This window comes from Zea mays, chromosome 4 (genome assembly GCF_902167145.1).
Source record: "Zea mays cultivar B73 chromosome 4, Zm-B73-REFERENCE-NAM-5.0, whole genome shotgun sequence".
Taxonomy (NCBI): domain Eukaryota; kingdom Viridiplantae; phylum Streptophyta; class Magnoliopsida; order Poales; family Poaceae; genus Zea; species Zea mays.
In genome coordinates, this window is record NC_050099.1 from 104,485,426 (window position 1) to 104,557,514 (window position 72,089).

Consider the following 72,089-nt stretch of genomic DNA (forward strand, 5'->3'; position numbering starts at 1 on the left):
CCTGTCCGAAAGACGAATTCCCATTGCCAAGGATAGACTCCTTAGTTGATGCAGCAGCTTCGTCAGAGCTTATGAGCCTTCTAGATTGTTATTCAGGCTATCATCAAATTTGGATGAAGAAGGAGGATGAGCCGAGGACCAGTTTCATAACCCCCAGCGGAACATATTGTTACCTTCGGATGCCCGAGGGGCTCAAGAACGCTGGAGGAAGTTTCAGCCGAATGACTGCGAAGGTTCTTCAGTCTCAGATAGGCAGAAATGTGCTAACTTATGTTGATGATATCATTGTAAAAAGCACGAAACAGGAAAATCACATTGCTGATTTGCAGGAGACCTTCGCCAGTTTTAGACAAGCTGGTCTAAAGTTGAATCCAGAAAAATGTGTCTTTGGAGTAAAGAAGGGGAAATTTCTTGGATGCTTGGTTTCAACAAAGGGAATTGAAGCTAATCCAAGTAAAATTGAAGCTATACTTCGAATGGAGCCACCAACTACAAAAAAGGGGGCCCAAAGATTGACAGGGAGGCTGGCATCTCTCAATAGATTCATATCCAGATCAACAGAGAGAAATTTACCATTCTTCGAAGTGCTGAAATCAGCCGAAGTCTTTCAATGGGGACCAAGCCAACAAAAAGCCTTCGAGGAACTGAAGCAATATTTGATAGATTTAACAACATTAACTCCACCAACGCCAGGGGCTCCTTTGTTATTATATGTGGCAGCTTCGTATTCAGCGGTAAGTGCAGCACTTGTCCAGGAGAAGCTTGATGGCCAAGACAAGAAGCAGGTCCCAGTGTATTTTGTATCTGAAGTTCTTAGTATATCAAAGAAAAACTATACAGAATTGGAGAAGGTGTTATATGCTGTTTTGATGGCATCCAGGAAGCTTCGGCATTACTTTCAAGCATACAATATTGTTGTTCCTTCTTCACAACCGTTGAAGGATATTATGAGAAATAGAGAAGCTACTGGACGGATTGGAAAATGGGCTGCAGAGCTCAATGAATTCTGCATTGATTATGTGCATAGATCTTCGATCCAGTCTCAAGCGTTGGCAGATTTCATTGCTGACTGGACGCCAGGGGCTCAGGATGAAGAAACAAATAAAGATGCCGAAGTATGGACAGTGTTTTGCGATGGGTCTTGGGGAACCTTCGGAGCAGGAGCAGCCGCTGTGTTGGTCTCACCATCCAAAGTTAAAACTTGTTATGCAGCAAGACTCGATTTTAGTTGTACTAACAATATTACTGAGTACGAAGCCCTGCTTTTGGGCCTTCGAAAGTTAAAAGCAATGGGAATCAGAAGGGCCATTCTTAAAACTGATTCCCAGGTTGTTTCGGGTCATATCGACAAGAGTTGTAAGGCTAAAGATCCGAAGCTTGAAAAATATTTAGACACGGTCCGAAGGATTGAAGCTTCCTTCGAAGGATTTTCTGTCAAAAATATCCCTCGAGGACAAAATGAGCATGCTGATTTGCTAGCTAAGTCAGCAACACAGGGGCTGCCTTTACCTTCGGATGTGTTCTTCGAGACAATAAAAGCATCTTCAGTGGAACTTCTTGAAAGAGCAGTCCTCAATATATCTCCTGTTTATAGTGAAGACTGGAGAACTGAGATTATCTCTTACCTTCAGGGTAATTTCCTTTCAGATGACGAAACTTACAACAGGAGGATAGAGGCAAGAGCTCGTCCATATGTCATGATAGAAGGAGAGTTGTACAAGCATGGAGTTTGTGCTCCATTACTCAAGTGTTTATCTAGAGCCGAAGGCATATAATTGATGAAAGAAATACATGCAGGCCTGTGTGGATCTCACATTGGATCTAGGTCGTTACTTGGAAAAGTTTTCCGTCAAGGGTTTTATTGGCCGAAGGCAGCTTCGGATGCAGCGGAATTAGTTCAAAGGTGCGAAGGTTGTCAGAAATGTGCAAGAGATCAAAAATAACCTTCGTCTCTAACTCAGCTGATACAACATATCTGGCCATTGCAAAGGTGGGGCCTTGACTTGTTAGGTCCGTTACCACCGGCCCAAGGAAACTTAAGATATGTTGTAGTGGCTGTGGAATATTTTTCTAAATGGATTGAGGCAAAGCCTTTAGCCACAATAACTTCGGCCACCATTCAAAAGTTTTTCTGGCAGAACATTGTTTGTCGTTTCGGAGTACCAAAGGCCATCACTGTAGATAATGGAACACAGTTCGACTCCGAAGCTTTCAGAGAATTCTGTGATCAAATTGGCACGAAGATCCATTTTGCATCAGTCAGGCATCCGGAGTCAAATGGACTCGTTGAAAGAGCCAATGGCATCATAATGACAGGAATAATGAAGTTAATCTTCAATCAGCCCAGGGGAAAGTGGCAAGATCAATTAATCAAAGTGGTATGGAGCCACAACACAACAATATCAAGGTCAACAGGCTTTACTCCATTCAAATTATTGTTTGGTGACGAGGCAATAACTCCGGAGGAAGCTAAAACTGGATCAATAAGAGTAGTAGCTTCGGCAGAATCAGATTCTGAAGCTGATCATTCTGTGGAAAAAGATGCTATAGAAGGGATCAGGCTTCAAGCTGTGGAGAACATCAATAAATATCAAGCCGAAACAATCAAATGTCGTGATAGAAAGGTTCGGCTAAAGAATATTGAGCCAGGACATTTGGTGCTTCGGAGAGTGGCTAACCCAGATACAGTGGGCAAGTTGCAGTTGAAATGGGAGGGACCTTTTTTGGTAGCATCTTCGTCAAGACCCGGTTCATACAGATTGAAGGATATGGACGGCAACGACATTCCTAGATCTTGGAATGCGGATGAGCTTCGGCGATATTATGTATAACTTGATGTAATTTTTTATATTTTTTTTTCTTTCATGGCACCGTTTTCCTTTCTGAAGGGGGAGAAAGGTTTTTAATGGGGCCATCACATGTAATTTCCTTTTTTAGCTCTATAAGAGCAAAATCCCACAAAGATGTAAATGTAAAAACTGAGAACGCACCATCGAGTGCCGAAAAGAAACAGGGAAGAAGCTCCAAAGTCGTTCCTAAGGGAATGCAGAGCTTACAGCGAAAAATAAACGCTGATTCCGTCGAAAGTAAAAGGCGAAGAAGCTCCAAAGTTGTTCCTAAGGGAATGCAAAGCTTAGAGCGAAAAGTCAACGCTGATTCCGCTGAAGTAAAAGGCGAAGAAGCTCCTAAGGGAGGCTTACAGCGAAAAGTCAGCGCTGATATGTGATTGTTTCTAAAGAAATAACGGTTGTGATTATGGCTTCGGATATGTGTTTGGACATTCATTTGCACATCACATTACATCATAACATTTGCATTCATAAACATTCATCCAGGCATATGTAGGATAACCATCATCATAGCATAAGTGGTTGCTTCGGCAAAAAGGAAAAAAACTGTCTTTTGTACTTCTTCGTGTACGAAAAGAAGAGCTTCGGAAAAAAGGAAAAGTTGTTTTTTTATGCTTCGCTGTGTACGAAAAGAAGGGAAGGTGTTTTTCGCCTTCGACTCAAAAAGATAATTTCGTCCACATCAAAGCGTCGCTCATACATTAATGGAAGGGTAAGAGCATATTACAAGGTATGAACAAAATTCATTAAGAATAGTTTAGTCATATTTACAAAAGTTATTTCAAAAGTTTCTTGAGTTTGTCTACAGTCTACTCCTACTGATCTTCATGAGGCCTCGGCTTCGGCGTCATACTATTTAAGCATCGGTCTCGGCTTCGTCATCCTACATGAATTAAGTTGTTGTGGGTCAAAACCAAGCTTGAAGGAAAAGGTAAGCACAAGGTATGATTTCTTACTGGTTCAAGATGACTCCGAGCTTCGTCTCCAGCCTTTTCTCGCCCGCCTTTTGTCCATATCATCTTTACAAATCTATTAGAAATGCTTCGGGCGAGGTCAGGAATATCATCTAAAATCGATGGTGATAGAGTGAAATTAGGCCTATTAACAATTTTTCCATGGTCGCAGCCAGCTTTCAGAAAAGCTGCAGCAGTGCCCCGAGAAGCTACCCAGGCACAGAAGTCACCGTGCCCGGCTATAACTTCGTCAAGTTCATCAATTTCACCCTCAATATGTTCGAAGGTCTTTGGTAAATCTTCAGTTGACGGGGTGAACTTCTCACTGCTAGCCCCGACTGAGTGGAAGATTTTTCTCAGTTGTCGAATACATCTATTACTAAACTCCAAGCATTTGTCTTGAAGGCTTGCCAGTAATTTTTTCAAATCTGAATTTTGTTGGGCTTCGGCTTCAAGTTTCGCATTAAGTTCTTGCTTTTCTTGTTCAAACTGTTCAGATTGGCAGAGAAGCTTCGTATTCAATTCTGCTATTTTAGCTTCGGCTTCTGCCAATAAGCCTTCAGCTACCTGAAGCTCGAAGTTTTTCTTTTCAATAGTAGCTGATTGCTCTTTTAATTTGCTCTCTAAATTTTCAATTATAACTTCGTGTTTTTTGTCTTCTAGATCTTGCTGCATTTTCAAAGCCTTGCTCAACAGCATACTCTGCACGTAAACAACCTTCGTTAGACATGTCTTCATTATTAAAAACAATAAAAGTCAAAGGAAAAGTAGTTCACCTTGAAATTGGAATAAAATAAACTACCAACGATATGTTGTCGTCGGTAGCGGCTAATGTCCATTTCCAGCTTCGGAAAACCGATACTCTTTGATAGAGTACCGATAACCTTAGCTCCAGTTTGATCCCGGATATAGTCTAATTTTTCATCGTCAATACCCCCGAAGAGGAGTGCTCCTGGTTTATATCCGCAAGATTTGGCATATTCTTTAAGCTCTTCTATTTCGGTTTTTGACAATTCTTGTCCAACTAAATTTTGAAACATGAAGGCTTCGTCCTCCGAAGCTTCGTCAGCAATTTCCTTTTCTTTCTCAGACACTGCGGCCATGGCCTCTTCGGCGGCAGTAGTGGCTTCTTCTGTGGCCATGTTTAGCAGCATTTTGTCGATGTGTTCGATTGTGCTTGCCAAATTCAAATCTTCAGTTGAGGCAGCTTCGGTAGCCGCAACCTCCGAAGGTGTGACTTCAATATTTGTTATTTCCTCAGCCGCTGGTATCTTCTGAGCTGAAGCTCTCGGTGGTGTCTTGTCAATGACTTCTGTTACTGTGATGATTCTTTGTCTCTTTGTTTTAGTTGTTTTCTTCGTTTTTTCGGGCTCCTTTTCCTTCTGAAAAAACTTTGTCAGTTGAGGCCCCAATGGACTTAGCTTCGCAGGCAGGGATTCAGTCATTACCTTCAAAATCTCTTCCACGTCAGTGGCAGAGCGTGATGCGGGAGTCTCCTCTTCGTCGGATACTTTCTGCTTTGGAGATGATAGTTTCCTCTTCTTCGGAATATTCTTCTTTTTTGGTGGTTCTTTCTCATCTTCATTTAAAGCTTCGGCTACCCTTTTCCTTTTCCGGCCTTCGACACCTTTATTCAGATTTTCGTAGTCAGGGTATTCGAAACCCAGGGCGTCCAGCACTCGATTCAGTCTTCGCTTCGGACGGGTACCAAAGGCCGCAGTCATCAACTCATCCTCCTTTTTGGAGTAATTACCGAGTATTTCATTGCACATTATTTCAATTGTGTCCAGCCACTCTTGGCAAGGTGTTTTAAAATATTTCTTAAACTTGTAATAGTAAGGTAACCGCACAAGTTCCCCTTCTTTCTTCTCCCCCTCTAGCTTCGGCATTTCCCATTCTTTTAAGGTAGGAAAAACCCTGAAAGCCAAAAACTCTTGAACCAGGTCTCTTGTGCTGATATGCTCTGAAATAATTTTAAACTCAGCCAATGCTTTTTGGGTTGGACCTTCTGGTGTCATGTTGCAATGAGGTCGGGTTTCTCCGAAGATTAATTCAAGCGGACTCTGCACAAGCTTCTCCTTGTCGTCATCAACCTTGACGTAGAACCATTCCGATTTCCAGCCTGCCGGCCACTTGCTTCGATAGCTGATGACAGGAAACTTTGTGGTTTTTCGATAGGCAAAATTATAGCAACCAAAGTTATCATGCAATCCATCTTTTCTAGCCTTCGTCTGATAATGCAGCTCATGAACTCGGCAAAAACTGTCGGCGAACGGCTCCACCGCCTGGCTTCGGAGGGCCCAGATATAGACGCTAAGCCTAACAATAGCGTTAGGAGTCAGCTGATGAAAGTAGATCCCAAATCTCTTCAATACATCTGCAATAATCCCATGCAGGGGGAATCTCAACCCAGCCTTTAGAAAGCTCTTGAAAATGACTATTTCGTCCTTCTCTGGCTTCGGAGTAGTTTCTTCCCCCCCGAAGCGTAGTAGCTTCTTCTGACTTTCACTGAAATAACCAGACTTTACCATCTTGGAGAGATCAGCCTTCGAAACAGTCGACTTTCCGAAGTCCAAGTGGCTGGGCTTACTTGGCATGGCAATACGATAATCATCTTCGGAATCAGTTTCCTCAATGTTTCCTTCTTCCGCTTCGGTAGTCGCCTGTTCTGTCTCAGCAGTGGGGATTTCTTCTGGGGTTACCAGTCCGGATCGTTGCATCACTTCGGAGATGGGAACAGTCTCCGATCCTTCATCTTCGCCTCCCTCACGCTCAACCCTAGCGGTAGAACGCACTCTGGCCATTTAACTCTGAATTTTTTGGGAATTAAATACTATTTCTTCCGAAGCTTTTTCTTCTGACGAAGTAGGCTTCAAACTGGAGCTTCGTCTGATTCTGAGAGTCAAGCTTCGGCTATGGTTAAAAATTTTGGCAGCAAAACAGTGCAAATAGCAATGAATGTTGTGGTAACTTCACACCTACCCGTCTGTTTATATAGTGATGCAGGAAAGAAGATGAATCGCCAGGATTTTTACACCAGGCGAACAGCTGGCACCCACTGAACGCTGGGCCACAGAACCCGAGAAGGTGAATCGCCAAGACACGTGTAACTGCTGCATGGCGGGGCCACCTCGCGCTCGGATTATTTTAATCGTTTCTCGGCAACGAGCTCAGGGAAGGTGTTTTTTGGACCTTCGGCTTCCCGAAGCCTGAGATACTTTTTTCACGGATCAAGCTCGTTACGAAAAACGATCTAGCACCGCGAAGGGGCTACTGTTGGGACCATGCTTCGTCGCCGAAGGTCCTGCAGGAAGAAACAGCTTCGGCTGAAGCTATTTGTACGTGATGCCGAAGGATGCAGTTCATAAAGCTTCGGAAATGCAAACCGACTTAAAGATAGAATGACCCTTTAGCCCATAAGAGTTTGAGTCATTGTTGTAAACTTTTATGAGGGGTGTGATTGTAATTCCTCACAGGCTGGATCCCGTGCCTATAAATAGTGAACAGTATTCCTTTACTGTTCACGGACTCCGGTATTTTTTGCAATCGCATCATTCGGAAACCAATCTTTGCCAAGGCAGAGGTATAACTGTATTCAATGATTAAATATACCGAGTAAATATAATATAGTTCGTTTATAATTCATTTACCGTTGATACTCTATATTTTATGCTATCTTATACAATCTATTAAAATTCAATTACGAAGACTTAACCTTCGTAATCATATTGTCATCAACCTTCGTCCAAGGTCCATTAATCCCCAAGGGAATAATGCTTCGTCGGACGAAGGACATTAACATTTAATATTTTATGTTGCCTTGTTCTTAATTCATAGCATTTGAGAACAAGTCCCCAACAACATCCTAGGCGGTTCGGATAGAAAACCGCCTGGGATGTCCCAGGCTATTCGGACCGCCTGTGATGTATTAGTATCACAAGCGGTCCGAAATACAAACCGCTTGTGGTGCTCGATTTGTTTCACAAACGGTCCGTAATGAAAAAACCGCATGTGATGCACTATTCGTATCACAAGCGGTTCTCAATTAGAACCAATTGTGATTTGATTACCATATTAATATTTTAATTTTTAACAAAAAATTCAAATACAATTTAAATGAATTTTAATAGCACACATAGATAACTAGAGAGATTTTAAATTAATTTGCAACCACAATGCATAGTCGATCATACATGCTAACAAATACAATTTGATTCATACAATTTTTCATGGACTACCATTTTTCCGCATGTATGGCTTTAAGTTCTTATCAATTTTCTTTTCCACACGCTTGATTCTCTCTGGACCGTTAAAGACGAACATCTCTTCATACTTATTGTATTCCTCATCTCCGTCTCCCACATTCTCAACTCCAACAATTTTTTGCTTTCCAGAAATAACTACATGCATCTTCTCATCTGCTGGATCGAGTACATAGAACACTTGTGCAACACATTCGGCGAGAACCCACGGGTCATCTTTATATCCTACTTTCTTTAAGTCTACCAGTGTGAGTCCGTAGTTATCCACTATCACCCCCACGGGATGTTGTACCCATTGGCACTTAAATAAGGGTATTTTCATGCTTGGGCCATAATCAAGTTCCCATATTTCCTCTATGAATCCAAAATATGTGGTCTTCTGTCCCTGTAGGTCAAAAGCATCGATACGAACACCGCTATTTTGTGCAACACTTTTCATGTCTTTTGATTTAGTGTAGAATGTGTAGCCATTGATGTCATATGCTTGCCATGATGTCACAAAACATGATGGCCCAGAAGCCAAATTCTTCATTGTTTTCTCTTCCAAAGAGTCTCCGAAAGGGATGTTTTTGTCCATTAACCATTCACTGAAACGATGTTTGTGCTCCCTCATGATCCAGTCCTCTGTGCGGTTCTGATTTTCTTTACGAAGCTGATCCAGGTGTTCCTCTATGTAAGGCTCTGCTATCGCAAGATGTTGTAGTACACTACTATGAGCACAATGTACTAGCTTGTAATCATCAACGCGAAAAGTTTTCCTGCCCATTCTCCCTCTCCCACATAGTTTACCCTCATGTTTAGGTATAAGCACACCTATCATTGTTCCGTCTCTGATGTAATCTATACAACTCTCAATCACTTCTTCTGTAGTGTATCCCTCCATGATTGAACCCTCTGGGTGAGCGCGATTTCGCACATAACCTTTTAATACTCCCAGGTATCGCTCCAACTGATACATATGATGTAAATATAGTGGCCCTAATATTTTTATCTGATCCATGAGATGTATGATTAGGTGTACTTGCATATCAAAAAATGATGGAGGAAAACACATTTCAAGCTTGCACATAGTCTCGATGATGTATGCCTTCAGATAGTCCAAGTATTCTAAAGCTATTACTTTTTGTGACACCGCATTGAAAAAGTAACACAAACGTGTGATGACAACTTTGACATGCTCTGTTTTGAGGGCTCTTACCGCAATTGGGAGGAACACCATCATCATCATATGGCAGTCATGAGAGTTGTAGCCAAATAGAGACAAGTCCTTCATCCTGACTAGTTTGCTGATATTAGATGAGAAACCTTTGGGCACTTTGACCCCACGCAAACATTTGCAAATTTTTGTTCTCTCCTCAACTGACAAGTTGTAGCTAGCTGGGGGGAGGTAAAGCTTCCCTTTGCCACTATCCACTGGATGAAGTTCCGATCTGATTTGAAGATCTACTAGGTCATTGCGTGATTAAGTCCGTCCTTTGTCTTACTCGGCATGCCCAACAAGGTTCCAATGATGCTATCAAAAACATTCTTTGTTACATGCATCAAATTAATGTTGTGGCAAATTTCCATATCCTTCCAGTATGGGAGGTACTTGAAAAAAATTGATTGCTTCTTGAAAGTTGTGTAAGTTGAAGGGTCAGTTCTCTTTCTCTTTTCTCTTTTGTTTTTTCCCTTTCCGAATACAACATGAATGTTCTTTACAATTTCAAAAACAAGTTTCCCACTATAAGGCTTTGGTGCACGTTCACTTTCTAGTTCATTGTTAAATTCCTCTTTCATCTTTCGGTACTTATGTTGCTTCATCAAGAACCATCTATGTCCCATGAACACCAACTTCTTGGATGATTTAAGGTACAAGGTAGCAGTTCCATCGATGCACACTACACAACCATTCTTTCCTTTAGTCTTTTGCCCTGATAGTATGGCGCCACCGGGAGAATCATGGATGGTAACAAATATAATTGCTCTTAAGTTGAAATACTCATGGCAATACTTATCCCATATTCGAACTCCTTCATTCAAGAGCTTTGTCATATCTTCCATAAGAGGTTCTAGGAACACATCAATATCAACACCAGCTGATTTCGGACCTTGAATAAGAATAGTCAACATAATGTACTTTCTTTTGTGACACAGCCATGACGGAAGGTTGTACATCGTTAAAGTCACGGGCCAGGTGCTATGTACACTTCTTTTTTCACTAAATGGATTCATTCCGTCTGTACCCAAAGCAAATCTTACATTTCTGGTTTCTTTGGAAAACTCAGGATACATAAGATCGAAAATTTTCCATTGTGATGCATCAGCAGGGTGTCGAATCTGTTTGTTATTCTGCTTGCGATTTTCAGCATGTCAATGCATAAGCTCAGCCTCCCTAGGATTTGAGAACAAACGTTTCAAGCGATCAATTACTGGAAGATACCACATCACCAAAGCTGGGATCTTTGACTTCTTTTTCCCATCCATGTCATCAAAAGTGTCATTGTCACTTTCAGGTCCAATAGTGGATTTCTTGTTTTTATTTTTCTTCGGGAATTTTTTTACACAGTCTTGATTGTAGCTCTTCTTGTATCAACTGGCATTACAAACTGGGCATCTTGCTGTGTTCTCAAAATGGTTCGGACATGCATGAATTTTTTGCACACCCATAGCTATGGGAGATATAAGCTTCTTCGCTTTATAAGTGCTTGTTGGTAGTTTGTTGGGTTTTGGTAGTAATTGGGACAAAAAATTCAAAAGATCTGTGAAGCTAGTATCAGACCATCCGACGCTAGCCTTCAACTTAAGAAGTTCTATAACTGTACGCAGTGTAGTAAACTCTTTGTCACAACCCTTTGATTCATCATATAAATGTTCTTTTGAGGCACTTTCCAGTCCCTCCATTTTAGATAGCCCTTTCTGCGATCCCATAGAACTCAACATTTCTGGTTCTATATGGCGCAACATCTCTTCGCAATCAAATTCTTCAAAATCTTGATTGGCATCCACATAATCCACTTTACCATCAACTTTATCTAAAATTCCGACAACTCTCTCGTCATTACCAGGCACTTCACACGGATCCAACTCACCATGTTCTGACCATATCATGTAATTGTTTTTAAACCCTCTTTTTAGCAGATGTGATTGGATTACTCATGTATCTCTCCAAGCTATCTTATTATCACAATCGATGCACGGAAATAATATCTCCTTACTCTTTCGCAAATTCACGTGCTTGTTGGCCGCTTCAATAAAGCTTCTCAAATTTCGAATGTACGATGGATGTGGTCTTGGCACATTGTACATCCAACCTCGGTGCAGCCCACCTAAGAGAAAGAGAAGAGCATAGATGAAGCCGGGGCGGCTTTAAATTTTGTGACCACACATCCGGACAGAGTACACCGGCTCACCATCGTCTGGCCCCTTAACAAGCTCGCAGACGTCCCTAGCCCGAAGGTCGTTTGCTGCCACCAAATGTTTCCAGCCCTCGGTGAAGCCCACAAATAACGGTCTGTCGTGGTAAACGACAGGCCATAATCTCTTCTTGGGGTCCTTCAGCATTATAACATCACAGTCATGCCTTCTCTGTCTAACTGCATTGGAAAGCGACTTGGATAGGTCCTGGGGTGACAGTGATCAGAAACACCTTTTTGTTTGGGGAGGAAAAGAGGGACACGGAGGCGGGCCTTGAGGCGCCGCCATCGCCTTCACCGCCACCGGCAGATGGGGAGGCCGCCGCCGGTGGCGGCCGGGTATAGCTAGGGTTTGGGCTCGATTTTTTTGAATCTCCTTTTATCCAAGTTCCCTTATTGATGGAACCAGTATATCAGACTAACAGTATATCCTCGGTCGACCCCCTTATTGATGGAACCAGCTGTGCACTAGGTACCTACTAGGATGGATGTGTTCTGCACCGGTGCATCTAACAGAGTTGATGAAGACGCGGCCAAACTTGAATGACAGACAACGAGCAGCTCCGGTGAAGGGAGCGGGGAGGATAGTTCTAGTGACGACAATCCTTTTCCTCCTATACCTCCAAGGAAGAAAAAAACATCAGATGAGCTTGATGCCAACTATATTCCCAACGATGAAGAGGTAAATAGAAATATGACGACTATATTCTAAAATAATGTTCATATATGAAAGGGCATTAATTATTTCAATATATAGATTTCAAATGAAGAGAAGAAAGAGGATGCATGTTCTACACGAAACACGGAGGATGCTCCGATGTCTAAATCATCCGTTTCACATAAGCAGAAACGAGGGCGACGAGGTCCCAATCAGATGAAAGAAGGCGCAGTTATGTACGTAACAAAACTCAGTGCAGAGGGGTTTCCTGAAGAACCACTTGATGTGGTTACAAATTTTCGAAATTCCTACGGGTCTACTGTTAGAGATATAGTGCCAATCACACTTCAGAAATGGAAGGATTTAGATGAAGACACCCGCAATAAGCTATGGGCTAAGTTGTCTGAGTCATTCAAGGTCCCAAAAGGCACAGAGGATGCAGTAAGGAAGTTGGTGCTCTCTGCTATGGCCAAGATGTTTCGTGGGTGGAAGACTGAGATGAATAGGGATTTTGTTAAGAAGAATAAGGTTCCTCTGTCCAAGAAAATGGGGAAAATCACTCAAGCTCAGTGGGAGGAATTTGTTCGTCAGAAGACCGAACTGAATGCCAAAGAACTGGGTGAAACTAATTCTCAGAGAGCGAAGATGAACAAGCACCCCCATTGCCTAGGGTCAACCGGATATCACCATAAAGTTGTGCAGTGGAACAGGATAATCGAGGAAGCTATAGCTAACGGCACTTTGGACCCAATATTAAAAGATATCGATGAGCGAGCTATTCGTTGGATCTTAGGTCGGGCAGGTTTGACTGAGGACGGCAAACTTTTGCATCCAGAATTGGTAGGCAAAGTTTCGACAAAAATTCAAGAATATGCAGAAAAGAGAAAGAAGGGCGAATTTAAGCCTCGGAGGGAGAATGACATACTAACTGCAGCGCTAGGCAATCCTGAACACACTGGACGGGCTCGGGGAATCTCTTCTAAGATTTCCTGGAGAGAGGCGTTTCCAGAGTATGCGGCGTCATATAGGAAACACGAGAAGTCGAAAAGGACCCTTGAAGAGACTATTGATGAAAGGGTACAAAAGGTTATTAATGACGTGATGAAGAAAATGAAGAAAACAGAATGCATATCATGTGAACTCAAGCCAGGCCACATGAGTCCACCTCTAGTCCCTAGCAGCGTAGGATCTGTGCAAGACTTCGTATCGGGCACCAAGTAACCTGTAGACGATATTGTTGAGGACAAGCCTTGCTTTCTTCATATTCCAATCAATCGATCTGGGACAAAAACAAAACAAGCTGCTACTGGTTTGGTAAAACCAGGACTTGTTAACTACCAGGATAATCCTGTCCCGCCACACTATGCTGTGGTCCAAGTTCTAGAGATCACAGACAGTGGTTGTGAAGATTGGGAGATAGACTTTCCAGTTGAGGGGATCATAACTTTGCAGGAGGCAATGAACAAGTTGGTCCTTTGGCATCGACACGACATCAAGTTGGGTGATGAGCCGATCTTAAGCCGTCTATCGCGTCATAAGTCACCAACGCCGAATTCAACACCAATGCAACAGAAAGATAGTTCGATCATTCCATACCCCATGGTGCAGGAAAATATAGCACCGACCTCCACAAAAACCATTGAAACAATCATATCACCTCTTGCGAAGGAACTCAATGAGGGGGACGTAGACAAAATTGTTCCTCAGAATGTCGACACAAACATCAAAAAGGAAGCAAAGGTTGACACCAATGTTGAAGGGCCAACTACTTCAAAGAAAATTCATCAGCGAATCGCCACTGACAATGTCAAGAAACCGTCAGAAGCAGTGACACGCTACCTGCAAAAATTGAAGAGAGTTATGACAGATCAATCAAAAGCGGAATCAGCATCTCGTGGAGTACGCACACGGTCCCAAATAGACAATTTCGAAGTATGGGAAGAAGATGGAATGATTCATACTCGAGAATCATTACGTCTTAAAATCAATATCCCGATATACAAGAAGGAGGATGTTCCTCCTAAATTTGTGAATGGGAGGCCGTTCTTGACGACGGTGCAACTTTCTAAGTTGTTGACTTCGGAGATTAGAATGCATGAGTTGTACATGGTGGCCAGCAACAAATACAAACTCGAGGACTTCACATTTGTTGTGCCAGAAGATGCATTTTGGAGCAAAGATAATATAAATCCTGTGCTGCATTTATTCTTTGATGATCTGTGGTCGTTGTACCACCGACAAAGGATGGAAACCAACTACTTGACCCTCTTTTGCTTGTAAGTACCTCTAAACTTTCATATTTGTTAGTTTTGTACACGCACACATAAACAAGAGTCTAACGATCAACACTTTTTACACGTAGGATGCAATACATGGATGATAAGTAGAAACAACTTAAGACAGGGTTTCTTGACCCGTTGATGATATCCCAAGCTCGCTACAAAGAAGTTGCTCGGAGACATGGAGAAAAATACAAAGACTTGAATGATGATGAATTTGAGAAAGCCGTCAAACAGAATCAGAGAAAGAAAATGAAGGTAATGGCGGCATACATTGGACGAGAATGTATAATCATGTACAACATGGCAAGGACTTAATAATAGCTCCGCACCACTTTAAGTAAGTTCTCGACATGGTTTTGAACTACAAATTATGGCAATTGTGATCTTAACATGTGTTTTCGTCTATGTCTATATAGTGACCACTACATTTGTATCATGATCTTTCCAAAGCATGGTAAAGTCGTGGTCTTCGACTCACTGAGAATGGAAAAGGATGCATATAATGACTTCTTGAAGATTTTAGAGAAGTATGATTATTATTGCACACTTGTACTTATTACAACTTAACAAATGTATTCTTAATCTCACAATGTTATTCTTATATGCAGTGCATACCGTTTTTATTGGAAAGATCTTGGTGGCGAACATCTAGAGGACAAGCCTAATTTGTTAATATCATTATTTCCATATGGTGACAAACAACCTCCGGGTATTGTCCTGTGCGGTTATTATGTATGCGAATGGTGTCGTGTCACCTTCCATTACATGGTCAATCGTGAGGATGTAAGTTCGCTATCATTGTCTATGTTGCAATTTTTATGTTATATTGTTGCTCATCACATTACTCTTAGCACTGCTTGCTTTTTACTTTCATTGCAGGTTCCTAAATCCAAGATCAATGCTGAATGGCTAGAAAGAGATATGGTTTCCGTCCGCGTGGCTAAGGTTGTAAAAGACTTGCTTTACTTTATGCGTCGTGAAGTTCTTCATCAACAAGGGCTATTCTACAATACAAATGGAAATTTGCAACACTTCCCAGAACTAAGTTTGTACACGATATCACACAGTGTTTAGATCTTTAGTTTGGAACTTGAGATGTTCAGTTGTATATGGAACTTGAGATGTTGAGTTGTTGAGTTGTATATGGAACTTGATATGTGTATCATTGTGGTTTGGTGCTAATACTAGTATTGTTATCGTTCTGTGAATGTGTTTTATGATGTGTATGAATTTGATGTATGAATCTGGATTCTGTATATTGATTTGTTATGAATATCATTTGTATATTAATTCTGTATATGAATATGGAATCTTCATATGAATCTGGAATCTGTTTATTGAAATACAGTCGGACCTATATTTAAAACTGCATGTGGTATGTGTCTAACACAAGCGGCTAGGATTAGAAACCGCCTGTGATGTGTGTCTATCACAGGCGGTTCCTTTAGATAGAACCGCATGTGATGTGTGTCTATCACAAGCGGTTTTTGATTGACCGCCTGTGATGTTGTTTTACATCACAGGCGGTGCACCACAAGCGGTTCTTGGAACCGCCTGTGTAGAGGCTAACTGGACCGCCTGTATAGAGGTTTATTGTAGTAGTGCTTGGCGGGCCATCCCCGGGTGGCCTTTTGGACCTTCTCGCCGAGCTGCTTGGTAGGTGGCCCGCCCAGTTCGTGGGCGGTTTTTGGGAGGCTTTCGCGCCTTCTTTGGTACCCTGTTCCTATGTACCCAACACTCTTCATCTTACCCTATATAACCCACCAGTCTCAACTTTGCAAAACTCACCCAACCAAATCACCCCCACAACCAAAACCTCCTCTAAATTCACCAAACGAATTGCATCCACACTTAACACATCCTCAAAACCAACGGTTCAGATTATTGTATAATCATCCTCACTCTTACTCACTCAAATCCAATGACCAATGTTATTCAGTGCATCATCCATCCATCATTCCTCACACACATAGTAACCCTCCTCCTACCTCCCCGCCCCCTCCCCATCACACAAGCCGCCGCCGGCAGCCCCTTCCCCTCTCCTCCTTAAGACCGTAGCGTTAACGCATGTATTAGACTAGTGCGTTAACAAATACCAACAACCCAAACTTTCGTTGAAAAGAAGAGCACGAACTCCCATTGTTGCATCAGATAGACCGATGTGAGATTATTGGGCATTCATCATAGATAAATGAAACCTAGCAAGATTACCATCATTCATGGTGATCCATGTGATTTAAATGATTATAGGTGACCACATAATGTGGAAATGTGGCAACCCACATCTACATACGGCTGATCAAATGAAGATTTTGTATATCTTCAAAAGAAAAATGCTTTCATAGCATACGTCCAATATTTCTGAGACCATAATGATTAAAGATGTCACTAGGAGAGTAGCATTTGCTCACATATGAGTTTGCATAGAAATGCAGCAGCCCACTCCTCCTTTAAGTGACCGGCAATTATGTCGAGACATCACAAATTAAGTGTTCTAATAAAACCAACAATGTTTTCGTCCACTGATGCTGCTAACTGCATGCGAAGGCAATAAGCTTCATTTTATTTTCAGACTTGTGTCTCCGAGCTTTGGTAGTGCCAGTAGTGTGTTCAACCTAGTGAAGCTGTCCAAGGACCTTTCATCTCCACTGATATTTGATTCACTCCCATCATCTACATCTTCAGGTGGTACACTAGTATGGAGCCTGGGCTTCCTTGGCTGAGCTTGTGATCCAGTTCCCTTGCTAGCAACAGATGACGACACTGACAAGCCAGCAGCCTTGTCCTCTACGTCGAGAAAAAGACATATCGTTGCACAGTCATCAGTTTTGGAAGTTGGGTATTTAAACCTCCATGCCTGATTTGCTAGATCAACGATAGAACGAGCTGCAGACGAACGCTCAGAGCATGAAGCAACTACGTCCATGACTTCCTGATTGGTCAAGACATCCCACACCTACAGGCATGCATATTGAAATCAGTAGGTTAGTGAATCTATATATATATTGGAAGAGGCACATATATTAACATCAAAAAAATTCCATTATTAATTATTACCCCATCTGTAGCAAGGATAATGAATTCATCCTTCTTACTGATTTGTCTATAGGTGACTTCAGGCACACAGATTAACCCAAAATCCTTGAGACAGAAATCGCCAAAAGCTCGTGCCATTGCTAGACCGGGGGAGTTACAATTTGGAAGCCACAAGCGAGATACGTCTGGTTCATCCTGATGAGCAAAAACCCTTCCGTTACATCGCCTGATTCTCCTTGCCTCTCCTATAAATAATATATTTGTATTATTACGAGTTTACACCATTATGATAGCGCCAAATAGTGGACTCGGAATGGAATTAGCATTTAACACTGTTGAATGATACTCCCTCAATTCCAAAATATAATTCATTTTAAGACTAAACATGCATTCATTAATTAACCAATGAATGTGGTTTGTATGCATATCTATATTTACTATCATTCATTCGAAAAAAGAGATTTGGAAAGAACTTAGTGAGTATAAATCAATACAGGTCGCCCGTGCAAATGTACATAAACAAAATGTATACTCTCTTAGTTCTGAATTAAGTCATTCTAATTTATCTAAGAGTCAAACTATCTCAAATGTAACCAAATTTATATAATAAAATAATATATTTATGATACCAAATATATATTGTTAGATACTTTGTTCATTATATTTTTATAATATATCTATTTGATATCGTAAATCTTTTTAATTCTTATAATTATTTTAATAAAACTTAAGATGTTTTGGCTCTCAACAAATTTTAGAATAATTTATAATTGAAAAAAAGATACTATATAAGACCTATTGAAACGTGTAGTAAAATATAAAATTTACTTTTCTGATAATATTATTGTTCTTAATAACTATTGAGAGTACTAGAACATATTTGAAGGGAGACATTGTCAGCAACCTTAACGATTCCGAGTCTACAACGGATTCCTCTTTGGGTTCGCCCAACTCTCGAGTCCTCTCGTCCGCACAACTACCCCAGAGGAACTACAGTCCCAACGCGCGGCACAGGTTAAGCTTGGATGCAACTCCAATTGTTCTTCAAACAAAAGCTTCCTAAAGTCATATTTAACAAGTTGCTAAATAGTTATTGGAAGTAAAAAAATTCCTAACACAAGTTTAGCAAGTTGCTAAATTGTGCTATTAAGAGTAAAACATACATTGGCCTTCAATAGTTCCTAATATTTAGAAAGTAGTTTAGTTTTCAATCTAGGTTCGGCAGGTCTGTTCCGGTCGGATCTGGCAAACGACGGGGTTGAGAGCAGATGACGTCGAGAGGGGAGGAGAAGGCTGGTCGGTGTAACCTGTCGGGGAATGGCGGTCCAGCTGCCCAACCAATGGGACATCGCTAGTCCGACGATGGAGCAGAAGCTTGTGTCACACTTATAGGAGCTGGTTGCCTCACTAGGTGGGAAAGGGAAAAAAGAGCGCATCTGGCCTACCAACCTTGTCACAAGGGAAAGAAGAAAAATGAGCACTCGTGTGTGAAGAAATCGACGCTAACTATGTTTGGAGAGTGCCTTTGAGTTGCCAAACTTGGAGAGTAAGTGGGATGGATAGCAAGTAACTAAATTTAGCAAGTCTATTTATAGAACTATTGGAGAAGAATTTTCTGTTCACTTCTAAAATTTAAGATTTACGGAGTTGTTTAGAGAACTATTAAAGTTGTGCTAATAAGAGAGTAAGCGGGGAGAGAAACTATAAACAAAATTGTATCTGAACAACCTATCCTCTGAACCTTTCTCCCCTATTCTTCTTATTCCCCGCCTCTCTTTCCCATCGCAATTGGTATCAGATACTTGCAGATTCTGGCTTCCAATTCTTGACACATCTACTTTACACTATTGGATTGATCTCCACTAAGATGGCGCCATGGTCATCTTGGGCCTTTGATCCGCAACCTGACCAAGGGGGTGCCCAACCCTACATGATTGGTGGGTCCTTGTCACACTGCACTATAAATAAAGAGGTGGAGGCCGGTGGCTCAAAGCACATCATTCTCCTTAGCCACATTCCCCCACTAACAAAATCCTAAACCACCAATCTACGAGGGTGTGCAGCCAATGACAGGAAGCCATCGCAGGTCTTCACCGTCACCGAGGTGATTACTCCTGTTTTAGCTACATTTATCTAATCAAAGAAAGAACAAAAACATTGGATAAATTTAAGATATCTAAGGTTGAAGATGCAAATCAGCATAGAATTTAAAGATTAAGGTAGTTTGATCCGACTGAGGGAGAGTACTATGGTCGGCATACTCCATATGGCCAAATTCCTAGACCTTTTGCGAGGTTCTTACAGGAAAATGATATAGTGGCCTAGTACTCAACACCAGGTGAACCTCAACGGAATGGAGTAGATGAAAGGTGTAACCGTACCCTGATGGATATGGTGCGCAGTATGAAAAGTTACTCTACCTTGCCACTAAATCTATGGATGGAGGCATTAAAACGACCATTCATATCCTCAATAGAGTACCAAGTAAGTCGGTGCCCAAAACACTATATGAGTTCTGGTTCTGGACATGAAGAGTGCCCTTAGAAAACCACTTACATGTGTGGAAGAGTACTGCTAAGGCTAAAGTGTTTAACCCAAACATTGGCAAACTAGTAAAATCACCTGGTAAATGAGTCACGATGCGTTCATAGAGGATGAAATGATGAGGGGTAGCATGGTAACTCAAGAAATTGATCTCGAGGAAAAGCATGTATGTGTGCCCACTGATGATTCAAGAACCAATTTTTGAACTACATGCTCTTGTTGCCCAAACAGTGCAAGACACTGTAGTGACAACATCTGTTGTCAGTTCTCTCATGGCGATAATGAATGAACATGATGAGCTTGTACTTCTAGATCCTATAGAAAATGACGCCACAAATGAAGGGGAGCAACAATAGCCTTAAATATTAGATGTACCAAATGTAGAGGCCCCAAGAAGGTCTCAAGTGTTAAAAGATCAACTATTTCTGATGATTATGAGGTGTATAACACTGAAGAACTTCAAATGGAGGGTGATCCTACCTCATTTGAAGAAGCCATGAGAAGCGAACACTCCTTAAAATGGCTTAATGTCATGGTCCATGGATGATGAAATGGATTAACGAATGCCAACAAATTTTGGGATTTAGAAACAATTCCTAAAGGAGCCAAAACAGCATGCTGTAAATAGGTTTATAGAAGAAAACTCGACTCCTAAGGAAATATTGAAAGATATAAAGCGTGACTTGTGGGAAAAGATTTTATGTAAAGAGAAGGGATTGATTACAATGAGACATTTTCTGCAGTCTCATGTAAGGATTCCTTCAAAATAATGATGGCATTAATGGCATACTACGATTTAGAGTTACATTAAATGGATGTAAAGACAACGTTCCTCAATGGAGATTTCGAGGAAAATATTTTCATGGCACAACCAAAAGTTTTTATCGTGGAAGGAAAAGAAAGCATGGGATATCACCTAAAGAAACCGATTTATGGTTTAAAGCAAGCTTCAAGAAAGTGGTATTTGTAGCTTGATAGAACAATAATAAATTTTTGGTACAAAGAAATTGTGTATATGCAAAGTTGAAGTATGGAAACTACATCTTCCAGAGTGTGTGGATGATATCTTACTTGCTAGTAGTGATGTCGGACTACTACTAGAGATAAATAAGTTTTTGTCCTTAAAATTTGACATGAAAGATCTTAGTGAAGTGTCTTTTGTTTTGGGCATAGAAATTCACCGAGATAGAATAAAAGGGTATTGGGACTGTCATAAAAGTCATACATAGAAAAGGTTTTAAAGAAACTCAATATGCAAAAATGTAGTGCATCACCTACACCGATACTCAAGGGTGACAAATATGGGGATTTTCAATGCCCTAGGAACTAGTATGAGCTCGATCAAATGAAAGTGGTTCCATATGCTTCTCTCGTCGGAAGCCTACAAAATGCTCACATGTGTACGCGTCCTGACTTAGCTTTTTTTACCAGATTGTTTGGCAGACTTCTAAGTAATCTAGGGATTGAACAATAGAAATTGGTAAAGAAAGCCCCATGATATTAACAAAGCACGAAAAGGCCTCATGATGAAGTATAGAAGAACGAATTCGATCCAAATAGTGGGATACTTTGATTTTGATTATGCAGGAGATGATAGAAAGTCTGTATTAGGATATTTATTCATTTTGTGGGAGGAGCTATTTCATGAAAAAGCTCAAGACAAATTGTCACTACATCATACACAATGTATGCCGAGTTTGTAGCGTGTTATGAAGCCTTAGGGCCAGATGAACTATATAAAGAAGTTCATACCGGGTTTAAAGGTGGTCGACAACATACATAAACCACTAAAGTTATACAACAATAATAATCTAGTAGCAATATGCTCACAACAATAGGTCAAGTGGTGTTACCAAACACATTGACATAAAAGTACTATGTTGTGAAATATAAAGTCTAGGATCAAACTAAGTCTTGAGCACATAAGAACTAAAAAGATGCTTGTGGATCCTCTTACAAAAAGCATACCACCCAACGTGTTCAGAGAACATGTTGCCAGCATGGGATTAAGGGAAAACCAATGATTTCTAGACTATAAAAGGGCGCAAAGTTAAAGTAACTGTTTTACACCAGAGATGTGTATTATAGTTGTTGTTGGAGGAAAACATCTGTCGAAGGTCCTCAAAACTAAGTGATACTAACTATCCTACCATCTATTTCATGAATAACTAACATGTGTTTGCCTAAAGTTACAAACACGGGTGAAAAGAGAATGAAAGAAAGCTTTAGTTCGAGCGTTGAGCCAAAGCATATTGTCGAGACCAAAGCAGATAACTTGGAAACAAAGGAAGCTAACATGTCTGTTGCTGCTTCGGAAGAAATGACGATGATGTCCCTAGCATTTTTTGTAGTGATGTGTATAGGATTTGAGGTACCGAGCTGTCCCTATAAATAGGTGAATAATGCTCATGCACGAACATGATTTCACGTCGCACCGTCTCGCTCCACCTCCAAAGCAGATTTTACCTTTTCCTATAGGTTGGTTTTTGTACCTACGAAAGAATAATTGTATTTATTTGTAATAAGGAGATAATGTCAAGGTAAAACTGCGAAGATTTCTTTTGTGTACTCTTGTGTTCTTAATTTTGTTAAGATTTTAATCTTAAGAACCTTCTCCACATCAGTTTATCTCCAAAGTTGAAGATAAACTAAAGTGGAGAAGATCCCTCGTTCTTAATTGTGTTTCCTCATTTTGATGTCTCATAGGAATCAGAACGAGTGACCAACAACTGTCAAATCCATTGATGATTGATCATAACGATGAAGCATGCTTTATACACTTATCTATGATGTAATGATTAAAATAAAAATGTTAAAGTTAACGTTTAAAGTAAAAGATGAGGTCAAGGGGGAGAATATTGGACTGATCTCCACCAAGATGGCCCAACAACCATCTTGGGCCTTTGATCCATGCCCTGATCGGGGACGCCCAACCCTACATGGTTGGTGGCCCTCATCACATTGGCCTATAAATAAAGGTGTGGAGATCGACGGCTCAAAGCACGCCATTAGCCTGAGCCCTGCCGCTAGTTTTCACCGTCACCAATGTCACTTTCCTGACCGTCGGCGCCCTAGCACAGATCTTCACCGACGAACATGATGGCGACCAGATCAAATCTAGCATCTTCACCATGCCCACAATACCCAACGAAGGTATAACCTGTTTTATGGGTTGAGATCTAGTGGTTACGGCACACGAATTACGTACATAAACAAAGATCACCCATGCACCCCAATGATCTAACACACGTGTCTCCAAAGCTACCCGCACGCGCTATGGATTTGATTCTCTGCCTCGTCCTCGATGAGTTTGGTCATCATTCCGATGGCCACAATGCCAATTGGGAGCTTCAGTTCTTTGAGTTGTAGGTTGCCTGCGTCTGCTACGTGCCTAGGCCCCTATGAAGCGTCATGCCGACAAGGCGCATTCTGAACCAAGGATGGCAATGGGTGTGGATGGTGCGGGTGGAGCAAACATTCACCCATGTTGACACCCGGCACATGAAATCACACACGCACCTGTAATGCTTAATGAGTGAATTTTTACACCCGCAACCATACCCGCTGGGCACCCACTAGGTGTTGGGCACCCGTTGGGTGGCCGATAATTAGAAATAATTAAATAAAAGCACTATAGATAATAAGAAAAACATATATGATAATTTTGAAAGCACACACAGATAATTATTTAGAAGCACACAATACATATTGCAATATCGATTCACATTTTAAAAAGTGAAGATGAGTAGATGACCAAGGGTTTTATTGAGCTAGACCAAAATCATGTGTGAACAAGAATTTAAAACTACTATTCTGAGGCCCATTGGGCATCCATGGGTGAAAAGTCATACCCACACACTACCCATCATTTTACGGGTTGGATTGGGTCGGGTATAGATGAAAGGGAAATGTGCCATTGATCCATTTCTAGTTGTTTTGGTGATTAAATAATCAACTATAAACCCACACACTTCCTTTGTGTGAGCATGAGCATAGGTGTATAGAAAGCAAATTGAGGAAATCAAGTCCACAAGAGCACAAACATGGACCCAATGCAACTTTGTGGAAAATGGTATAAGTGTGAGGTTTGCAGTTTTAAATATGTTGCATAGGTCATTTACAATGTTTCTAATACCTGTGTTTGGGCTCTAACACTTACTATAGAGAAACAAATTTTGGCCTTGAGAGCGGGCATATTGCAAGTCTTTTTGAAAAGAGGTGAAAAAGGTATGGTTCTCTCACTTAGTCAATTGTTTTAGTTGCTAACTATGTTTGTCTAAGTGTTAGGGATCATCTCAAAGAAAGTCAAAACGAAGTAAAGGAGTTTGACTCAAAGGAGTCAAACTTGGGCCAATCTGGGCTGCACTGGAGTGTCCGGTGCCTGGCCTGGTCAACTGGCAACTCTCGGGTTTTCGCCGGGCTCACTGGCTAAAAATCACCGGTGCCAGGCGGCCAATGGCTCTTCGCCCGTGCCAACAATCGGCAACACAACGTTTGTCGTCCACGTCAGCACGACCACAGTCGGGAGGGGTCACCAGACAATCCGGTGCCCACCCAAAAAGGAAGGCAGCCAATCACATGATTCTGTGACCATTGCAGCCGAGCTATCCATTGTGGACGGACAGTCCCGTGCACCTGCAGAAAGAAGACAATCTTCAATTTCCAAACAAAGGAGCAACAGCTCCTTGGCCCCTTGGGATATAAAAGAGGCCCATAGGCGCCTCTACAAGAACATCAAGCATTATAAGAGCACACTACAACTCCGAGACTTCATGGCCACACATTCCAACTGTTTGAGAGAGATTTGAGTGCGTTTCTGAGCTGTCACTCTGTCGTTTTGTTCTTCCGCTCTCTTCTTTGCTTTTGTGCGTGTTGTTGCTGCGATTGTGCTCTTGTGTGTGTGTTCTTACTCCATCCCTTACTCTGGTTTTGATTGTGATCATTTGTGTAAGGCGTGAGAGACTCTAACTTGTGGAGATTTCTCGCAAATGAAATCAAGATATAAGGAAGGCATATGTCGCACTCAAGTTTAATATTTGGATCACTTGAGAAGTGTTGAGTGCAACCCTTGACCAAAGGAGGTCACCACAACGTGGAGTAGGCATTGGCCAAACCACGGGAAAAATCGATGTGTCTCTTGTCCACTTTACTTTATTGTGATTCTTGTCTTTCTTAGTGCTCATATTCACTTGTGATATTGATCATAGTTTAATACTAATATTAAGAGAGCAATCAAGTGAAGGGTTCTCTTGTATTTTCTCTTCTCATCCGAACTTGGTTTTAATTCACTCTAACTCATTTATGAGATCAAGTTGGTGTTGTGCCCCCCTCTAGGTGCTCTCAATAGACTCATGAGTGGAATTTGATACTTAGACCTACCACTAATGGGTGTGAACCTCGTGGGCGCCCGCGCCTGTGAGCACAACTATCATCTTATTCTGAACCGTCGTTTGCAGTTGGTGACCGAGTGTTTGTGGAACTCCAACCTCTTTTTAGTTCTCACTTGCACGTCATTGTAATTATAAGCTATCCTTTATGTTCTTTGGTCCTTTCAGGGCTCATTTGGTTTGGACGGGATTGGAGGAGTTTAAATCCCTTTCTAGTCAAAATTAATAAATAGAAAAGGATTTAATCTCCTTCAATCTTCTCTAATCCTTGTGCTATCGAACAAGACCTCAAGGTTGATGTAAAAATTGGCTCCGCCACATCCAAGCTGAAACTTCGTCCTCGGCAACCATTCACCATATATTGCAAGTTGTCTCCATGTACTCATGTATCTTCGGCACCTCTTTATGAACAACAATGTTTCTCGGTTATGGTATGAGTTGTCCAACGCCATTGATCTCCGGGTGACTACTCCATTGAACAAGGCATGATTCAGTGGTCTCACTCTCCACTGGCACTCGCGACTTGGGAGCCCATGTGCGAGCGTCGACCTCGGAGCATCCTGCCATTCCAGAACCGAGGGATATCGGCAACCTGAACGATGTTGATTCTGCAGTGGGTTCCTCGTCGGGCTCGTCCAAGACCTAGGAGCAACCGCAGGCCTAACGCCTACACAACCCTAGATTGGTTTGGTTCTGAGATCTGGACTAAAGCAGTTAATAGATTTCTAAAAATCTATAGATTTTTTATTTTAATTCAGAATCTTCTTTCATTCTAATTTTTTATCAAACATTAAGTATCCAATATATGTCTCCTTTCCCCCTATTGTTATCCTGTCCTAACAACGCTAGCTACCGAGCATTCCAGTCAAGCTTCAAACGACTGGAACTGAAAAAGAAACAGAACACACATATTTAAATTTTTGGAAGTGAGAGAGAGAGAGAGAGAGAGTTACTTGGATGATCGGGTTTCAAATCAACTGTCAACTGATGAGCTACCAAACGGCCGTTTTGATCTCTGGTTCCTAATACAGCCCTAGAGTCACCTAAATTCGCAACAATAAGATCCTGGCCCTGATAATACGAAGGCAAAGCTTTAAAAATTATAGACATTAAATTAAGTTCACAAGTAATAGTAGAAAATAGGCAACCAAGTTATTACCTGCTTGATTAAAGTAACTGCTGTACTTCCGCTGCAAATGCTATCGATATTCCGGTTCAATTTAAGTTCTTTGTCTGTTACCCTAAAAGCCTTCCGGAATGAATCTTTCATTGACAAAAAGGATTCCTGACGTTCTCCTTTTTCTACAGACACTGGAGACTTGTCTTCTTCATCAGCGTACGGAGATAAAGTTTCTTCTAGAATTGAGCCATCTGAATTGCAAATGGGGCTCTCCCCAAAGTCATCATATATCAGAGCACGCAGCTTCGAAGGGAGAGTATCTCTAACTTTCCTTGCTACAATATGGCCATGCGGACCGTGGCCATCAAAAACTCCACAAAAAATCGTGTCTGACCTTCCATTAAAATTCTGAACACAATGCAAGTTATGGTCATATATAAATAGAATACAAATATACAAGATAGAAAAGAGACAAATGTACTTATTAGTTTAAAGGGCGCCATTGTCAAAGAAAGATGGAGTCTGCCTTAATGGAAAATTTTCAATCTCTATTTTTATTAGATTTCAAGCTTATATGTCATCCTTTTATCACTTCTCCCTCCGTTTTTATTTACATATCATGTTAGGTTTATCCTCAGTCAAATGTTTATATTATTAGATATTAATTTAAATATATACATATATATAGGTTTGTAATATAAGATTTACGTCTTAAAAGTGACTTAATTTAAATATATACATATATATATATATATATTTATAATATAAGATTTAGGTTTTAAGAGTGACTATAAAAAGTATTTTCAATATATAAAATCCATAACGTTAAGTATTTTTCAAAATGAAGGTCAAAGATAGTAATGTTTTACTTAGAACAAACCTAATGTGGTAGAAAAACAAGAATGGAGTATTACACGAAGTAGTTTTTAGAGGTGCACTTGTTTTAGACGCAGTTTTAATTTCAGCTGCTCATATAAATGGATATTGAGACAAACCCTCAACGGAAAGTGATTCCAAGGGTTGGTTTACCAAGCACCCCTAGAAAAACAAGCATTTAAAATTACCTTAGGTACGGTAATATGGACCACCTTAGAAATAGGTGCAGCATGGAATTTATAATTTTTATAAATAAAAAGGATGAAGACAAACTTTATCTTGAAATTGTGCAAGGTGGCAACTATTTTTTTAGATGGTCTAGAGACCCATTTATATGTTTCAAGTATGCAAAACTTTAAATGCTATTTTAAAAAAAAATAGTCAAACAACCATGGATGGACAAATGCTCTATAACTATGTTGTAGTATTCGACAAGATCTAGAACTCTACACATATTTTTTATTTAAGATACCTATGAAGATTAATATATTCTTACACTACTAAAGATAGGACGAGTCTTGCTAAATTTGACCCAATTTTTAGAAAAATGCATCAACATCTACATCATTAAATATGTTTTATTAATTTTCTTATGAAATACGTTTTGACACAACATTTATTTGAGCATGTCAAAATGGAAGTGAAAATAAGCCAAATTTGTAATGAAAGGGAACATAATCTAGTGCTAATGAATTATAATGAAAGTAAACATTGATGCTTTTGTACCTAGAATTAATCCATTCAATGTCTCTTTCTTGACTACCATTATGTTATGTTTATTCGACACACTGCTCATATTGTGTTACAATTTACACCACCTAGAAATATGGGGGAAAATCCCATTCACCTGAATCGATGTGATAAACTATTAGTGTGAATCTATTGACAATTGTGGGTGTTATTTGAAGCATAAATTGGCTTAAAAGAATGAACTTTCTTTTGGGATGTCTAAACAAAAACCCTTTTACATGACTTACTCTCGCACTAGACACACTTGCATCAAACCGATTATTCAATGTACCTATTAATGCATGATTCCCACAATTCGAATGCAGTAGCTATGCAGACTTTTGTATCCCATGAATGGTCTTTATTGTTTAGGATTGGTCAATAATTTGAGACATGTTCTTATTGTGTTTAGCATGTGGTTCTACTTGTCTTTTGGGATACAGCGTTATAATGATTCTAAAATCTAGACTAATGCCCCCTATATAGAATTGTTGAACCTAGAACATATATCCATTATGTTTTTATATGAAACTTCAGAAATGGGGCAGATCTACTATTCATCGTAGCTAGAAGATAATTGACTAAGTTTATAAGGTTAAATAGGTTCAAAGACCTTAGAAACAAAAAGATCACTGAAGAAAACCATCGAAAAGCCTCCAAACAACATCTTGACTGACCAACCGGAAGCAACCAACACAAACATGACAAGAACATACAACCAATGGAACCAACCATCCTCATCATCTCTCATCTACTTGATCCACATCTTCGGGCATCAGCTACCTACGCACAGGTAGCCCTAGCGCACCTAACAATGAAGGCAGAGTTTCCCCATATTTCAAGGGAAATTTGGCAATGCTTCCAAGAAGAGAGTGGTGCCTAAAGGGTCGCCATTGTTGGATCTAACCTATGCTTGCCAAGGTTTTTAGCCAATGCAGACAGGCAAATGGCAGGAACAAACAAACCCACAAAACTCGTCAAACTTGTATCACCACCACACACTACCGAAGGATAACGCGCTGCACGGTGGAATTTTTGTGCACGACACCAAAACCTTGCTCCTAGACCCAATTGCGCATTGTGATGGCTTGAGGGAGAAAGGGCCCCTCTGCCACTCTCTCCGCAGTTTTCTCGTGTCACGTTCTGCTATTTAAATCTCAACAGTTTCATTGTCAAAACTTAGGCAAAATGTACTTGATCTGGTCAGAGGAAGTTTGTTTTGGACATCACAGAATCTACAAAATACAACTTTGACAACTAAGGGCGTGTTTGAGAGGGCTTCCAAACCGGCTCCAGTTCCTGTAGGAGCCCTTCCAAATGGTCTAAAAATAGCTCTCAACAAAGAGCACTGAGGAGCCAGAGTCGTTTTTATAGAGAGAAGCCAGAGCAAAAAAAACTAGCTCCTAGCGGCTCCTCCCCCACTCTCCATATTGCCCTTCTCTTGTGTCAAGAGGAGCTGTTTTATCAAACGATTTTGTTAAAAAACACTAGCTCCTATAGATAAGGTGCTCTTGAAGAGAAGCCAGAGCCGGAGCATAATTAAAAGAGCCAGAGCCATGCCAAACATGCTCTAATTTATATATACCATATTTGTAGATCAACAAAGAAACATAGTTGTTTTGACTTCAAATGTTTATATACAACTCACTGCAGTCAATAATGAATCGATATTTAAATATTTTTATTGCATACATCTCCCAAAGCACAATCTTCGTTTACTACATTAATAATAAGCAGTGATACTATTTTGAGGTGGTCAAATCACAAGATGTTTTTTTATAAATCAATATATTGTTTGTAATATCCAAACCTCTAATTTTAATTGAAACTGTATGGAGATCAAAGACGGAGCCAAGAGAAAGTTTAGGAGAGCCTAAACTAAATCACTACAATATAGAAGCCCCTTTTATATTATATTGTGTACATTTTAAATTTTAGTGGAGACTTCAGTGGGACTCCATGGTCTCAGGAACAGGAGGGGGCTCGAGCGCCCGCCCTACTGCTGCCTCCATCCCTGATGGAGATGTTGCTTGCTCCATCGCTAAACCATCCTTTGAATTGTCCTTTTTATAATTTTGATTGGTGCATTATATTATATTTTTAGAAAATAAGAAAAATGAAAGAAATATTCCATGAGAACGCAATGAGAAATCCAAAATTAACTATTTGATCTATGGATGTGCAAGGAGGAAGAAAAACACATCAAAAGGTGATAGTTGAGGGAGGCCAAAAGAAGGGAGGGTGGTAGCATGCTGAATGGACAAGAATAGGTTAGGGGTGCATCCAAGGGTAGAGGAGGAACAAGAGGCTATGCACAGTTTTAGGAATAATGAAGATCGGTGGCCAATACTCTACGTCATTGATTGTTTCCACCAAGATACATCACGTACAAAAACTGAATTGTTTCAATATATAATGTCACCTTAGATATTAAAAGGGTGGATAGCTCAGCAAAATTTGATTTTTAGTCTTTCTTTTCTAGTTCAATATGCCTTATTATATGCATGTATTTCTTATTGATTCTTATAGATAGACGATCTGAATGATAATAAACATTAGAAATTTAAAAAGAACAGAGTGTAAAAGAGGTGAACCCTTTAGCAATGTAAAGAAATATAATCAAGGTCGATGGGAACATACCTCCCAAACAACCATGGCATCCTGGTTGGTACCCTTCTTCCCCTGTCGCGTGAACATGCAAGCCAAATTACCCACTCCATTTCCTATTATCCTACCCTCCACCTTTTCCTTCCTCTCTTTTACATCTCTCCCTTTGTGCGCACCTCCCGTAGCCATGGCAGGCCGCTGCTCTACTGTCAGGCATGATCCCATCGATAGTGCATGCACAATATCATGCAGGCAGTCAAGACAGCCACTGCATCCACCACCCGATGGCGCTGCCATCATCACCCCTACCGTCGTGTTGTTGTATGTCGTCGTCGCTGCCGTCGTGCTGCCTTGGTTAAAATCAACTTGAACCTTTCCTCTCCACACCAATTGCTACCCAGTATCCCCTCCCTTTCGTGATCGCATAATTCATACGACAATATGGAGGAGAAACAAGCGTATAGACGATAGAAGACATCATATTTGGGAGCAATGGTGGTCAGAGAAAAGGGAAAATTGTAGGACGTGGACTAGACAAGAATAGGGTAGGGGTAGTGCATACGACGGGGAAAACGGGATAGAAAATAGTATGAGGGGCATGGTGGAACAAGTGGTTGTGCGTGGTTTGGGTGACAAATGCTTTACTTATGCTTTGTCTTTCAACATTGCGTTGATTAAGGGGGTGTTTGGTTCCCACCTCCTAAACTTTAGTGACAAATATTTAGTCACTTTTAGTCCCTAAATTACGAAACGGTATGACTAAATGAGACCTCCCAAATAGAAATTCTAGTGACTAAAGTTTAGTCCCTAAAGTTTAGGTGGGTGACTAAAGGAACCAAACACCCCCTAAGTTTGAAGTTGACCATTTCATCAACAAAATAGTGTGATATATGTTCATATGTCTTTAATATATTGTTGAGCCCTTGTGCATCATTTTGCAATATATTTGGTATGGCTGCTTTAGATACACACACTGTTAGTTTTGATGGTGATTGTAGCCGATAGGAACAAGTTGTGCGAGTGGACAGGAGGGAAAGAAAATTGATCTTATGCCCCGATGGTGATTCCAGCCGATAGGGGCAAACAACATAAATAACTAGACCAATAACTCCATTGTAATTCGTGCTACAATCAAAACAAAAGTAGATCCAATCTACTATGTGTATTGCATATTTGCATACATGCAAACCATCGAGATAAAAAAATTGTGCATGACCTGGCTCCAATACCGCTATTGAAAAATGTGTATGCTACACACTAGCTTATCTATTGTATTCAACCAGGATAGCATACAAGTAGAGAATCATGGATTGTTACCACTAGACACATAGTTGAAGAAGAACGTTGGAAGTAGTCAAACATCCTCATGTTCACTCTCCCTCCTCAAATTTGTTGTCGATTAGTGTCATAACAACAATAAGGTCTCCATGATATCCACACTTGTGAGGATGAAATGATGTGACAACATTGTGCTAACACCATACGTAGCAAGAGAAATGGCAGTGGCGTCTTGAGTGCATGTAACCCTAGGGAGAAAGGCGATGACAACTAAGATAATCTCTCAAACATGCCAACTCCTTTGTATATGTAGATATTTGCTAATGGACTTCTAACCTAAAAGTCCATTAGTGTTCACATGGATCATGATTGTCTCTTACGCATATATTGAACAAGAAGAGATGTTAGCATGAGCGTTAGAGTTGAGGATCAGTGATGACTTTAACGGTGATGTCAACATAGAGCGTGTCATGTTGATAACATGCTATAAAACATGTAACCAATGCTTAGTATCTTTCACACTCCATCTCTTATGATTAACATAGCAGTTGAAAATAGAACACTTAAACACATGAGGTAGAAAAAATATTTTTTATTTCTCTAAATATTGGTAATTACAACACAAAGCTCTCACATATATATAGTCCAACCGAAACATAAAAATTTGATAAGAACCCAAATAACAATTTATTAACATTAAAATTCCTCCTTTTCATTTTCTTTTAGGATAGAATATGTATATTTTACAACAATCATGATCTACCAATACGTAATTGTCACCTTGCCTCAAAGAGAATCCAACAAATTACATGTGGCTCTAACTTTAATCTTATAATTTTATTTATTTAATTGCTAAATAAAAAATAGACAAATCTCATTAATAATCCAACAAAAGTTGCCTTCTTGGAAAGGGTTATGAGAAGTGTTATTCTTTATACCTAAGGCATTAACCAGATTATGAATGACAGTGCGTTGTCTTAGAGAGTTGTCTGTTATGGGCTTATGGCCTCCTAATCTATTTCTATTTTATTCCCACCTCAAGTTATGAAGAGTATGATGTAATAGTGGTATCTTGTTACTAGACATGTTAAGATGATATATGATGCAATATTTTGTCTGTACTCAAAATATATTTTCATGCTCTTTTCTTGCTAAAATATTATGTAACTTTCTTAACAACTCACGAGCACAAATCACAAATCATTCATGATATATTTCATTCTTATTAACAAGACATGTTTGAGGAAAAATGGAGCTAAATAAAAGCAGGGCAGGTGCTAGCAGTAGACTGTACCGATAGCTACGCTTTGGTTGGGGTATCATTCATCTTGGTTCCACTATGGATAGGTTGGACTGACCGGTGGATGGTTGTACCGAATGTCCTAACTGGTTAGTACTAACCTAAATCGGTTGGTAATAACTGACTTTAGTGATGTGGTGTGTTCTGATTGGTCAACACTTGTGCTACATTAGGTGTTGCTTTTTAACGATCTAAAGTCCGAAAAATTTGAAAAAAAAAACCCGAAAATCCTTCAAGTGACATCCAAGCTTTCACAACTCCCATTCATTGCCAAAGCAAGTCTTCACTTCAAGCCACACTCAAAAGCCTAAAAATCCTTCAAGTGCCATAATTGTGATTTCTAATCTTTAGTGATTAGCGCCTTAGAGGGATACTAGAGAGAGTGTGACATTGCGTTTTCTTGTTGCTTGGTTTTCTTGATCGTGCTTTATTCCTCTTCTTCTAAATTCTCACTGACTTGTAAAGCTAGCAAGAGACACCTAAGTGTGCAGTGATCCTTGCGGGTCTGAGTGAGCCTCGAGATTAAGAAGAAGCACTCATATGGGTCTAAGTGACTATTTGAGAGAGGGAAAGGGTTGAAAAATATCCGGCCTACGTGGTCTCCTCAACAGGGACTAGGTTCTTTGAAACCGAACCTCAGGAAACAAATCGCTCGTGTCTTTGTGTTAATCTTTCATTGTGATTTGATTCTTTCTCTCTCCTCTCTCTAAGTTCTCTTGCTTGAAATCATTTTTTGTTAGCTCCCAAAGTTATCTGCATTGCTTGAGCAGCTTATGGCAAAAATAACTATCTTCTGCACTCTGATTTCATTATTACTCATTCTAACGCTAATCTCGGGTGAAGTTTGTGTTCAAAGTTTATAATACTTAGGTTTCACCTATTCACCCTCTCTAGGCGACTTTCAATTGGTATCACATCCCAGCACTTCATTAGATTCTAACAACTTGAAGTAATGTTAGGTGAACATGCCAAGAACGAGAAGACACCCACCGGGGAAAAGTCCAAAGGCAAGACGTCGTCAAGGATGATCAAGATATCTGGCGATAACCACAAAAAGCGGGAAGAAGAGTTCGCCGGCTCCACCAAGTCAAACAAGAAAAAGGATGGCAAGAAGAAAAAGAAGATGAAGGTGATCGTCATCTATGAAACTGACTCTTCAGCTTCGGCTTCAACATCCGACGCCGAGTCAACATCCTCCAAGCGCCAAGAGCGCCAGAAGTATAATTGAAAGGGAATTAGGCTTACACCTATTTTCCTAATTAATTTTGGTGGTTGAATTGCCCAACACAAATAATTGGACTAACTAGTTTGCTCTAGTCTATAAGTTATACAGGTGCCAAAGGTTCACACTTAGCCAATAAAAAGACCAAGAAATGGGTTCAAAAAGGAGAGCAAGGGATAACCGAAGGCAGCCCTGGTCTGGCGCACCGGACTGTCCGGTGTGCCACCGGACAGTGTCCGGTGCACCAGGGGACTCAAGCCAAACTTCGCACCTTCGAGAATTTTCAAAGGCGCTTCGCTATAATTCACCGGACATGTCCGGTGCACACCGGACAGTGTCCGGTGCTCCAGAGGAGAGCGACTCTGAACTCGCCAGCTTCGGATTTCTGCTCCGCTATAATTCACCGGACATGTCCAGTGCACACCGGACTGTCCGGTGAGCCAGCGGAGCAACGGCTACTTCGCGCCAACGGTCGACTGCAACGCATTAAATGCGCGCCAGCGCGCCTAGAGGAGCAGAGCACGCGCGGGTGGCACACTGGACAGTCTACAGGACTTGTCCGGTGCACCACCGGACAGCTAGGCGGGCCCACTCGTCAGAACTCCAACGGTCAGAACCCAACGGCCTGGTGACGTGGCTGGCGCACCGGACAGTGTCCGGTGGCGCACCGGACTGTCCGGTGCGCCATGCGACAACAGCCTCCACCAAACGGCTAGTTTGGTGGTTGGGGTTATAAATACCCCCAACCACCCCACATTCAAGTCATCCAAGTTTTTCACCTTCCAACCACTTACAAGAGCTAGGCATTCAATACAAGACACACTCAAGTGATCAAATCCTCTCCCAATTCCACAAAAGCTTTAGCGTTAAGTGAGAGTGATTTGTTGTGTTCTTTTGAGCTCTTGCGCTTGGATTGCTTTCTTTCTCATTCTTTCTTGAGATCAAACTCACTTGTAATTGAGGCAAGAGACACCAATCGTGTGGTGATCCTTGCGGGAACTTTGTGTTCCAAGTGATTGAGAAGAAAAGCTCACTCGGTCCGAGGGACCATTTGAGAGAGGGAAAGGGTTGAAAGACACCCGGTCTTTGTGACCACCTCAATAGGGAGTAGGTTTGCAAGAACCGAACCTCAGTAAAACAAATCCGCGTGTCACACTCTTTATTCGCTTGCAATTCGTTTTGCACCCTCTCTCTCGGACTCAATTATATTTCTAACGCTAACCCGGCTTGTAGTTGTAATTAACTTTGTAAATTTTAGTTTCGCCCTATTCACCCCCCCCTCTAGGCGACTTTCAATTGGTATCAGAGCCCGGTGCTTCATTAGAGCTTAACCGCTCGAAGTGATGTCGGGAGAACACGCCAAGAGGGAGATGGAGACCAGCGACAAGCCCATCGGCGACAAGCCCACTACAAGTCATGGGAAGGCTTCATCGGAAGAGTCCCGCAACAAAAAGAAAGGGAAGGAAAAGAAATCCTCTTCCCACAAGTCGCATAGGAGTGGCGACAAGAAAAAGAAGATGAGGAAGGTGGTCTACTACGAGACCGATACTTCATCACCTTCCACATCCGGCTCCGATGCGCCATCCATTACTTCTAAGCGCCATGAGCGCAAGAAGTTTAGTAAGGTCCCCTTACGCTATCCACACATTCCTAAACATACACCTTTACTTCCCGTCCCATTAGGCAAACCACCAACTTTTGATGGTGAAGATTATGCAAGGTGGAGTGATTTAATGCGATTTCATCTAACCTCACTCCACAAAAGTATATGGGATGTCGTTGAGTTTGGTGTACAGGTGTGGGGGACAGATATCCCCCGGGTCCACTCAAAGGATAAAGGACCTCACGAAAGGCCCAAGGGCCCAATAAATCGTAAGGTCACTCCTTCCTGGGCCTGGGGAGGAACGACCAGTGAAGCAGATCGACATGAGGCCGGATCGGTGTGAGCTCGAATGGTCCAACAACGCTGAGCAAGAAACCACAACAGAAGACCCGACTTTCCCGCGCTAGAGCCCCGTACAACGGAGCTAGGCGAGGATAAGTCGGCAGAATGATAGGGAGATAGACTCAATCAGTTCACTATCTCTTAGGGGCAGTTTGTTACCTCATCCGCATGTATTGCCTCACGGTCGAATATATAAGGCCTAGGGGGCACCCCTTCGGAACGATCGATCCCACTGCCCAGCCATCCACCCCAGCTCTCTACGTTCTAGCTTTAGAGAGCTCCTTTGTAACCCATTACATAAAGCATACTCGCCAGGACGTAGGGTGTTACGCATCTCAAAGCGGCCCGAACCTGTAAACACTGTCCATTGTTCCTCGTGCATCCGACACGAACCATTTAGCTACAGTCGGCGACACCGTCCTACTCCTAAAACACCTTGAGGGGCAACCCCGGGTGTGCGGTCGGACCCAAAACACCGACAGTTGGCGCGCCAGGTAGGGGGTTTGTCGCCGATCTAAGTTAGCTCAATGGCCATCACCTTCCACCGCAAGATCGCCCTCCGTCCCGGATCTGTATTCTGCTTCGGAACTATCTCATCCGTAGCAGATGAAGAGGGAACTCTACACCGCATCGCAGATCCGCCAAAGAAGAAGTCCCCTCCAACATACTCCGAGAATATCGGGGTAAAGAAGGAAAAAGCGCAACCTCCAGCGCTCCGAAAAGATATCGCCTTCAGGAAGCCAGGGGCCGAGGGCCCGCTGACCCGGAGAACTCCATTGTCTACTTCCTCGACAAAAGAATGGACGCGAATCGCAAGGAAGAACGAGACAAACAAAACCGGGAATAAGCAAGTTGTTCTTTCCATGTCTCCGCCCTCAAAGGAGAACGGAAAGAAGATCACCACGACAGCCGCACCATTCTACCCCGATGTTCTTTTCATCGGGAGAGTGGAGTCGCCCCCCGTCTTCGACGACGAGCCGACCGTGCCCGGAGAAGAACCACCTCAGCGGGAGTTCCGTCGACGGAGGAACCTGTGCCGAAACATCCGGCGACATCACGAAGCCGGAGAGTGGGATCCAGAGCAGCCTGTCTCGCGAGACGAGGTCTCAAAGATAGGAGAAACTTCGGAGGAACGCGTCTTCAGAGAACGAAGGAACTCCCGACGGCGTGATCGCCGATGAGCTCAGGAGCAAGCCGAGCAGGATGCAAGGCAACGCTGGGAAAATCCACTCTTCGGGCGCAACCTGAATCCCGACTTCGCCCGAGCCATGAACAAGTCGAGTGAAGTCGGAGGAGTACTAGCTCGGATAGCTGATGGACTCCCTCGGACTCCTGACGCCGAGGGTTATCGACGACTGTTCACCCAGGCAGCCAACCATCTTCTACCTCTCGCTCACCCGCCGAACGATCTACGACACGCCATCAACAGTCGCCGGGACGCCCGAAGCTCCATCAATGCTTCGCGTGAACGACGTCATGAGAACGAGATCCGCCGCCGGGAGGAGTACGACAGGGATCATGGCATCCCGGCTCAGAGTCAGGCCACCAGAACTGAGTCGGCAACGGCCTCGACTGGAGGTACTACCCGGGGACGGTCGAGGAACTACAACGACTACTCCCCTCCCCAGGACAGACATCATCCCCGACGACAAGAAGACACGTGTGGAGTGTCTGCCCTTACTCCACGCCTTAGGGCCATTCAATGGCCCCCCTAACTTCAAGGTGTCCAACGTCGACAAATATGAACCTAAGCAGGATCCAGGAGGCTGACTGGCCGTCTACACCACCGCTGCTAGAGCTGCCGGGGCGTCCGAGGACGTGATGACCGCATACTTACCCATTGTCCTCGGGCAAGATGCGCTACAATGGCTGCGACATCTACCCCGACACTGCATCGATGACTGGGGCGACTTCAGTCGACGCTTCACCGCCAACTTTCAGTCCCTCTCCGACAAACCAGCGCAACCATGGGACCTCAAATCCATCAAGCGTCGGGGGGACGAAACTCTCCGGTCATACCTCAAAAGGTTCCAGACCATGAGAAATCGTATCCCCGAGGTCACGGAGGTGGCCGTGATCGAGGACTTCTACAGAGGATCCAATGACTCGGCCTTCGTCCGAGCCATATTGCAGAAGGCGCCGACCACCTCTGAGCAGCTGTTCCGGGAGGCCGACCTCTACATCACCGCCGACGAGCGAGCTCAGGACCTCATCGGGGGAGCAAAGCCCGCGCCGGCAGTGCCACGACGCGACGTGAACCAGCAACCTGACAAACGCTGGGAGAAGAGGCCTCGCGAAGAAGTGCACGCCGCCGGACCACCTGCCTCTCGCGCCCGGGGAGGACCTCGCGAAGGCGAACGCACGCTGGACGACATCCTTGATGCCTAGTGCCCGTACCACAAGGACATGCGCCACACCCTTCGGAACTGCAGGGACTTCAAGCACTCCGTCGGACACGACCGGCCCTTCCAGCCTCTACCTCCTCCTCCGCCGCGGGGAGGACCAGAAGAACCACGACAACCCCGGCAGCAGGAGGAGGGAGGAGGTGGAGCCTTCCCGCGCGTTGACAGGGAGGTCAACGTCATCTTCAGCGGACACGGATCGCAGGAGAACAGAAGACAACAAAAGCTCAACGATCGCCAGATATTGGTGGCGACCACCGGTCCTCCCGCTCCATACCGATGGTCGGAGCATCCGATCACCTTCACTCGGGCAGACCAATGGCTCAACTTCGACCACCCAGGCAAATATCCGCTCCTCGTCGATCCGGTGATCCGAGAGAGCAGGGTGAAGAAGGTGTTAGTGGACGGGGGGAGCAGCATCAACGTCACCTTCCCCCGAACACTCCATGGCTTGGGAGTTCACCTCAAAGAGCTCCACGAGTCAGACACTCCTTTCTTCGGCATCGTGCCGACTGAAGGGGAATACCCGCTGGGCCACATCTACATGCCCGTCACCTTCGGAACTCCAGAGAACTACAGAACCGAGTTCCTGAGGTTCGAGGTTGCGAACTTCGACTGCGGGTACAACGCCATCATCGGGAGGCTGGGATTGGCAAAATTCATGGCCATTCCGCATTACACGTACATGATATTGAAGATACCAGGACCGCAAGGAATCATAACTGTGCGCGCCGACTTCCAAGGCGCCGCAGAGTGTTTCCGAGTGGCCATCCAGGCGGCCCTCACCACCAAGCCGTCGGCGACTCTTCAACGCAGGCAAACTCTAAGCCTGAGGAAGACCTTGCAGCACCTGCAAATGAAGCTCAAGTCGTGACCTCTATGCGGCCGACTGAAGAAACTAAAAGGATCAACCTTGTGTTCGCTGATGAGCGCAAGACTGCCATCATCAGCTCCAGCCTGGGCGATAAATAGGAAGGCGCGCTCGTCCGGTTTCTGCAGGATAACCGAGACGTATTCGCATGGCAACCTGCGGATATGCCGGGAGTCCCGAGAGAACTGGCCGAGCACAAACTAAAGGTCTATCCCCAGGCAAGGCCGATTCGGCAAAAACTACGTCGATTTTACGCCCGACAAGAGAGAGAGGCCATTCGCGCTGAGCTGGCTCGCTTGGTCGCGGCTGGATTTATTAGAGAGGTGTTACATCCTGAGTGGTTAGCCAACCCTGTTATTGTACTCAAAAAGAATAAAGTGGATTGGCGCATGTGCGTCGACTATACGGATCTCAACAAACACTGTCCAAAGGATCCCTTCGGGCTTCCTAGGATAGATCAGGTAGTAGATTCCACCGCTGGATGTTCTGTGCTGTCTTTCCTGGATTGCTACTCCGGATATCATCAGATTAGTTTGGCAAAGGAAGACGAGGAAAAATCAGCGTTCATCACTCCGTTTGGTGCTTTTTGCTATACCTCCATGTCGTTCGGCCTCAAAAACGCTGGAGCGACTTATCAGAGAGCCATTCAAACATGCTTAGCCGATCACTGGGGCAAGCGTGTGGAAGCCTACGTAGATGATGTGGTAATCAAAACGGAGAACTCGGAAAACTTCATCGAAGACTTACAGCTGGTTTTCAACAGTCTACGGCGATATCGATGGAAGCTTAATCCCGAAAAATGTGTCTTTGGGGTACCAGCAGGAAAGCTACTCGGATTTATTGTCAGCCACCGGGGAATTGAAGCTAATCCGGATAAGATTGAAGCTATCATGAAGATGGAGGCACCACGATCACAAAAGAAAGTTCAGCGACTTACCGGATGTATGGCAGCCCTGAGCAGATTCATATCCAGGCTGGGAGAAAAAGGTTTACCATTTTACAAGCTACTCAAGAAAGTGGATAAGTTTCAGTGGACTTCAGAGGCACAGGAAGCCCTAGATGCATTGAAAAAATTCTTGACAACACCACCAGTGCTGAAGCCGCCACGGCGAGCCACGTCAACTCAACCAGCTGAAGATTTGCTGTTGTATATCTCTTGCATGACTCACGTGGTAAGCACCGTGTTGGTAGTCGAGCGAGCCGAAGAAGGACATGCCTACCCAGTGCAACATCCTGTTTATTTCATCAGTGAAGTTCTGGGTCCCTCAAAGAAAAAGTATCCTCAAGTTCAGAAGCTATTATATGCAGTACTTCTAACTGCCCGCAAGCTACGTCACTACTTTGACGACCACAAAGTCATAGTAGTCACTGGTTTTCCGATAGGGGATATTCTTGTAACACCCGGTTTTAAGGGACAAAGCCGGGTGCATCTCATACATGCGCCAAAGAAGACAACATATATAATCACAGAGTGTATAGAGATAAATGTCACAATAATCAGAGTACTTATTACATAGCGGAAGTCTTACAAAATAAAATATAAATATAACAGGATCTAAAAACTATCCTTGGCGCCAGAAAGTCAACTGGGAGACGCCACCTAGATCGAATTGAACTCCGCAATATGGCTCCACTTGAACCACCTGTTCTTCTCCTGTGGGGGGGGGGGGGGTGTGAGACAGCAAGAGTGAGCTCACATACGTTCATCGCTCAACAAGTTGTGGGGAATAATGTGACATGAACTCACCAAAGGTGGGAGCTCATGAAGTGTAAGGCTTACCAAAGGGAATGGTTAAAGCTGAGCATTGCTTTTAAAGTTGGTCAAAATTTTATTAGCAATTACTAGATGTAAGTAAATACCAACCATAATAATAATAGAACAAAATTAATAAATAATCCCATGCAAATGCATATGACAACTTGAGTTTAGGTTCCATAAATTAATCATGTGAGAGTCCGAGCCGCTCATGACCGTGAGCACGGCTAGTATACTAGTTTTACACTCTGCAGAGGTTGCGCATCTTTACCCACAAGCCGTGTTACCCATCTGCCAAGGGGTCATGAGTCCCATACACCTCTACCGAGGAGGCGAGGCAGGGTAACACTACGAGGCCTTTACAAAGTTCCACTAGCTTCAGAAATCCCGCTACAGTTTATAGGAAGCTCCAATGCAGGAATCCCTTGCAGGACCGCCATCGCAGCAAAATCCTCCCGAGGGCCTCCCTACACTGACCACTCCCCTACTGCCCTTGCCCCTTTCGGGTAAGGAAGACCTCCACTAGCTTTCCTAGTTAATCAGCCAAGGGCGTCCCATTAAACCCTTGTGGTAGCACTGTTTTCCCGGGTGGTCGCTCCATGTTCCAATTAACATAATGATCTTATCATGAACATAAATAACATAACAGAATAATTGGAACATGGATGTAATGAAATATTAACCCGAAAACCATATAAAGCAATAGCATAACTACCCAATTGATTCAGGGGTAAACAAGGTAAACAGGATAAACAAACTAGGGTAACCTACTGGGTCCCATCAAAATTAACCTATGCAGATCATTATGATTAATTAGAACATGAGTGGGTAAAAAGAAGTGATCAAGGGCACAACTTGCCTGGCACTTGAGATTCCAGTTACCAGGGTGATTCTTCAGATCTTCAAAACCTCGCGCTAGTCGTAGCAATACAAACAAACATGGTATAGACAAAATTAACATCACACCAAACATAAGTACAATCTGAATAATAATGATCTACGCGTTGCTACGAGATCGCGGGAACGAGAACCACTAAGATCGGAGTCATGGTTAAGGAGTTATGATTTTATAGAAGATCTATGTGGTTAAAATATTAAACTATATTATAAATTGGTTAGTATAAATCATATGAGAGGTTATTCTATAAATCATTATCTCCATTTTAATCTAAGTCATAAATTGACCATAGATCATATCTTAGTAGATTATAATGCTAAGCAAATTAGCAAGTCTAACCAACCTGAATTAAATGAAGATTTAATTAGAAAAGAATGAGACATGGTATTATAATTGTTGTTACTGCGTAGTAAATATTTATACGAAACTAACGCAACTGGAACGAGTCAAATCGGAATTAAAACGAAGAGGTTACGAATTTCCTATGGTTTTATGTATTTGATATGAGATTAATTAAGAGATAAATTTTAATACCATTTTCATGTCAAAACAAAGATATATAGGGTGATAAACAACATTATTATAGGATTATAGGAATTGGAATAAATTGATTTAGACTTCATATGAATTTCTTATGAATTAAACAAATTCTAGCCTTTATTTTTGCATTAAAAATCATTTTCTAAATCCTTTTATCTGATTTCTTAACTCCTTGGACTGGGCGCACTAAAACAGGAATCAGCAGGGACTTTTGCGCAAGAAATCTGAGACCCAATCCATAGTCACGGGTGGACGGCGGGTTAAGTCACCAAGACTCCGAGGACTCTTTAGAAAGTTTGCCTCGGCGAAGGGGTACGGGCCAATCTATACCGTTAGATCGACATCCTACGGTCTAGATTAGACCTAATCCTACCGAGACTCCAGAACCGCCCGATGAACGATCGATGGCCCATAACATACTGTGAACCGGTACGTAATTATAACCGCACGATCCAAATCCTACGGTTATGGTTTTTAAGAGCCGAGATCGCCCGAGAACCATCCGATCTTGATCTATCGGACCAAAACTCTCCCAACGAAGGGTTACAGGTTCTAATCGTGACCGTCGCTCGCGATATCAACGGTTCGCGCTTAACTCCCCTAACCAGGCGACCCCCACGGCGGCGCCGCCCAAGGTCGCGGTGGTCCATCGCCGGATTTGGCTCGGGTTCGGCCAGACGCCACAATCCCGCACGGGCACGCAGGAAAAACATAGAGGCGCACAACACGGATCTAATCGAGGCGGCCATACCAGCGGTAACGGTGAGACGTCCCTGGACCACGGAGATGTGTGGCGCTATGTCGACGGCGAGGAATTCCCGTCACCGGGGTGCTCCCGCGCGCCTCCCGTCGTCGCGCGCGACTTCGTGAAGGGTTTCCGTTGCTCCGGTGCCCCACACCGTGGCTCAACGGCGAACACAGGCGTGGTTCTCCCACGGCGGCGGCGCAGAACAGAAGCACGGCGGCGATGTCTGGGGTCTTGCGGCGGCGATATTTGGATTTGGTGAGCGGTGGTGAACTCCTTCCTTCACGGCGCGCGGTGCCGAGGTTTTAGATGCAGTGCGGGTATCGTGCAGCAAGTGGGGGATGGGGAGAAGAGACCACGGGCGCACTGCTTAATCATTGGCGCCCAGGTAGTCGCGGACACCGCGGCATAGACCCTGGCCGAACTCAATGGCCCCGGCGAGTCTCCAGGAGAGAGATTCGGTCCAGGCAGGTGAGACCCCATCAGCGGTAAGAGTAGAGGGGGCGAGTGGGAGGTTGTTGCGCCAACTGAGGCAAGGAAACGCGAGCTCGCGGATTAGGAGGCGGAGGGATCGACCGGTTGACCACGGGAATCACGCGCGAGCTATTAGGAGGCAGCCGGGGTCTTCGGATGGTGGAAGAAGAAGGCGCGCGTGGTGGCGGCTGGCCAGAGGGCCCCACCGGTCGGTGACGAAACCAGCACAAGCGCGTGCGTTTGCCACCACGGCGCAGTGGTAGCCTGGGCCGTGGGCCACGCGGATGCAGTCAATTGGAAGTGGGCCAAGGGCAAGGAAGCAATCGGCTCAGCCTCCCATTTACTCTTTCTTTTTTTTTCTAATTTCTGTTTTCAGTTTTATCGCAATTTCAAATTCGAAAGTTAAATTTGATTCAAAGTTCAAGGTTTCCAAGATTAAATGCACCAACAAATAGAACTCCCACATGATGTGCATAAATACTTGCATATGTTTAGTTTTGTTTTATTTTATCCAAATATTTTAAGTATACAATGCACACGCGTAAAAATTATTCGCTTGAATGTATATTCCGTTTAAAATTATGTTCATAGCTATTTTAAAGAGGGGATTTCCTAATGTATAATATTTATTAAGGTATTTCTTAAACTTAATTCTTTTGGAGAATGTCTCTAATCGTATTATTCAACAAAGGTTGATTTAAATTATATGAGGGTCTTTTTAGAATCTTGTTCTCAAATTCCAAACTAAATTTAAATTCATGTTTGAACTTTGAATTCACAATTCTCTTTTGAATAATACTTTTACTCTTTTATGTCTTCTTTTATTTTATTATTATTATTATTATTATTATTATTATTTTATTTTATTTTTCTTGTACAAATTTTGAGCCTCACAAATCCCACCCCCCTTAACAGAAATCTCGTCCTCGAGATTTGTAAGGAAAGGGTGTATAACTATGTCATATAAGAACATATGCACAAACAAAATCTCAGTATGATGCATAATTTATTAGCAAAACACAGGGTCAAATAGACCTTATTATTATTCCTTCTAACATAGTATCATACCAACCACTAACTAGGGTAACATTTAGGTCTTACAAATAGTAGTAATTTATATATATGTTTATGTAGCTTGGTGGAGCTGGTGGTGGTGGTGGAGGTTGTTGTTGTTGTTGTCTCTCCAACCGCGCTTGCCTTATTTCTTGGCGGACCTGACGTATTTCCTCGCGTTCTTGTCTTATCTGATTTTGCATCTCGGTCACCAGGTCTGTTAATTGTTGTATTACCAGTCTTTGGGCAACAACCACTTGATCGATTTCAATAGGTGGAGGATTTGGAGGATTCATTTCTGTTTGCTGTTGCGTGATAATCTTTCCTTTCCTGGTATTGACCATGAAAGTTAGAAGCATATGGTAATAGTTTTGCAAAGGAAATTATTCGATAAGCAGGATGAATAAGCTAGTAGCCGGTTATGATCCAAAGATTCTTTAGTAGGGCTTAATCTTTGTCTTATATCAAGATTGGGATGACTAGTCGTATAAGGTGAATATCCAAGGTTAAAATAGAATTTGTCAAGACGGGCTAAACTATATGGTGTAGGTCCAAAAACTTGTTTGATGTTAGGTGGGGATGGATAGATTATACCATTCGTCATGACTCTATGGGTTGGATTAGCTCATGGTTGAGTTGATTTAATGCACTAATTTAGGTTTAAGTGCATGAGAGGAGAACAAGGTTTATAGGAGTAGGATCCAATTTTATTTTACCAGTATTATCTAACATGTTTGTCCATTTGGTTAGATCTGATCAGATTAGATGGGATTAGAATTAAATTGATGTATTCAAATTAGACTAGATAAGATCTACTAGATTTATTTTGGAGTAGATCATGTTTGTTACACTACTATGAGATAAGCAAAGTGGTGAGGATAAGTATGCTTATTAGAACAAGATGAGTCTCTAAGAATAAGATAGAATCTTTTGATACTGGTTAGATCGATTAGGATAAGATGAAAATCCTTTCGAGGTGAGATGCGTCTATTAAGATAAGAAAGAATCTTTTAAGATCAAAGAGAATCTTTTAAGATAAAATAGATTTATTTAAGATAAGAGAGAGTCTTTTAAGATAAGAGGGATCTATATGAAATAAGATATATTCCTTTGAGTTATGAGAGATCCATTAAAGTGAGAAAGAATCTTTCAAGTGAAGAGAGATCGATTAAGGTAGATACACTTTAATGGAGGATAATCTAGTTTCTTTAGTTATCTTATGAATTCTATTTATGTCTATATGTATATGCAGATGTAATTGTGGACATTACTCCACAACTCATCACACTCAATCAAAGATCCAAATCAAACAAGTACCATAAGAACAAACACTCAAGCGTATAGATACCAATAAAAATAGTTTTTTTTCCTAAGAGTAGGTCTCCTATTCCTAAAGATCACTTTAGGCATAGGCTTTCGAAAGTGTGAAATCCATATTTGCCTTTCGAAAGAAAAGGTAAGAATACTCAGAGTGAAGCGGAAATAGATGGGAAAAGATTAAGATAAGTCTAGAAAAGAACCAGAGTAGCAAAGGTAAGGTTAATCAGAGTAGAACAGTAGAAGGTGAAAAGGATCAAGATAAGTATAGAATGAATCAGAGTAAGGTAAGTACTTAAGGGTCTGTCCATTTCTATCTAGGTTTCATCCTACAGTCAACATTCCTCTGATACCACTTCTGTAACACCCGGTTTTAAGGGACAAAGCCGGGTGCATCTCATACATGCGCCAAAGAAGACAACATATATAATCACAGAGTGTATAGAGATAAATGTCACAATAATCAGAGTACTTATTACATAGCGGAAGTCTTACAAAATAAAATATAAATATAACAGGATCTAAAAACTATCCTTGGCGCCAGAAAGTCAACTGGGAGACGCCACCTAGATCGAATTGAACTCCGCAATATGGCTCCACTTGAACCACCTGTTCTTCTCCTGTGGGGGGGGGGGGGTGTGAGACAGCAAGAGTGAGCTCACATACGTTCATCGCTCAACAAGTTGTGGGGAATAATGTGACATGAACTCACCAAAGGTGGGAGCTCATGAAGTGTAAGGCTTACCAAAGGGAATGGTTAAAGCTGAGCCTTTCTTTTAAAGTTGGTCAAAATTTTATTAGCAATTACTAGATGTAAGTAAATACCAACCATAATAATAATAGAACAAAATTAATAAATAATCCCATGCAAATGCATATGACAAATTGAGTTTAGGTTCCATAAATTAATCATGTGAGGGTCCGAGCCGCTCATGACCGTGAGCACGGCTAGTATACTAGTTTTACACTCTGCAGAGGTTGCGCATCTTTACCCACAAGCCGTGTTACCCATCTGCCAAGGGGTCATGAGTCCCATACACCTCTACCGAGGAGGCGAGGCAGGGTAACACTACGAGGCCTTTACAAAGTTCCACTAGCTTCAGAAATCCCGCTACAGTTTATAGGAAGCTCCAATGCAGGAATCCCTTGCAGGACCGCCATCGCAGCAAAATCCTCCCAAGGGCCTCCCTACACTGACCACTCCCCTACTGCCCTTGCCCCTTTCGGGTAAGGAAGACCTCCACTAGCTTTCCTAGTTAATCAGCCAAGGGCGTCCCATTAAACCCTTGTGGTAGCACTGTTTTCCCGGGTGGTCGCTCCATGTTCCAATTAACATAATGATCTTATCATGAACATAAATAACATAACAGAATAATTGGAACATGGATGTAATGAAATATTAACCCGAAAACCATATAAAGCAATAGCATAACTACCCAATTGATTCAGGGGTAAACAAGGTAAACAGGATAAACAAACTAGGGTAACCTACTGGGTCCCATCAAAATTAACCTATGCAGATCATTATGATTAATTAGAACATGAGTGGGTAAAAAGAAGTGATCAAGGGCACAACTTGCCTGGCACTTGAGATTCCAGTTACCAGGGTGATTCTTCAGATCTTCAAAACCTCGCGCTAGTCGTAGCAATACAAACAAACATGGTATAGACAAAATTAACATCACACCAAACATAAGTACAATCTGAATAATAATGATCTACGCGTTGCTACGAGATCGCGGGAACGAGAACCACTAAGATCGGAGTCATGGTTAAGGAGTTATGATTTTATAGAAGATTTATGTGGTTAAAATATTAAACTATATTATAAATTGGTTAGTGTAAATCATATGAGAGGTTATTCTATAAATCATTATCTCCATTTTAATCTAAGTCATAAATTGACCATAGATCATATCTTAGTAGATTATAATGCTAAGCAAATTAGCAAGTCTAACCAACCTGAATTAAATGAAGATTTAATTAGAAAAGAATGAGACATGGTATTATAATTGTTGTTACTGCGTAGTAAATATTTATACGAAACTAACGCAACTGGAACGAGTCAAATCGGAATTAAAACGAAGAGGTTACGAATTTCCTATGGTTTTATGTATTTGATATGAGATTAATTAAGAGATAAATTTTAATACCATTTTCATGTCAAAACAAAGATATATAGGGTGATAAACAACATTATTATAGGATTATAGGAATTGGAATAAATTGATTTAGACTTCATATGAATTTCTTATGAATTAAACAAATTCTAGCCTTTATTTTTGCATTAAAAATCATTTTCTAAATCCTTTTATCTGATTTCTTAACTCCTTGGACTGGGCGCACTAAAACAGGAATCAGCAGGGACTTTTGCGCAAGAAATCTGAGACCCAATCCATAGTCACGGGTGGACGGCGGGTTAAGTCACCAAGACTCCGAGGACTCTTTAGAAAGTTTGCCTTGGCGAAGGGGTACGGGCCAATCTGTACCGTTAGATCGACATCCTACGGTCTGGATTAGACCTAATCCTACCGAGACTCCAGAACCGCCCGATGAATGATCGATGGCCCATAACATACTGTGAACCGGTACGTAATTATAACCGCACGATCCAAATCCTACGGTTATGGTTTTTAAGAGGCGAGATCGCCCGAGAACCATCCGATCTTGATCTATCGGACCAAAACTCTCCCAACGAAGGGTTACAGGTTCTAATCGTGACCGTCGCTCGCGATATCAACGGTTCGCGCTTAACTCCCCTAACCAGGCGACCCCCACGGCGGCGCCGCCCAAGGTCGCGGTGGTCCATCGCCGGATTTGGCTCGGGTTCGGCCAGACGCCACAATCCCGCACGGGCACGCAGGAAAAACATAGAGGCGCACAACACGGATCTAATCGAGGCGGCCATACCAGCGGTAACGGTGAGACATCCCTGGACCACGGAGATGTGTGGCGCTATGTCGACGGCGAGGAATTCCCGTCACCGGGGTGCTCCCGCGCGCCTCCCGTCGTCGCGCGCGACTTCGTGAAGGGTTTCCGTTGCTCCGGTGCCCCACACCGTGGCTCAACGGCGAACACAGGCGTGGTTCTCCCGCGGCGGCGGCGCAGAACAGAAGCACGGCGGCGATGTCTGGGGTCTTGCGGCGGCGATATTTGGATTTGGTGAGCGGTGGTGAACTCCTTCCTTCACGGCGCGCGGTGCCGAGGTTTTAGATGCAGTGCGGGTATCGTGCAGCAAGTGGGGGATGGGGAGAAGAGACCACGGGCGCACTGCTTAATCATTGGCGCCCAGGTAGTCGCGGACACCGCGGCATAGACCCTGGCCGAACTCAATGGCCCCGGCGAGTCTCCAGGAGAGAGATTCGGTCCAGGCAGGTGAGACCCCATCAGCGGTAAGAGTAGAGGGGGCGAGTGGGAGGTTGTTGCGCCAACTGAGGCAAGGAAACGCGAGCTCGCGGATTAGGAGGCGGAGGGATCGACCGGTTGACCACGGGAATCACGCGCGAGCTATTAGGAGGCAGCCGGGGTCTTCGGATGGTGGAAGAAGAAGGCGCGCGTGGTGGCGGCTGGCCAGAGGGCCCCACCGGTCGGTGACGAAACCAGCACAAGCGCGTGCGTTTGCCACCACGGCGCAGTGGTAGCCTGGGCCGTGGGCCACGCGGATGCAGTCAATTGGAAGTGGGCCAAGGGCAAGGAAGCAATCGGCCCAGCCTCCCATTTACTCTTTCTTTTTTTTTCTAATTTCTGTTTTCAGTTTTATCGCAATTTCAAATTCGAAAGTTAAATTTGATTCAAAGTTCAAGGTTTCCAAGATTAAATGCACCAACAAATAGAACTCCCACATGATGTGCATAAATACTTGCATATGTTTAGTTTTGTTTTATTTTATCCAAATATTTTAAGTATACAATGCACACGCATAAAAATTATTCGCTTGAATGTATATTCTGTTTAAAATTATGTTCATAGCTATTTTAAAGAGGGGATTTCCTAATGTATAATATTTATTAAGGTATTTCTTAAACTTAATTCTTTTGGAGAATGTCTCTAATCGTATTATTCAACAAAGGTTGATTTAAATTATATGAGGGTCTTTTTAGAATCTTGTTCTCAAATTCCAAACTAAATTTAAATTCATGTTTGAACTTTGAATTCACAATTCTCTTTTGAATAATACTTTTACTCTTTTATGTCTTCTTTTATTTTATTTTTCTTGTACAAATTTTGAGCCTCACAATTCTTCACAATAAGGAAGCCATTGGCCGAATAGCCAAGAGGGCCTGTGAACTGGGATCTCATGACATCGAATTTCGACCTCGCACTGCCATCAAAATTCAAGCGTTGGTCGACTTCGTATCAGAATGGACTGAACAACAAGTACCAGACAACCCAGAAACTACAGAAGTATGGCAAATGTATTTTGATGGTTCGCTGAAACTGCAGGGAGCAGGCGCGGGAATTCTCTTCACCGCACCTAGAGGCGAGCACCTCAAATATGCCCTCCAGTTGCTATTTCCAGCCTCCAACAACGCAGCCGAGTATGAAGCTCTAATTCATGGACTGAACATTGCTATATCACTAGGCATCAAGAGACTGATGGTATATGGAGATTCTTTGATAGTCATAAGCCAGATAAACAAAGAATGGGACTATTCGAGCGATTTGATGGGAAAGTACTGCACTGCCGTCCGAAAACTAGAGGATAAATTTGAAGGTCTGGAATTTCATCATGTAGAAAGAGATCGGAACACGGTAGCCGATGTATTGTCCAAGCTAGGATCCAGTCGAACTCAGGTCCCACCTGGAGTCTTTGTACAAGAAATACCACAACCAAGCATCTCAATGGATCAGGCAGAAGAGTGTAATATCGTGAATCAACTAGAGTCAGACTCTGATGACTGGAGAAGGCCGATCATCAGATATATAAAGAATGAAGAGGAGCCAGATGACAAAAATGCAGCCGAGCGCATCGCTAGACAGTCAACTCACTACACACTCATTGGGGAGACACTATACAGAAGGGGTGCATCAGGCGTCCTCATGAAATGCATTCTCTCATCTACTGGGAAGCAACTTCTGGATGAGGTCCATGCTGGACAATGTGGAATACACGCAGCATCCAAGACACTAGTCGGGAAGGTCTTCAGGTCAGGATTCTATTGGCCAACAGCGAAAAGTGACGCAGCCGAGTTACTCCAGAGGTGCGAAGCTTGCCAGTACTTGTCAAAGCAACAACATCTACCAGCACAGCAACTGCAGGCCATACCAGTAACTTGGCCTTTCGCATGCTGGGGACTGGATATGATTGGACCTTTCAAAAAAGCTCAAGGAGGATACACTCATGTACTGGTAGCAATCGACAAATTCACTAAATGGATAGAGTTCAAACCCATTGCTTCTTTAACCTCAGCTAAGGCCGTGGAATTCATACAAGACATAATATTCAGATTCGGGATACCGAACAGTATCATAACTGACCTAGGATCCAACTTCACAAGTTCAGAGTTCTTTGATTTCTGCGAGCAAAAAAGCATTCAGTTCAAGTATGCTTCGGTAGCACACCCAAGAGCCAACGGGCAGGTTGAACGAGCTAACGGGATGATATTGGAAGCACTCAGGAAAAAGGTCTTCGATAAAAATGAAAAGTTCGCAGGAAAATGGATAAGGGAATTGCCCTACGTCGTTTGGAGCCTAAGAACCCAACCGAGCCGAGCTTTGCATGGAAACACTCCTTTCTTCATGGTCTATGGGTCAAAAGCAGTGTTACCCGCTGATCTCAAGTTTGGGGCGCCAAGGTTGGTCTTCGAAAGCATAGCAGAAGCCGAAGCTACTAGGCTGGAGGACATTGATGTACTCGAAGAAGAACGACTGAACGCAGTAATTCAATCAGCACGATACCAGCAGACTCTGAGACGCTATCACGACAAGGCCGTACGACGACGATCCTTTTCAGTGGGGGATCTCGTCCTCCGCCGAATTCTAACGGGGGAGGGACGGCACAAGTTGTCACCCTTATGGGAAGGACCATTCATAGTAGCAGAAGTCACTCGGTCGGGATCATATCGTCTCACTCAAATGGACGGTACAGAAATTGGGAACTCCTGGAATATAGAACACCTCAGGAAGTTTTACCCCTAGCTGTATTTCAAAAGCTATCGGGACGATAATGTACTCTGTAAAATGGGAAATATGTCATCACTAAAAAAGGCTTCAAGAATACTCAGTTTGTTCATGATTGACCGGCATTCTTATTTAACTCGGGATAACCACTATGCCCTGCTAACGGAGCAATCGGCTTAAGTCGGCAACGACTTAAGACGGTGCAACATGCTCGCGCTTACTTAACTCGGGTTGACCACTATACCCTGCTAACGGAGCAATCGGCTTAAGTCGGCAACGACTTAAGACGGTGCAACATGCTCGCGCTTACTTAACTCGAGGTGACCACTATGCCCTGCTAACGGAGCAATTGGCTTAAGTCGGCAACGACTTAAGACGGTGCAACATGCTCGCGCTTACTTAACTCGGGGTGACCACTATGCCCTGCTAACGGAGCAATCGGCTTAAGTCGGCAACGACTTAAGACGGTGCAACATGCTCGCGCTTATTTAACTCGGGGTGACCACTATGCCCTGCTAACGGAGCAATCGGCTTAAGTCGGCAACGACTTAAGACGGTGCAACATGCTCGCGCTTACTTAACTCGGGGTGACCACTATGCCCTGCTAACGGAGCAATCGGCTTAAGTCGGCAACGACTTAAGACGGTGCAACATGCTCACGCTTACTTAACTCGGGGTGACCACTATGCCCTGCTAACGGAGCAATCGACTTAAGTCGGCAACGACTCAAGACGGTGCAACATGCTCGCGCTTACTTAACTTGGGATGACCACTATGCCCTATTAACAAAAGCAATCGATTTAAGTCAGCAACGACTTAAGGCGATTTCACATGCTTACGATTACTCATATAGGGGTGACCTCTATATCCCGTAAACAAGTTTCAAAATCTTCACACAACATTTTACTCCTGCAAATTTACGTACTACCGAATTCTAAAACAATAGGAGAGTAACGATATTATTCAAATACCGAACTGGTGTCCTCTAACAAATATCCGATCATGATAACCGCGCGCTCAAAGCACGCAATATTTCTCTATTTTGCAATATCTTTCTCAGGAGCAACCGACGAAGAAGGGCGACTTGAGGAATCAGGAGCAGCGTTCACATCAGCCCTTATATCGTCGGGAACAACCACGCCGGGTCTCCTCATCAAGATCCGCCCCGCGCGAATAGCTTTATCCATGGCTCTGTCGCACTGGGCCCTCAGAGTAATGGAAGTTTCTTCAGCAACTTTGACAGCCAACTGGGCAGTCTCTAGCTCCTGGGCGATGGACTTCTTGGAAGCACGCAGTTCTTTGATAGCAGCATCCTTAGCTGATATCAACTGCCTAAGACGGATCACGTCATCCATGGACTCCTACAGCTTACAATGATGATTGTCTAACTCCTCCATGGTGAAGCGATGACTCCTCTCCAGGATGGTCAACGAGTTGCTAGAATCACGATATAGTCTGTCAAGATTGTCGCGAGAAGCAGCAAGCGCACGTTTTTCTTCCTGCAAACAAGAATCAACTCCTTCAAACATCAAGCAAGAGATAAGAACACGGCAATACAAGGCACAGTTTCATAAGTCACCTTTTCAGACTCAAGCTGAGCGCGAAGAGTAGAGTTCAGCGTGTTAGCGTCACTCAGAGCAGCAGAGACCTGGACCAGCTCAGTCTGGCTTTGAGAATACTTTTCCTCAAAATCAGAACACCGCCGGACCAGTTCAGCCTGACCATGGGAATGTTTTTCTTCAAGAACAGAAATCTGCCGAGCCATATCTGGCGAGAAACAATCAAGCAAAAAGGGTCAAAGTGTGAAGCAGTTCAATAAGGCAGACGAAGGGAAGCAAAAGATCACTAACCAGCATTCGTCGCCTCCAAGTCAGAGACACGCTGTTGAAGCAACACCGGATTCCAACGTGCCAGAGACGAAGCTCCTTCTGGAACAGAAACACCTTGCAACCTCAGCTGACTAGCCATCCCGTCCACCAATGCCTGATATTGAGAACAGATGAGTGTAATGACAGCAGTTCATACGGTGTAAAAGTCAGGCTAGAATATATCACAGTACCTGGAGATTGGAGAAGAATGAAGGGACTCCCAAATCGTGAGAGATCAATTGATGGTTTGGCATAGGGTCACCACCCGAAGCAGCTCGCAATGAACCAGCAGGAACCAATTCAGTGCCATCAACAGAGCCCAAAACTTGGTCGGCGGGAACGCTAGCCTCTAAAGCGACTCCCTGACCCAAAGCTTGGGCTACCACCATACAACCAGAATGTGGAGGAGATCCTGCGTGAACATCCATGGAAGTACAAGAGGGAGACCCCGCTCAGACACCCTCGGGGGCTGGGCCATAGTTTGCGCTACCCACTTGAGCCGGATCATCTCGGGCAATACCCTCGGGGGCTGGGTCGTGGCTTCCGCTTCCCACCCGAGCCGAATCATCCCCGACAACACCCTCGGGGGCTGGGTAAGTGTCAACACCATCCTTGAGGACCAAGTTCTCTGCAGTAGCCGCCTCTAAGGCTGAAGGTCCCTCGATTACTTCCATGGGAACAAGACGATCCAAGTCAGTTTCCTGACCCTCAAGACCACGCTCCAAGGTCGATGAGGCACGGGACGCTGCCCGGGATGACCCCAACCCGGCGTCAAGCACATCAGCACGAACATCCGTCGCACCATCATCCGCTGGCTCTGATAACAGATCCTCTGGAACCATATCTTCAAGAGTCTGATCAAAGTTCGCCAGGGACAATTCTTGTAGACCAATGAGGGCAGACAGAGCAGGAGAAGGAACTCCACTACTTTCCCCACTGGCGACATATTGCCGACTGTTCTTCCGAGTCAAAGGGACCTCATCTTCTTCCTCCCCGTCGTTTTCATCAGCAACACAGACAACACCCCCATTGGGGTCAACGGCAGAGGGGGCACATCCATTGGGATCAGCGACAGATGGATCACACCCATTGGGGTCAACGTCAGTAAATTCAGGCACAGGTACTTCCTCTGCAGCAGGAACCGAAGGACCAACGTCCCGATTCAAACTAGATACTCGCTGAAGATGCCTCTTTTTCTTTTTTCGCTCATCAGCAGGAGAATCAGGTTGATTGGCTCGGCAAGGGCGTTTCGGGCGAACACTGACAGGTCTCTGAATATCCAAGGTTGTACCAGCTTCCGGGAGAGGCGCCACCACCAATGTCCCAGCAGGAGCAGCATCAGAAGAGTCCTCGGCCAGCATATCAAGCATAGCACTTATCTCTGCATCACTAGGATCCAAAGGCACCTCAAAGTGGACTTGTCGTTCATCATCAGGAATTTCTCCGAGCGAGGCAACCAAAGCGCTAACTTCTTCGGCAGAGGGTCGCACTCTAAGGCCCAAACCGCCATCAGCAACAGGTGGATTCAACACAAAATGAGTGAAGGCCTTGGAAAGAGGCAGGTTCCAGGCCGAGTATGCCACTGGGGCACCAACATTTGATACCTTGCCTCTAAGAATCATTTCAAGCCAGTTCACCAAGTCTACAGCGGGAATTCTTCTGTTGGTAACCCGGGTTGAGTCAGCTAGACCTCGGTACAGATAAGCCGGGTATGCCCTGTCCTTTAACGGCTGAATGTTCTTGAAGACAAAATCAGCAACCATAGCCTCTGCAGTCAGACCCCTCTCCTTCAGCAGTTCAACTTCAGCCAGTAAAGCTCCTGCCTCAGCCACCTCCTGATCCGTGGGGGACTTGGTCCAACTCGGAGTGCGAACATCCGGCTGTCTCCCTGACCGTGGGGGAGAGAATTTCCGTGGTTCTCAACAATAAACCACTCCAAGCGCCATCCCTTGATACTATCCTTGAGCGAGATTTCAAGATAGTCAATCTTCCTCCCACGGCGCATCTCCAAACTCGCACCCCCAACCAGCTGATGCTGCCCCCGGCCATCCCAGGGCGACAGTGATACAAGTACTTCCACAGTCCGAAATGTGGCAAGACACCAAGAAAAGCTTCGCATAAATGAACGTAAATGGAAATTTGCAGAATGGAATTGGGATTCAGATGGGTCAAATTAAGACGATAGAAATCAAGGAGACCACGGAAAAAAGGGAGAAATAGGAAGAGCGAGACCGCGGAGAAGAAAAGGAACATAAATCACGGATTCGTGGGTATCCTCTGTTGGAACAGTGACCCCATGGCAAATCCGCCAAGAATAGAGCTCCTTCGGAGGAAGGACCCCGATGGACACGAGATGGAGAAGGTCAGGCTCAGAAACAACAGACATATGGTTACCTGCGAAAGGCAACTGGCTGTTGGGGTCGATGGGGGAATCACCGCAGCGGATGAACTCGAGGCCTTTCGCTTGGGCGTCATCTCAACTCTAACGATGAACAGAGCGGGAGCCGAATTGCAAAAGGACAGAGAAGATCTGGAGGCAGGAAAGCAAGAACTAGGGCACGAAAAGCAGAGGCGGCTGAAAGCGCAATACATATGGGATATTCCCGAGTTAGATACTGTTTCCAAAAAGCACCCAGTCATCACCCGGCAATTACTTCTAAAACGCTGGCGTGCCATGTCATCACCCGGCGACTACTTCTAAGGCACCGGTATGCCACATCATCACTCGGCTATTATCCTCAAAGTGGCCGACGCAGCCCGTTCTAACTCGGCTGTTATTTCTAAAACGCCGACGTTACCATCATTCACTCGGCAGTTATCTCTAAAACGCCGACGTCGTCTTCAGTCGCTCGGCAGTTATCTCTAAAACTCCGACGTCGTCTTCAAGTCACTCGGCAGTTACCTCTAAAACGCCGACGTCGACATAAGTCACTCGGCTGTTACATCTAAGAGCGTCGACGTAGTCATCAGTCATTTCGACGTTGACGTGGCTTCGTCATCACTCGGACGCTATTTCAAAAGCGTAAATGTTGACAATAATAGCTCGGCCATCACCCCTAAAAGCGACGATATGACGCCCGAGTTACTCAGTTACTATTCCAGAAGAATCAACTTCACAAATAAGGCAAACAGAGAAATGATTCAGGAACTCTAAGTTATGCCACAAACATAACAGATGGAGAACATCACAGGCAATAAATATCACAACAGAGATCAACTGACTATGAAGCAAAATAATCAACACAGGAGGAGACGAAATCATTCTTCATTAAGGGAAGTTATAGTACTTACAAATCAACTCATTATGAGTTGATACTTCCCTACTGCTACTACTACTACTACGCTACACTATACTACTCTACACTACTAAATACTACTACATTATTTCATTATACTACTTCTAACCTATACTAACATCTAAAGACCAGTGGCATCTAGCCACTGGCCTTGTTGCTGCCCTTGCTGCTGCCGCCGCCATTGCTGCCCTTGCTGCTGCCGCCGCCGTTGCCGCCCTTGCTGCCGCCGTTGCCGCCGTCACCGTCATCGTCGCCGTCGTCACCATCACCTCCGTCGTCGTCGTCGTCGTCTCCGCCATCGCCGCCACCGCCCTCCTCCTCCTCGTCCGAGGAGTCCTCCTCGTCCGAGGAGTACTCCGACTTATCCGAGCCCTCGAGACCGGAGCGCTCGACGGCCCGGATGTAAGTCCAGACCTCCGCGGCAAGCCCATAGGAGTCGTCTGAATCGTCAGACGACGCCGGGGGAGAGACGGGAGCCGGAGACCCCTCGGACTTAGAGGAGAACTCCTCCTCCGAGTATTCCGAGTCGCCGAAGTCCTCAGACGGAGGAGTCGACTCGCGCTTGCGTTTGTTACTCTTGCCCATGGTGGAAATGAAGGGAGAAGAAGAAAGCAAGTAGCGGAGAGCAGCAAGAGATGTGAAAAACCAGAGAGGCAAAGGCACTATTTATAGAAGAAGAAGGCAACCGCTCACCTCCTACCGCGGTCACTGAACAGTCGCAAAATATTCAATATACGCTTCAACCCGTCTAAAGATATATCAGGCGGCTGACGTCGTTTCACACAACGCAACACCCATTGGGACTCCAGTCAACTGCGCGGGCGATATGATTATACCCGCCGTCACATCACATTACTACTCAGAAGCAGCCGGCTAAAACACTCAGCGTACCAAGCCGTCCCTTGCCCACACCCATTGGGGGGATGCCCAGAAATTATCAGTATATTTTTCAAAACTGTCACATCCGTGCAGGGCATGCAATGAAGACCTCAAGACAAAAATGAGATATCAGTAAGGATTAAAGGAAAGCCAAATATAGCTGGTGAAGTACAAAATCTGACCGACAGAAGCGACGTGAAGACTAGCCAGGGGACGTCCATCAAACGTCCAATCAGTCGCAGAGCAAATAAATTGCACCACCTAGCAAGATATGGGCGGATCACGAACTCGGCCGCAAAAGACAAAATACATGCTGACCTCTAAAGCATAATATCGATGACATAATGCTGACCTCTAAGGCATTCGAAAAAAGAAAGGATGACTCTCAGCAAAAGGACACGAAATGAAGACCTTCGAGTGGATTGTTTTCAAAGATCCACTCGAAGCTCGGGGGCTACACCCATTGGGTGCACCTCCGGTGCACCCAATGAATCACCGTTTCAATTCAAGAGAATGCTAACCTCTAAAGCATATGGCCAGATTAAAGGCAAGGCTGACCTCCAACAAAGTGCAAGTGGAAAATAAAAATGATTTCTGATGAAGACCTTCGAGTGGATTATTTTCAAAAATCCACTCGAAGCTCGGGGGCTACACCCATTGGGTGCACCTCCGGTGCACTCAATGAAGTTCAGGGTCCTGTAATACGAAATGCCAATCTCCAAGGCACGAGTGTGAGACAAAGCTCTAGTTTTCAAGTGATCAAAGCAGAAGGAGACAGTAAGAAATTGTTTTTACCAAACCGCCCGGAAAGCATTTCTTGTCATAAACAAAGACCACAAGCTGGACCTAGGATCTTTGGGCCGATTATCTCAAAATCAACCCAAAGATCGGGGGCTTGTGGGGGACAGATATCCCCCGGGTCCAATGAAAGGATAAAAGACCTCACGAAAGGCCCAAGGGCCCAATAAATCGTAAGGTCACTCCTTCATGGGCCTGGGGAGGAACGACCAGTGAAGCAGATCGACATGAGGCCGGATCGATGCGAGCTCGAATGGTCCAACAACGCTGAGCAAGAAACCACAACAGAAGACCCGACTTTCCCGCGCTAGAGCCCCGTACAACGGAGCTAGGCGAGGATAAGTCGGCAGAATGATAGGGAGATAGACTCAATCAGTTCACTATCTCTTAGGGGCAGTTTGTTACCTCATCCGCATGTATTGCCTCACGGTCAAATATATAAGGCCTAGGGGGCACCCCTTTAGAACGATCGATCCCACTGCCCAGCCATCCACCCCAGCTCTCTACGTTCTAGCTTTAGAGAGCTCCTTTGTAACCCATTACATAAAGCATACTCGCCAGGACGTAGGGTGTTACGCATCTCAAAGCGGCCCGAACCTATAAACACTGTCCATTGTTCCTTGTGCATCCAGCACGAACCATTTAGCTACAGTCGGCGACACCGTCCTACTCCTAAAACACCTTGAGGGGCAACCCCGGGTGTGCGGTCGGACCCAAAACACCGACAACAGGTACCATCCGTAGGGGATGAAGATTATGATGAGGACGAGGTGGCCCAAATCGAGCACTTCAACTCCCAAGCCACAACTATACTCCTCGCCTCTCTAAGTCAAGAGGAGTATAACAAGGTGCAAGGATTAAAGAGCGCCAAGGAAGTTTGGGACGTGCTCATGACCGCGCACGATGGAGATGAGCTAACCAAGATCACCAAGCGGGAAACGATCGAGGGGGAGCTCGATCTCTTCTGGCTTCGCAAAGGGGAAGAGCCACAAGACATGTACAACCGGCTCAAAACCTTGGTGAACCAAGTGCGCAACCTCGGGAGCAAAAAGTGGGATGACCACGAGATGGTTAAGGTTATTCTTAGATCACTTATTTTCCTTAACCCTACTCAAGTTCAATTAATTTGTGGCAATCCTAGATATACACTAATGACTCTCGAGGAAGTAATCGGGAATTTTGTGAGCTTTGAGTATATGATCAAGGGCTCAAAGAAGATCAACGAGCTAGATGATCCCTCCACGTCCGAAGCACAACCGGTGGCATTTAAGGCGACGGAGGAGAAGGAGGAGTCTACACCAAGTAGACAACCAATCGATGCCTCGAAGCTCGACAACGAGGAAATGTCGCTCGTTATCAAGAGCTTCCGCCAAATCCTCAAGCAAAGAAGGGGGAAAGACTACAAGCCCCGCTCCAAGAAAGTTTGCTACAAGTGTGGTAAGCCCGGTCATTTTATTGCAAAATGTCCTCTATCTAGTGACAGTGACAGGGGCGACGACAAGAAGGGGAGAAGAAAGGAGAAGAAGAGGTACTACAAGAAGAAGGGCGGCGATGCCCATGTTTGTCGCGAGTGGGACTCCGACGAAAGCTCTAGCGACTCCTCCGACGAGGACGCCGCCAACATCGCCGTCACCAAGGGACTTCTCTTCCCAAACGTCGGCCACAAGTGCCTCATGGCAAAGGACGGCAAAAAGAAGAAGGTTAAATCCAAATCCTCCACTAGATATGAGTCTTCTAGCGATGATAATGCTAGTGATGAGGAAGATAATTTGCGTACACTTTTTGCCAACCTAAACATGCAACAAAAGGAAAAAATTAAATGAATTGATTAGTGCTATACATGAGAAGGATGATCTCTTGGACTCCCAAGAGGACTTCCTTATTAAAGAAAACGAAACGCATGTTAAGGTAAAAAAATGCTTATGCTCTAGAAGCAGAAAAGTGCGAAAAATTATCTAGTGAGCTAAGCACTTGCCATGAGACTATTGACAACCTTAGAAATGAAAATGCTAATTTATTAGCTAAGGTTGATTCAAATGTTTGTAATGTTTCAATTCCCAATCCTAGAAATGATAATGATGATTTGCTTGCTAAGATTGAAGAATTGAACATTTCTCTTGCTAGCCTTAGAGATGAAAATGAGAAATTGGTTGCTAAGGCTAAAGATTTTGATATTTGCAATGCTACCATTTCCGACCTTAGAAGTAAAAATGATATATTGCATGCTAAGGTTGTAGAATTAAAATCTTGCAAACCCTCTACATCTACCGTTGAGCACACTTCTATTTGTACTAGATGTAGAGATGTTGATGTTGATGCTATTCATGATCACATGGCTTTAATTAAACAATAAAATGATCATATAGAAAAATTAGATGCTAAAATTGCCGAGCATGAACTTGAAAATGAAAAATTTAAATTTGCTCGTAGTATGCTTTATAGTGGGAGACGCCCTGGCATCAAGGATGGCATTGCTTCCAAAAGGGGGACAATGTCAAACTTAATGCCCCTCCTAAGAAATTATCTAACTTTGTTAAGGGCAAGGCTCCCATGCCTCAAGATAACAAGGGTTACATTTTGTACCCTGTCGGTTATCCTGAGAGCAAAATTAGGAGAATTCATTCTAGGAAGTCTCACTCTGGCTCTAACCATGCTTTTATGTATAAGGGTGAGACATCTAGTTCTAGGCAACCAACCTGTGCTAAGTTGCCTAAGAAGAAAACTCCTAGTGCATCAAATGACCATAGCATTTCATTTAAAACTTTTGATGCATCATATGTGTTAACTAACAAATCCGGCAAGGTAGTTGCCAAATATGTTGGGGGCAAGCACAAGGGGTCAAAGACTTGTGTTTGGGTACCCAAAGTTCTTGTGTCTAATGCCAAAGGACCCAAAACCATTTGGGTACCTAAAGTGAAGAACTAAACTTGTTTTGTAGGTTTATGCATCCGGAGGCTCAAGTTGGATTATCGATAGCGGGTGCACAAACCACATGACTCGGGAAAAGAAAATGTTCTCCTCCTATGAGAAAAACGAAGATCCCCAACGAGCTATCACATTTGGGGATGGAAATCAAGGTTTGGTCAAAGGATTGGGTAAAATTGCTATATCTCCTGACCATTCAATTTCCAATGTTTTTCTTGTAGATTCCTTAGATTACAATTTGCTTTCCGTTTCTCAATTATGCAAAATGGGCTACAACTGTCTTTTTACTGATGAAGGTGTCACTGTCTTTAGAAGAAGTGATGATTCAATAACATTTAAGGGTGTGTTAGAGGGTCAGCTATACTTAGTGGATTTTGATAGAGCTGAACTCGACACATGCTTAATTGCTAAGACTAACATAGGTTGGCTCTGGCACCGCCAACTAGCCCATGTTGGGATGAAGAATCTTCATAAACTTCTGAAGGGAGAGCACATTTTAGGATTAACAAATGTTCATTTTGAGAAAGACAGGATTTGCAGCGCATGCCAAGCAGGGAAGCAAGTTGGTGCCCATCATCCACACAAGAAAATCATGACGACTGACAGGCCACTGGAGCTCCTACACATGGACCTATTTGGCCCGATAGCTTACATAAGCATCGGCGGGAGTAAGTACTGTCTAGTTATTGTGGATGATTATTCTCGCTTCACTTGGGTGTTCTTTTTGCAGGAAAAATCTCATACCCAAGAGACCTTAAAAGGATTCTTGAGACGGGCTCAAAACAAGTTCGACTTAAGGATCAAGAAAATTAGAAGCGACAACGGGACGGAGTTCAAGAACTCACAAATTGAAGGCTTCCTTGAGGAGGAGGGCATCAAGCATGAGTTCTCTTCTCCCTACACACCACAACAAAATGGTGTAGTGGAGAGGAAGAATAGAACTCTATTGGACATGGCAAGAACCATGCTTGATGAGTACAAGACTTCGGATCGGTTTTGGGCCGAGGCGGTCAACACCGCCTGCTACGCCATCAACCGGTTATATCTACACCGAATCCTCAAGAAGACATCATACGAACTCCTAACCGGTAAAAAGCCCAATATTTCATATTTTAGAGTCTTTGGTAGCAAATGCTTTATTCTTGTTAAAAGAAGTAGAAAATCTAAATTTGCTCCTAAGACTGTAGAAGGCTTTTTACTAGGATATGATTCAAACACAAGGGCATATAGAGTCTTTAACAAGTCCTCCGGACAAGTTGAAGTTTCTTGTGACGTTGTGTTTGATGAGACTAACGGCTCTCAAGTAGAACAAGTTGATCTTGATGAGATAGGTGATGAAGAGGCTCCGTGCATCGCGCTAAGGAACATGTCCATTGGGGATGTGTGTCCTAAGGAATCCGAAGAGCCTCCAAATGCACAAGATCAACCATCCTCCTCCACGCAAGTATCTCCACCAACTCAAAATGAGGATGAGGCTCATGTTGATGAAGGAGAAGATCAAGCAAATGAGCCACCTCAAGATGACGACAATGATCAAGGGGGAGATGCAAATGATCAAGACAAGGAGGATGAAGAACCTAGGCCGCCACACCCAAGAGTCCACCAAGCAATCCAACGAGATCACCCCGTCGACACCATCCTCGGCGACATTCATAAGGGGGTAACCACTAGATCTCGTGTTGCACATTTTTGTGAGCATTACTCTTTTGTTTCCTCTATTGAGCCACACAAGGTAGAGGAAGCACTTCAAGATTTGGATTGGGTGGTGGCGATGCAAGAGCAGCTCAACAACTTCACTAGGAACGAGGTATGGCATTTGGTTCCACGTCCTAATCAAAATGTTGTGGGAACCAAGTGGGTCTTCTGCAACAAGCAAGATGAAAATGGTGTGGTGACAAGGAACAAAGCCCGACTTGTGGCCAAAGAATACTCCCAAGTCGAAGGTTTGGATTTCGGTGAAACCTATGTGATGTAGCTGAGGTGCCCGATCTTTCGGCGAGTAGAGATAATTCCGATTTGGCGGAAGATGACCCTTGCGATCCGACTACGATGAGCAAGCCCGAGGCACCAATGCAATCGCTGAACCAACTCCCTGTGGTTACCGACCTTGCTGATGCGAGATCGGCCTGATCACGAAGATCGTTTCCTGTGCGCAATCGAAGAACGAACAAGAAAAAGATGCGAGCAATCTAATCTATTACTCGAGGGCGGAGTTCTGAATACACGAAGACAGCGCAGATTTGCACGTGTTCGAGAGTAGCTAAGGCTAACGTAAAACAAAACTCCAAAATAAAGGAGGCGCAGCTCCTGCATAAATAGAGGGGGCGCAGCCCCTAGGGCGGCCAACCCTAGGTCGTCCACTATGGCCCGCAGTTGGGCTGGTCGTCTATTCTTCTGGGCCCTCATTCTTCAGTAGCATGACGAAGTTAAGATCTCTGGCACGGGCTCGAGTGATTGGCCCAGCTAATGAAGGAAGTGGCGCTTGATGTGGAGGTGCTGCTGGTGTAGTCGTACTCATAGTGATGTCCTCATCATCCTCCCCTTCTTGAAGTGAAGTCGTCCTCGACGACAACTCCTCATCCTCGGCCATATATGGTTTCAAATCTGCAACATTAAAACTAGTGGAAACACCAAATTCCGCAGGCAGGTCAAGGATATAAGCATTATCATTAATCTTTGTTAGCACCATAAAAGGACAAGCAGCACGAGGCATTAATTTAGAACGGCGCAAAGTAGGAAACCGATCCTTTCTCAAGTGCAACCAAACCATATCACCTGGCTCAAAAGTAACATGTTTTCTTCCTTTACTACCAGCAACCTGATTTTTTGCATTAGTAGCAGTAATGTTCTGTTTCGTTTGTTCATGTATGGTAATCATTTGTTCAACATGTGCAGCAGCATCTATATGTGGGGCGTTCGCAGCATTAAGTGAAATCAAATCAATAGGTGCCCTAGGGATGTAACCATAAACAATCTGGAAAGGGCACATCTTTGTAGAAGAATGCGTGGCATGATTGTAAGCAAATTCAACATGAGGCAAGCAATCCTCCCAACGTCTCAAATTCTTGTCTAAAACAGCCCTAAGCATGGTAGATAAAGTTCTATTTACTACCTCAGTTTGTCCATCAGTCTGAGGGTGACAAGTAGTGCTAAACAACAATTTAGTTCCCAATTTATTCCAAAGAGATCTCCAAAAATGGCTTAGAAACTTAGCATCGTGATCAAAGACTATTGTTTTTGGAATACCATGTAAACGAATAATTTCTCTAAAGAACAATTCAGCAACAATGCTAGCATCATCAGTTTTATGACAAGGTATAAAGTGAGCCATTTTAGAGAATCTATCAACAACCACAAAAATACTATCCCTCCCCTTCTTAGTTCTAGGCAAGCCCAAAACAAAGTCCATAGAGATATCAAGCCAAGGAGAAGAAGGGACAGGCAAAGGCATATACAAACCATGGTTGTTCAACCGTGACTTAGCTTTCTGACAAGTAGTGCAGCGTGCAACAAGGTGCTCAACATCAGCGCGCATCCGAGGCCAAAAGAAGTGGGCAGCCAACACCTCATGCGTTTTGTAGACGCCAAAATGCCCCATGAGACCGCCTCCATGCGCCTCCTGTAACAACAAAAGACGAACCGAACTAGCTGGAACACACAACTTGTTAGCGCGAAACAGGAACCCATCCTGTATGTGAAATTTGCCCCATGGTATCCCATTAATACAATGGCCGAAAGCATCTTTAAAATCAGCATCGTCAACATATTGATCCTTCACAGTGTCCAAACCAAAGATTTTAAAATCTAATTGTGACAGCATGGTATAGCGACGAGACAAAGCATAAGCAATAACATTGTCCTTCCCGTTCTTGTGTTTAATAATGTAAGGAAAGGACTCAATGAATTCGACCCATTTAGCATGACGATGGTTCAGATTTGTTTGGGTACGAATATGTTTTAAAGCCTCATGATCAGAATGAATTATGAACTCACGATGCCAAAGATAGTGCTGCCATGTATGCAAAGTGCGCACTAAAGCGTAAAGCTCCTTATCATAAGTAGAATATTTCAGACTAGCACCGCTTAATTTTTCACTAAAATAAGCAACTGGTTTTCCTTCTTGTAACAAAACAGCACCTAGCCCAATACCGCTAGCATCGCATTCAAGCTCAAAAACTTTATTAAAATCAGGCAATTGCAAGAGGGGAGCTTGGGTTAACTTATCTTTCAAAGTGCTGAACGCTACCTCCTGCGAATCACTCCAAGCAAACGGCACATCTTTCTTTGTAAGCTCATGTAGAGGCGCTGCAATGGAGCTAAAATCACGAACAAATCTGCGGTAGAAACCGGCAAGTCCAAGAAAGCTCCGAATTTGTGTGACCGTCGTTGGTGTAGGCCACTCCCGAATGGCAGCAATCTTGCTGCTATCCACCTCAATGCCCTGCGGAGTAACCACATAACCAAGAAACGAGACACGTTGCGTGCAAAATGTGCACTTTTCCATGTTACCAAACAAGCGAGCAGCACGCAAAGCATCAAAAACAGCACGCAAATGTTCTAAATGCTCATCTATAGACTTGCTGTAAATAAGGATATCATCGAAATAAACAACAACAAACAAACCTATGAAGGCCCGTAGAACTTCGTTCATTAAACGCATAAAGGTGCTGGGAGCATTAGTCAATCCAAATGGCATAACCAACCATTCATATAAACCAAATTTCGTTTTAAAAGCCGTTTTCCATTCATCACCGAGTTTCATTATAATCTGATGGTAACCGCTACGCAAATCAACCTTAGAGAAAATAACGGCACCACTAAGCTCATCTAACATATCATCAAGGCGTGGAATAGGATATCGATAACGAACTGTGATGTTATTAATAGCACGACAATCTACGCACATTCGCCATGACCCATCTTTCTTTGGAACGAGTAAAACAGGAACCGAGCAAGGGCTAAGAGACTCACGAATGTAACCCTTATCAAGCAGCGTCTGCACCTGGCGCTGGATCTCCTTCGTCTCCTCTGGATTTGTACGGTACGGGGCGCGGTTCGGAAGAGAAGCGCCGGGGATGAGATCGATCTGATGCTCAATGCCACGGAGGGGAGGAAGACCCGGTGGTAAGTCCGTAGGATAAACATCAGCATACTCCTGCAAAAGGTTAACAACAGCAGGGGGTATATCCAAAGACGGTGCATCATCAAGCGGAACAAGCATGCGCGAGCATACAAGTGCATAACAGGGCATATGAGCTTCATGGAGATCATCAAAATCAGCACGTGTAGCAAGTAAAACAGGAGAGTGCAACTTGATTTCAGATTTAATAGGTGCGGCTGATGTCGATTTGACTTGTTGTGCAGTTTTAGCAGCCCTAGTAAGATCATCTTTCAAAATTTGGTCAGGGGTCATTGGATGTATAATTATTTTCTGGCCTTTAAACATGAAAGAATAATGATTTGAACGACCATGATGTAAACTATCAGTATCATATTGCCAAGGTCGACCCAATAACAAAGAGCATGCTTCCATAGGAATAACATCGCAATCAGCATAATCAGAATAAGAACCCAGCGAAAAGGGGACACGTACCGAACGTGTTACCTTTATTTTACCACCATCATTAAGCCATTGAATGTGATACGGATGTGGATGTGTGCGAGTGGGCAAGGATAATTTCTCTACCAACGCTGTACTTGCCAAATTGTTGCAGCTGCCACTATCGATGATGATGTGAATCGACCGTTCGTGCACGACGCCCTTGGTATGGAATAGAGTGTGTCGCTGATTTTTTCGGCCTGGGCAACCTGTGTGCTGAGAACACGCTGCACAACAAGACTCTCATACCTATCGGCGTCGATGGGATCAACGTGGACTTCCTCATTTTCTGCATGGTTAGTGGCAATCATAGCATGACCAGTTTCCTCATAATCACTGGCTGAAGAGTACTCACCATTGTCACGTATAAGCAAGGTACGCTTGTTTGGGCAGTCCCGAATCATGTGCCCAAACCCTCTGCAACGATGGCACTGAATATCCCGTGTATGTCCTGTGGAAGAAGCGGCGCCTTTGGCAGGGGGCGCCACTGGCTTGGTCGTCCCTGTGCGCGATGTAGTGCTAGGCGTAGAAGGTGCAGGGCTGGAAGGAGTTGAGCTGTGTGTTGGACCCCGGCCTGCAAAAGAGTTAGTATATGTCTTTGATCGTCGTCCCTGCACTTCACGTTCAGCTTTGCAAGCATATTCAAACAATGTGGTTATATCAAAATAATCCTTATAATCAAGTATATCCTGAATTTCCCTGTTCAAACCACCACGAAAACGCGCCATAGCAGCGTCATCTGACTCAACCAAACCACAACGAAGCATACCCTTTTGTAACTCCTGGTAATATTCCTCAACAGATTGTGAACCTTGTTGAAAACGCTGTATTTTGTTAAGCAAATCACGAGCATAATAGGAAGGAACAAATCTGTGGCGCATGGCAGCTTTTAATTGGGTCCAAGTAATGACACTGTTAATGGGAAGTTTTTGTTTATACTCACGCCACCAAATTAAAGCAAAATCAGTAAATTCACTAATGGCAGCCTTCACTTGGCTATTAGCAGGAATATCATGGCATGAAAATTTCTGTTCTACCTCCAATTCCCAATCAAGATATGCAGCAGGATCATATTTACCATTAAAAGATGGAATTTTAAATTTAATCTTAGAAAATAAGTCATTAGGGGGATGACGAACCACACGACGTGCACGACCACGACGATCTCCATCGTCCAGCTCAGTGTCACCGCCGTATTCCTGCTCCATCTTTGTGGTCAATACATCAAGGCGTGCCAGGATGGTGTCGAGTGTGGTGCGAGTCGCCGTTTGAGCAAGGTCAAGTTGGTTGAAACGCTCGGTCGTCGAAGTGATCGTTGAATCAAGCCGTTCATGCATCGTCCTAATGTCAGCAGCAAGTCCATCAACTTGTCCCCGTACTTCCTGCAACTGGGCATCCACCATGTCGTGTGCTCCTGCCATAGTTAGCGCAAACACCAAAAACACCAAAAGGAGAAAAAAAACCAACGACAAAAACAGGGGTGTACTGCTCACAAGGCGCTCACACTAGTGCTGTTATCAAGTTCTTATCCGTTCTTACCAAGCCACAGTGGTGAACTGCAACCAACAGGTGGAACCGGTGAAAGATTGGATGAGCGATTGCCTGGAGAAACAGAAACCTTCTCGTCGTAGAAATATGTGGAGTTTTGGGTAGGCTGCACTCAAGTCAAGGATTAGCACGATCAAACAATAATGCAAAGTTGAATTATAGTGCAAAACACGAAACTATATTGCTGGCCACAAGTGTAAAGGACGGATGGAACTAGCAGAATGGCAGTACCGTAAATAGTGTACTAGTGATGCCAAAAAGGCACTAGTAGGAATCACAAGTGATTTTGTTTTTCTTTTTTGTATGATTTTTTTGATATTTTTCTCAGCACAAGAAGCAAAAAAATAGGAGCTACACGAAGTTTCACCTAAAACAGAAATCAGATGTGGTCTATAGAAAATCAGGAAGTTCTCTGAAAAGCGTGCGAGAACTTTGATGAATTTTTTTCTTTATTTTCCTGAATTTTTTTGACAATTTTGTCGAACCCCAAACAGACCGGCCTCAGAATCGTGTCAACAAGCTCCTGTAAAAATTTCAGAATTTTTGGACACACGAGCGAAAAGTTATGCCCGTTTTACGGAAGGTACCTCAAGTGATGTTTTAAAAACGACCGGGATGAAACAACCGTATCCTTTCTCCTTCGTTTTCCTTTTTTTTGTTTCTGTTTTTTTTTGAGTAACCGAAGGAGAAAAAAAGGAGGCGGTTGTTGACTCGGTTTGTTTCTTTTCTGTTTTTTTTCTAACCGAAGGAGAAAAACAAGGAAACGGCCGTTGACTCGGTTTATTTTTTCTGTTTTTTTTACATAACCGAAGGAGAAAAACAAGGAAACGATGTTGACTCGGTTTGTGGCGTGATCAAACGGGAGATGGTGGCAGCGCTAGGGTTTGAATGGTGGAAGAACACAATGCAACCAGCAACAAATGACGCGAAAACACACAAATTCAACAATGCAGATTATTGAAAGAAAGTGCGAGGCTCAAAAGGGTGCTGGGATAAGATCTAACCTGAATTTTTATGTGGTTTTGTGGACTGTAGGAAAAAAACGCTCGATAAACTCACCGATCAACCTAGAAATCTGATACCAATTGATGTAGCTGAGGTGCCCGATCTTTCGGCGAGTAGAGATAATTCCGATTTGGCGGAAGATGACCCTTGCGATCCGACTACGACGAGCAAGCCCGAGGCGCCAATGCAATCGCTGAACCAACTCCCTGTGGTTACCGACCTTGCTGATGCGAGATCGGTCTGATCATGAAGATCGTTTCCTGTGCGCAATCGAAGAACGAACAAGAAAAAGATGCGAGCAATCTAATCTATTACTCGAGGGTGGAGTTCTGAATACACGAAGACAGCGCAGATTTGCGCGTGTTCGAGAGTAGCTAAGGCTAACGTAAAACAAAACTCCAAAATAAAGGAGGCGCAGCTCCTGCATAAATAGAGGGGGCGCAGCCCCTAGGGCGGCCAACCCTAGGTCGTCCACTATGGCCCGCAGTTGGGCTGGTCGTCTATTCTTCTGGGCCCTCATTCTTTAGTAGCATGACGAAGTTAAGATCTCTGGCACGGGCTCGAGTGATTGGCCCAGCTAATGAAGGAAGTGGCGCTTGATGTGGAGGTGCTGCTGGTGTAGTCGTACTCATAGTGATGTCCTCATCACTATGCACCCGTAGCTAGGCTTGAGTCAATTCGTATATTATTGGCCTATGCTACTTACCATGGCTTCAAGCTTTATCAAATGGACGTGAAGAGTGCCTTCCTCAACGGACCGATCAAGGAAGAGGTCTATGTTGAGCAACCTCCCGGCTTTGAAGATAGTGAGTAACCTAACCATGTTTATAAACTCTCTAAGGCGCTTTATGGGCTCAAGCAAGCCCCAAGAGCATGGTATGAATGCCTTAAAGATTTCCTTATCACTAATGGATTCAAAGTCGGAAAGGCCGATCCTACACTCTTTACCAAAACACTTGAAAATGATTTGTTTGTATGCCAAATTTATGTTGATGACATCATATTTGGGTCTACTAACGAAACTACATGTGAAGAATTTAGTAGGATCATGACACAAAAATTCGAGATGTCTATGATGGGGGAGTTGAAGTACTTCTTGGGATTTCAAGTGAAGCAACTCCAAGAGGGCACCTTCCTAAGCCAAACAAAGTATACTCAAGATATTCTAAACAAGTTTGGAATGAAGGATGCCAAACCCATCAAGACACCCATGGGAACCAATGGGCATCTCGACCTCGACACGGAAGGTAAATCCGTCGATCAAAAGGTATACCAGTCGATGATAGGTTCTTTACTCTACTTATGTGCATCTCGACCGGATGTTATGCTTTCTGTATGCATGTGTGCAAGATTCCAAGCCGACCCTAAGGAAGCTCACCTTACGACCGTAAAACAAATCTTGAGATATTTAGTTTATATTCCTAAGTTTGGGCTTTGGTATCCTCGGGGATCCACTTTTGATTTAATTGGTTATTCGGATGCCGATTGGGCGGGGTGTAAGATTAATAGAAAGAGCACATCGAGGACTTGCCAGTTCTTGGGAAGATCCTTG

At 43.6% G+C, this 72,089-nt stretch overlaps 1 protein-coding gene across 1 annotated transcript; it reads right to left on the reverse strand.

Annotated features, from left to right (window-relative positions):
- Positions 1-16,551: 16,551 nt before the first annotated feature.
- On the reverse strand, positions 16,552-31,203 carry LOC103653562 (probable protein phosphatase 2C 75). Its single transcript, XM_008680434.2, has 5 exons — positions 30,732-31,203; positions 26,526-26,894; positions 26,320-26,437; positions 17,457-17,680; positions 16,552-17,355 (listed from the first exon to the last, which is right to left on the reverse strand). Exons 1-5 carry the CDS (start codon positions 30,996-30,998, stop codon positions 16,957-16,959), a joined length of 1,377 nt encoding a protein of 458 aa, XP_008678656.1. The 5' UTR covers positions 30,999-31,203; the 3' UTR covers positions 16,552-16,956.
- Positions 31,204-72,089: the final 40,886 nt, after the last annotated feature.

Coding starts and splice junctions, on each gene's coding strand:
- LOC103653562 (XM_008680434.2), bottom strand. CDS start 30,998: ATGATGGCAGCGCCATCGGGTGGTGGATGCAGTGGCTGTCTTGACTGC. Junction 26,895..30,731: donor ATGCCATGGTTGTTTGGGAG/GTATGTTCCCAT, acceptor CATTGTGTTCAG/AATTTTAATGGAAGGTCAGA. Junction 17,356..17,456: donor TTATCCTTGCTACAGATGGG/GTAATAATTAAT, acceptor GCATGCCTGTAG/GTGTGGGATGTCTTGACCAA.